Here is a 72,089-nt window from a genome sequence, read left to right on the forward strand (position 1 = left end):
TCTTCCCAACGTGTCCTGGGTCTTCTCCCTAGGGAGGCGTTCGGGTGGCATCCTGACCAGATGCCCGAGCCACCTCATCTGGCTCCTCTCGATGTGAAGGAGCAGCGGCTTTACTTAGAGTTCCTCCCGGATGTCAGAGCTTCTCACCCTATCTCTAAGGGAGAGCCCCGCCACCCGGCGGAGGAAATTCATTTAGGCCGCTTGTACCCGTGATCTTATCCTTTCGGTCATGACCCAAAGCTCATGACCATAGGTGAGGATGGGAACGTAGATCGACCGGTAAATTGAGAGCTTTGCCTTCCGGCTCAGCTCCTTCTTCACCACAACGGATCGGTACAACGTCCGCATTACTGAAGATGCCGTACCGATCCGCCTGTCGATCTCACGATCCACTCTTCCCTCACTCGTGTACAAGACTCCTAGGTACTTGAAATCCTCCACTTGGGGCAGGGTCTTCTCCCCAACCCGGAGATGGCATTCCACCCTTTTCCGGGCGAGAACCATGGACTCGGACTTGGAGGTGCTGATTCGCATTCCGGTCGCTTAACACTCGACTGCGAAACAATCCAGTGAGAGCTGAAGATCCCGGCCAGATGAAGCCATCAGGACCACATCATCTACAAAAAGCAGAGACCTAATCCTGCGGTCACCAAACCGGAACCCCTCAACGCCTTGACTGCGCCTAGAAATTCTGTCCATAAAAGTTATGAACAGAATCGGTGACAAAGGACAGCCTTGGCGGAGTCCAACCCTCACTGGAAAAGTGTCCAACTTACTGCCGGCAATGCGGACCAAGCTCTGGCACTGATCGTACAGGGAGCGGAGCGCCACAATAAGACAGTCCGATACCCCATACTCTCTGAGCACTCCCCACAGGACTTCCCGAGGGACACGGTCAAATGCCTTCTCCAAGTCCACAAAGCACATGTAGACTGGTTGGGCAAACTCCCATGCACCCTCCAGAACCCTGCCGAGAGTATAGAGCTGGTCCACAGTGTTCCAATAAAAACTGTGTGTTGTATACAAAACATCATGGCTGTTAGCGAATAAAAATCCGTCACCTGGCCGCACCGCTTTATTAGCCGCAGGGGTCAAAGTGTTGGAAACAGGTAAATAAAATAAATAAATGGGCTGTACTTGTATAGCGCTTTTCTACCTTCAAGGTACTCAAAGCGCTTTGGTAGCGTCTTATAGCGAGAGCATCATGTCATGTGAAGTCATTCTAGTTGTATTGTACAGCTTCACATTACATTTTCTAATCGGGAAATACGTCACAGTACACATTTAGTTAAATTTTAATGCATTCTGAAAAATGGCCATCGGGAGAGGAGCTCTTTTCTTCTCCCCTGTTATGGCCAGAGTGGCATAGACACACAGGCGCTCGATACAACACAGATATCCTTCAGCAAATCAAACACACACACACACACACAAACACACACGCTCTCTCTCTCTTGCAGAAGGTGAGACGGAGAAACAGACGGGGCGGGAGACAGCCAAGCTACAGCGGGAAAGAGGAGAGTGAGAGGGAAAAAAAGGACAAGGACAACCGGAGGCATGGAGACAGAAGGAACTGCAGCATCTTCTGAGAGGCAGCTCTGTGACCTGCTGAGCCGTGAACGCCACTGAAAGGTAAGTCGGAGCACGTATGATTATTATCATCAACAGATGCATCATGCACATGGTTGTTCAGAACCAAGCTGTGGTCTCACCGGCAGGCAACATGATCATTTCTGCATTTAGTGTTGTCCCAGGTATGATAGGCACCGGTTACAGAAACAACAAAAAAAAAAAGACGCACCGCCTTCTCTGATACTTTGTGCGTCAGCAACATTTAATTCCCTCCAGGTGCAGATGAGGTCCTGCAGCTTTTCAAACGGTCAACTTTTCTGCTGAAATGAAGTCATAATGCAAAAGGAACATTTCTCCTGATTTCCCCAATGTAAGTACGCGTTAGTTACACTTCTCATCAAATTAAAGGACAATCGGTGAAGTATTTCGCTCTCGGGAATTTTAGACAATGTTGTAGGGCAGGGGTAGGGAACCTATGGCTCTAGAGCCAGGTGTGGCTCTTTTGATGACTGCATCTGGCTCTCAAGATAAATCTTAGCCTGTGTATCGGCTGGGGACATCTCTGCGCTGCTGATCCGCCTCCGCTTGGAATAGTTTCCTGCTGGGTCCGCTGTGAACGGGACTCTCGCTGCTGTGTTGGATCCGCTTTGGACTGGACTCTTGCGACTGTGTTGGATCCATTATGGATTGAACTTTCACAGTATCATGTTAGACCCGCTCGACATCCATTGCTTTCCTCCTCTCCAAGGTTCTCATAGTCATCATTGTCACCGACATCCCACTGGGTGTGAGTTTTCCTTGCCCTTATGTGGGCCTACCGAGGATGTCGTAGTGGTTTGTGCAGCCCTTTGAGACACTAGTGATTTAGGGCTATATAAGTAAACATTGATCGATTGATTGATTAGCTGACATTGCTTAACACGATAAGTAACGAATAATTCATCCAACGCCCGTGACGCGAATCCCTTAGGGGTGATGGACAACTGGGCAGTGCCTGAAAAGCTGCAGCCCGCCACTGTAGACCCCAACTCCCTCTCCTCTGTTGCAAGTCTGGAGATGTATGTTGTGATACGTATATATGCTTTGCTCTGGAGTTTTGTTTTTTTTCTCCCCATAGCTGTTCTGTGACCCTAAACACTGTTATTTTGTCTAATCAAATCAATCAGTCAATCAACAAAGTTGTGTTGTACTTGGGCAATAACAATACTTACCTACCTACATAATTACGCTGGTAATCACAGTGTCAAAATATCCGCTTTCTACCGCACCTGTTCAAGAAGTCGCATTCATGATAAGAAGTATTTGATTTATTATTGGTTGGCTTCAGAATAACAATGTTATTAAAAAGAATAAGAGACCTACAATACTCGAAAAATGTTGGTCTTACTAATAAAATGCAGGCATGTAGTTACATTCATTGCTAAAAACTATTATACGGCTCTCACGGAAATACATTTTAAAATATTTGGCTTTCATGGCTTTCTCAGGCAAAAAGGTTCCCTACCCCTGTTGTAGGGGCTGCACACACCTGTCACTCCACATGGTTCACTGTTCTTATTATTCTAATTATCAGGATACTTATGATCTTGTTTCGAGGTATGTTGATCGCTTTCAATGTTTTATATTTGGTGAAAGTGCTGACAAATGATTCATTTTCCCAAAAATTAGATGACACTTTTGAATTTAGATTTATCATATCATTTTCTACCCCCTGTCCCTTTTTGGGGTCACGGGTGGTGCTGGAGCCTATCTCAGCTGCATTCGGGCGGAAGGTGGTTTACACCCTGGACAAGTCGCCAACTCATCGCAGGGCCAACACAGATAGACAGACAACAGTCACACTCACATTCACACACTAGGGACCATTTAGTGTTTCCAATCAACCTATCCCCAGGTGCATGAATTTAGATGTATCATAATTAATCACAGGTTATTACCATCCATCCATCTTTTTCCGCTTATTCGAGGTCGGGTCGCGGGGGCAGCAGCCTAAGCAGAGAAGCCCAGACTTTCCTCTCCCTTGCCACTTCATCCAGCTCCTCCCGCGGGATCCCGAGGCGTTCCCATGCCAGCCGGGAGAAATAGTCTTCCCAACGTGTCCTGGGTCTTCCTTGTGGCCTTCTACCGGTCAGACGTGCCCTAAACACCTCCCTAGGGAGGCGCTCGGGCTAGCCACCCCATCTGGGTCCTCTCGATGTGGAGGAGCAGTGGCTTTACTTTGAGCTCCTAGAGAGCTTCTAACCCTAGAAAACTCATTTTGGCTGCTTGTACCCAGGATCTTGTCTTTTCAGTGATAACCCCAAGCTAATGACCATAGGTGAGGATGAGAATGTAGATCGACCGGTAAATTGAGAGCTTTGCCTTCCGGCTCAGCTCCTTCTTCACCACAACGGATCGATACAGCGTCCGCATTACTGAAGACGCCGCACCGATCCGTCTGTCGATCTCACGATCCACTCTTCCCTCGCTCGTGAACAAGAATCCAAGGTACTTGAACTCTTCCACTTGGGGCAAGATCTCTTCCCCAACCCGGAGATGGCACTCCACCCTTTTCCGGGCGAGAACCATGGACTCGGACTTGAAGGTGCTGATTCTCAACCCAATTGTCAATTGTTGCTATTTTTAGAATATTTTAAAAAAAATCTCACGTACCCCTTGGCATACCTTCAAGTACCCCCAGAGGTACGCGTACCCCCATTTGAGAACCACTGTCCTAGAAGGCAGGGAGGAACTAAAACCTCTTGAATAGTTTCTACCTCAGTTTGGACTTTTTGTTGAGGTAGCACATAATTCATATGTGGAAAAGACAAAGGAGATTTTTGATACAGAGAAGAGTTTTCATTTATGCTTTATTTAGTTTTTTGTTCAATCCTAGATGGGCTATGACTTAAAGTTGAATTGCTTTGTAGTTACAATGAAATTAAGTCTAAGTCTATTGTGTTCTTCATGGTGTTTTTTAAACAGCACAGACTTTTTTTCTCAGAATTTTCAACTAACTTGGAGTGTTTTGTCAAGAGGGTTATTTGTGATATGTACATTTTCAGAATGTGCTTGTTCTATTTTGGGCAGAAGTACAACAAAAAAAACAATCTGAAGTTGTGGTATTTTTGAGCGCGGCCCACATGGGAATAGATTTTCCTCCATGCGGCCCCTGAGCTAAACTAAGTTCTGTTCTAGTCAGTCCCTTAAAAGTGCAAAAAGTTGCATCAAAAGTTGCGTTGTCTTATTTTATTCCAATAGCAATACACCCCCTTTTAAGAATCTGTGATCAGTGTTTTAATTGTTTATCAACTCTAACTCCAAAAATTACAGTATCTCAACAAATCTACCAAAATATGCTGTATGAGCAGCCTAAATTAAACATTTTGGAATATTGACAGCAATTGATCAGATCTTGCAAGATTTTTTCAAGTTGTCTGAATTTTCAGAACTTCTTCCCAAATATTTCAATGGAAAATGCATGTTTTGTTTAGGTGCCTGATTTTGCGGGAGCATTTTCAAAAAGTTGCATTTTTTTAGAGCTTAATATTTCCAATAATAATACGTTTCCTTGTGATTATATTCATTCATAATCACTGTTTTTTGCAAGTCCGAACCCTAAATATGAATTGTTTGCATCTTAAATAAAAAAAAAATCTTAAAGAGTCACAGCAACTCAGCAGTACCTTCAGGATTTTGCAGGTTTTATTCTTTGTGAAATGCTAAAATTTGCAGAAGAGAAATTTGAAATACATTGCGTGGCGCAGTGGGGAGAGTGGCCGTGTGCAACCCGAGCGTCCCTGGTTCAATTCCCACCTAGTACCAACCTCGTCACGTCCGTTGTGTCCTGAGCAAGACACTTCACCCTTGCTCCTGATGGGTGCTGGTTGGCGCCTTGCATGGCAGCTCCCTCCATCAGTGTGTGAATGTGTGTGTGAATGGGTAAATGTGGAAGTAGTGTCAAAGCGCTTTGAGTACCTTGAAGGTAGAAAAGCGCTATACAAGTACAACCCATTTATCATTTATATGGCCTCTGCCACTATATTAGGGAATTTTGCTGAATAAAAACGAATCAATAAAAAAATATATAGAAACAAAATCGCTCAAATTGGTTGAATTTGCATGAATTGGCGCAATTGCAAAATCTTGGAGGGCCAAGTGGTGTTTTTTCAGACAAATGATAGCACGAGACACTTAGCAGGGTTTGCACATTTTGACAAATGTTCACTTTACTCCTGTGTAGTTGTTTAGTGGAAGAAAAGTTTGCTGACACAAATAAATGCAGTAAAATTTAATACTGGACATATGGTACTAAAATATATCATATTTGAATGGCATAGTGCAAAATAGAGTATTGCAAATATTTTTTTAAACTGCAATTAACACAGGTTTCTGTTTTTGTGTATATTTGGTTTATTTTACATTTGTTTTACTCAGGAACAGGTTGTATTTAAAATGTTGCAAAATATAATCCTACAGGTATATGTACAAAACGTATGTTTTAGTCACTGAATTGTATTTTTTCATGAATGAGAATTTAAAGGGGAACTGCACATTTTTTTTAATTTTGCCTATCGTTCGAAATCATCATGAAAGACATGAGGACGGATAGTTGTTTTTTTTAATTCATTCGAAATAATAAAAAAAACGTAAATAAAAGTCCTGTTACAATGGAACCATTGGAAACTCCACTATTCTGCCCATGAAACCCAATAAATAACCATTCAAAAAGCGCCAACAATACTCCATTTACATTTCATGACTTGAATATTAGCCAAGTATTGGTGATATTGTTATTATAAACGCTTACACAGACAAATTATTTATAGTGGCGCCGTGATTACTTCAGCGTGCGCCTATGTTTACATCATTGAGTGGTCTGCTGCTTCCTCGATTCCTTACTCCCTGTATGTTTATTGTAGATCCTAAATCATGCCTCTCACCTGAAAAGTAGATGGCTGAGAATATAATCCAACAAATTGAGACACTTTGGCAGCTATTTAGGACCTGGAACTGGCAAGAACGACACAGTGTTTCCCCACCCCCAAAATTGTGCAGTTCCCCTTTGAAACCAAAAACAATTGGTTGATATTAATTTCATTTTAAAAAACAAAAACTAAAATTAAAAACACAGAGTTCTTCTTCCTTAGTGATGAAGAACAATAACTAGATTAACTAGAAAATGTACAAGAAAATTTAAATAGACCTGCTAGTAGTGTTATAAACCTCCGGCCCGGGGTTGCTCGAAGACCAACTTGTTACCTTCTAGGCAGTTGTTTTTAAGAAAAATGCAAAATTAGTAAAAAAATAAATAAATAAATAAATGAAGTTAGCATGCTCAGGTTAGCATAAAGTATTCTAATGTTACTATGGTAACAAATAACCAGACAACACATGTACATGAGATGATGTCACCAAGTAAGGACAATGATAATTTTTAGGTTTAAACATGAATTGGCGAAAATGCTAGCATAAAAATGCTAAAATACAAAAATTTTGCATACTTGCAAGAGGGCACCAAGCATCAAAATCCATGAATTTTACATTGAAGTTATTAAAATGAGCAAAAAATATGTTTAAATGCTAATGTTAGCTTGCTAATATAAGAAAATTTACCATACTTGCAAGATGGTGCCAAGTGTCAAAATCCATGATTTTTAAGTTTAATCATACACAATTAACTAAAATGCTAGCATAAAACATGTATGCTAACATTAATATGCAAACATAGGAACATTTTAGCATGCTGATGAGAATGCGCCAAATATAAAAAATCTCAGATTTTTAGGTTTAAACATATACAATTAGCTAAATTACTAGCATAAAACATGCATGCTAACACATGCTAATGTAAAATGAGAACAATTAGCATACTTGCAAGAATTGATTTAAGTCACCATGTTTTGTCTTATTCGGAAGTTGATATTTATTTAAAGACAAAACTATGGATGGAGCATTCATCCATCCATCCATTTTTTACCGCTTATTCCCCTTTGGAGTCGCGGGGGGCGCTGGTGCCTATCTCAGCTGTGCGTGGGTTCCCTCCGGGTATTCCGGCTTCCTCCCACTTCCAAAGACATGCACCTGGGGATAGGTTGATTGGCAACACTAAATTGGCCTTAGTGTTTGAATGTGGGTGTGAATGTTGTCTGCGATGAGGTGGCGAATTGTCCAGGGTGAACCCCCCTTCCCACCGATTGTAGCTGAATGGAGCATTTTTCAATAAAATGTCTTGTTTTTCAAAATACAAGTCAAATAAACCAATCTGGTTTTTGGGGTTTTTCAATTGGCATTTGTTTAAAATTAAATAACCAAAACATAGACTGACCAATATTGTACTTCAATGACAACACACTTACTTCAAAAGCACACAAAAAAATACTACAATACCCCGAGAGGGACAAGCGTTAGAAAATAGATGGATGGATACTAGGGGTGTGGCAAAAAAACGATTCGAATACGATGTGCAATTCAGAATTGATTCTCATTTTAAAAAATCGATTTTTTTTTTTTTTTTAATCAATCCAACAAACCACTACACAGCAATACCATAAAAATGCAATCCAATTCCAAAACCAAACCTGACCCAGTAACACTCAGAACTGCAATAAACAGAGCAATTGAGAGGAGACACAAACACGACACAGAACAAACCAAAAGTAGTGAAACAAAAATGAATATTATCAACAACAGTATCAATATTAGTTATAATTTCAGCATAGCAGTGATTAAAAATCCCTCATAGACATTATCATTAGACATTTATAAAAAATAAAAATAAAAGAACAATAGTGTCACAGTGGCTTACACTTGCATCGCATCTCATAAGCTTGACAACACACTGTGTCCAATGTTTTCACAAAGATAAAATAAGTCATATTTTTGGTTAGTTTAATAGTTAAAACTAATTTACATTATTGTAATCAGTTGATAAAACATTGTCCTTTACAATTATAAAAGTATTTTTTTTTTTAAATCTACTACTCTGCTTGCATGTCAGCAGACTGGGGTAGATCCTGCTGAAATCCTATGTATTGAATGAATACAGAATCGTTTTGAATGGGAAAAATATCGTTTTTGAATCCTGAATCGAATCGAAAAAAATCGATATATTATCGAATCGTGACCCCAAGAATCGATATTGAATCGAATCGTGGGACACCCAAAGATTCACAGCCCTAATGGATACAATAACGTAACTAGATATAGTGGATTACTTTTGGTTTCATATCCACTTTTTATATGAACTACCTTGGTGAATGTATTTTTTAATATGATTAAATAAATGTTTGCAGCCTTTACATGGCTGCCTAGATTGCCCTAACACAGTAAGGTCATCAAAAATGTAGTTGATGACTATTGGTTTCAGTTATACTTTTATATGAATTACCTCGGTAAATGTATTTTTAACATGACTAAAGGGAGCGCTAACTTTCCAAAGTACACCGCCCTCCTTTGACTTGTGGTGCTTAATTATATGAACTACGGCGCTTGGAATCCTTAGAACTTCATGTTATTACAAAGCTACAATTGAAGTAATAGTCCAATAAATATTTGTAGCATTATCAACTCCGAATGTTACCTTTAAACATATGTTACTGTTTACCCACCCTTCAGCATTCCTATCACCTTAATCACGGGAAATGCTGCACTGCCAGTAAGTGAGACTGAAGAAGATTTTATTTTTTTCTTCATTCGATTTCTTTTTAATAGTTGTCCTCCTGATTTCTTTGTTTCCAAAACACATCAGCGTGTGTTGGTGGCAACTGGCTGACTTTGCTCAGGTTGGCTATTGTGGCTGTCTCTGCATTGTTATTCTGCATTGTTATTCTGCATTCAGACTGACGTTATTACAAAAGGGGAGTGAAGCCTAACAAGGTTATTTCTGGAGATCAATTGTTTGGCTTTGAGGAAAGACGTCACACAGTTAAAAGGGCACTTTTGGAACACTGTCTATCATTCACAATCTTTACGTTTTACCATGGACCCCGACTTAAACAAGTTGAAAAACGTATTCGAGTGTTACCATTTAGTGGTCAATTGTAAGGAATATGTACTGTACTGTGCAATCTACTAATAATAGTTTCAATCAATCAAAAAAAAAAATGTGAGAATTTTTTTCATGCAATGTAAGTCATAATACAGCAAGTACGAGGGGGTTAACAATGAAGCTGATGGGAGTCCTCAATTTCCCCCATAAATCACTCTCAAAACATCTAAAAAAACATTAAAAATACTCAATTTACACCGAGTCACCTCAATATTAACCAAGTATTAGCGATATTGTTATTGTAAGCACTAATGCATATTACATTTTGTACATTTATTGGCTGCAGAAGTCTACAAGCCGCAAGTGTACACATTGAAACAAGGAATACTTGCACACGGGTCTTAAATCTTTGGCGTTGGGGCTGGTTTTTGTGCGTTTCTTCACGTGATGAGTGTGAGTCCATAAAGCGCGAAATGGCTGACTGAATGATTCTGTAAGTGTGTAAGTGTGTACATGACCTATTTACACACGGGTCGCAAGTCTTTGGGGCTGGTTTTTGTGTGTTTCTTACCGTGCTGGGTGTGAGTCCATAAAGCGCGAAATGAATAGAATAAAGTTTTATTGTCATTATTGCAGTGAACAGGTTCAAAGAACAACGAAATTGGAGCAGATCCCCTAAGGTGCATATACAATATGGTAATATAAATAGTTAAAAAAAGATAGAAATAAGAGATGTATTTATATATATCCACACAGATGCATGTACGCATACATATGAATATATATACACACATACATATAACATTATTGCACATTATAGTTAAGGTTTATTTCATGTGTTGTGGGGGGCTGGTCCCAGCAAATTTCATGCAATGATTTGTTTTTAGTGCATGTAAACATATAGTATATTGGCTGCAGAAGTCTACAAGCCGCAAATGTACACATTGAAACATGAAATACTTGCACACGGGTCTTAAATCTTTGGCTTTGAGGCTGGTTTTTGTGTGTTTCTTCACGTGATGAGTGTGAGTCCATAATGAGCAAAATGGCTGACTGTATGATTCTGTGAGTGTGTTTAATTTAATGTGAACATCTTATTGGGCCACGGAGACACGTTCAGCAATTCAAATGGTTTGATGTGACCAGGCTAAATTTATTGGTGGCACATGAGGCTTGTGAACCCACAAAAATCCATAAATTATCCGCAGCATTGTATAAATCACTGTGTTATAGGGGAACTGCACTTTTGGGGGAAATTTCGCCTTTCATTCAAAATGTTTATGTAAGACAGGAAAACATATTTTTCTCTCTTTTTTATGCATTCTAAATATTACATAAATGGGATCAAAAGTCCAGTTGCAATGGAGCCTATAGCAGCCGTTCTTTTGGTTTGCTCTCATAATGCTACTGTTGTAATGACATTTGTACTTCATACAGCCATTTTTGTGCTTAAAAATGGTTTCGGAATAACCCTACATGTGCTACACATTTTGGGGGGGCAGGAGGTACCTAGATGTATTTTAGATGCGTTAGTACAATATTTAAAATGTAAATAAACGAATTAAGGTTAATTCCATGTGTTTTGGGGGGCTGGTCCCAGCAAATTTCATGCAATAATTTGTTTTTAGTGCATGTAAACATATAGTATATTGGCTGCAGAAGTCTACAAGCCACAAGTGTACACATTGAAACAAGGAATACTTGCACACGGGTCTTAAATCTTTGGCTCTGGGGCTGGTTTTTGTGTGTTTGTTTACGTGATGAGTGTGAGTCCATAAAGTGCGAAATGGCTGACTGAATGATTCTGTGAGTGTGTTTAATTTAATGTGAACAAACTTATTGGGCCACGGTGACACATTCAGCAATTCAAATGGTGTGATGTGACCAGGCTAAATTTATTGGTGGCACGTGAAGCTTGTGAACCCACAAAAATCCATAAATTATCCGCAGCATTGTATAAATCACTGTGTTATAGGGGAACTGCACTTTTGGGGGAAATTTCGCCTTTCATTCAAAATCTTTATGTAAGACAAGAAAACGTATTTTTCTCTCTTTTTTATGCATTCTAAATATTACATAAATGGGATCAAAAGTCCAGTTGCAATGGAGCCTATAGCAGCCGTTCTTTTGGTTTGCTCTCATAATGCTACTGTTGTAATGACATTTGTACTTCATACAGCCATTTTTGTGCTTAAAAATGGTTTCGGAATAACCCTACATGTGCTACACATTTTGGGGGGGCAGGAGGTACCTAGATGTATTTTAGATGTGTTAGTACAATATTTAAAATGTAAATAAACGAATTAAGGTTAATTTCATGTGTTTTGGGGGGCTGGTCCCAGCAAATTTCATGCAATAATTTGTTTTGAGTGCATGTAAACATAGACTATATTGGCTGCAGAAGTCTACAAGCCGCAAATGTACACATTGAAACAAGGAATACTTGCACACGGGTCTTAAATCTTTGGCTTTGGGGCTGGTTTTTGTGCGTTTGTTTACGTGATGAGTGTGAGTCCATAAAGTGCGAAATGGCTGACTGAATGATTCTGTGAGTGTGTTTAATTTAATGTGAACAAACTTATTGGGCCACGGTGACACATTCAGCAATTCAAATGGTTTGATGTGACCAGGCTAAATTTATTGGTGGCACGTGAAGCTTGTGAACCCACAACAATCCATAAATTATCCGCAGCATTGTATAAATCACTGTGTTATAGGGGAACTGCACTTTTGGGGGAAATTTCGCCTTTCATTCAAAATCTTTATGTAAGACAAGAAAACATATTTTTCTCTCTTTTTTATGCATTCTAAATATTACATAAATGGGATCAAAAGTCCAGTTGCAATGGAGCCTATAGCAGCCGTTCTTTTGGTTTGCTCTCATAATGCTACTGTTGTAATGACATTTGTACTTCATACAGCCATTTTTGTGCTTAAAAATGGTTTCGGAGTAACCCTACATGTGCTACACACTTTTGGGGGGCAGGAGGTATCCTAGATGTATTTTAGATGTGTTAGTACAATATTTAAAATGTAAATAAACGAATTAAGGTTAATTTCATGTGTTTTGGGGGGCTGGTCCCAGCAAATTTCATGCAATAAATTGTTTTAAGTGCATGTAAACATAGACTATATTGGCTGCAGAAGTCTACAAGCCGCAAATGTACACATTGAAAAATGAAATACTTGCACACGGGTCTTAAATCTTTGGCTTTGTGGCTGGTTTTTGTGTGTTTGTTTACGTGATGAGTGTGAGTCCATAAAGTGCGAAATGGCCAACTGAATGATTCTGTGAGTGTGTTTAATTTAATGTGAACAAACTTATTGGGCCACGGTGACACATTCAGCAATTTCAATGGTCTGATGTGACCAGGCTAAATTCATTGGTGGCACGTGAAGCTTGTGAACCCACAACAATCCATAAATTATCCGCAGCATTGTATAAATCACTGTGTTATAGGGGAACTGCACTTTTGGGGGAAATTTTGCCTTTCATTCAAAATCTTTATGTAAGACAAGAAAACATATTTTTCTCTCTTTTTTATGCATTCTAAATATTACATAAATGGGATCAAAAGTCCAGTTGCAATGGAGCCTATAGCAGCCGTTCTTTTGGTTTGCTCTCATAATGCTACTTTTGTAATGACATTTGTACTTCATACAGCCATTTTTGTGCTTAAAAATGGTTTCGGAGTAACCCTACATCTGCTACACATTTTTGGGGGGCAGGAGGTACCTAGATGTATTTTAGATGTGTTAGTACAATATTTAAAATGTAAATAAACGAATTAAGGTTAATTTCATGTGTTTTGGGGGGCTGGTCCCAGCAAATTTCATGCAATAATTTGTTTTTAGTGCATGTAAACATATAGTATATTGGCTGCAGAAGTCTACAAGCCACAAGTGTACACATTGAAACAAGGAATACTTGCACACGGGTCTTAAATCTTTGGCTTTGGGGCTGGTTTTTGTGCGTTTGTTTACGTGATGAGTGTGAGTCCATAAAGTGCGAAATGGCTGACTGAATGATTCTGTGAGTGTGTTTAATTTAATGTGAACAAACTTATTGGGCCACGGTGACACATTCAGCAATTCAAATGGTCTGATGTGACCAGGCTAAATTTATTGGTGGCACGTGAAGCTTGTGAACCCACAAAAATCCATAAATTATCCGCAGCATTGTATAAATCACTGTGTTATAGGGGAACTGCACTTTTGGGGGAAATTTCGCCTTTCATTCAAAATCTTTATGTAAGACAAGAAAACATATTTTTCTCTCTTTTTTATGCATTCTAAATATTACATAAATGGGATCAAAAGTCCAGTTGCAATGGAGCCTATAGCAGCCGTTCTTTTGGTTTGCTCTCATAATGCTACTGTTGTAATGACATTTGTACTTCATACAGCCATTTTTGTGCTTAAAAATGGTTTCGGAGTAACCCTACATCTGCTACACATTTTTGGGGGGCAGGAGGTACCTAGATGTATTTTAGATGTGTTAGTACAATATCCATCCATCCATTTTCTACCGCTTATTCCCTTTCGGGGTCGCGGGGGGCGCTGGCGCCTATCTCAGCTACAATCTGGCGGAAGGCAGGGTACACCCTGGACAAGTCGCCACCTCATCGCAGGGCCAACACAGATAGACAGACAACATTCACACTCACATTTACACACTAGGGCCAATTTAGTGTTGCCAATCAACCTATCCCCAGGTGCATGTCTTTGGAAGTGGGAGGAAGCCGGAGTGTTAGTACAATATTTAAAATGTAAATAAACTAATTAAGGTTAATTTCATGTGTTTTGGGGGGCTGTTCCCAGCAAATTTCATGCAATAATTTGTTTTAAGTGCATGTAAACATAGACTATATTGGCTGCAGAAGTCTACAAGCCGCAAATGTACACATTGAAAAATGAAATACTTGCACACGGGTCTTAAATCTTTGGCTTTGGGGCTGGTTTTTGTGTGTTTGTTTACGTGATGAGTGTGAGTCCATAAAGTGCGAAATGGCCGACTGAATGATTCTGTGAGTGTGTTTAATTTAATGTGAACAAACTTATTGGGCCACGGTGACACATTCAGCAATTCAAATGGTGTGATGTGATCAGGCTTAATTTATTGGTGGCACGTGAAGCTTGTGAACCCACAAAAATCCATTAATTTGCCACAGCTTTGTGTAAATCCAAGTGTTATAGGGAACTGCACTTTTTGGGGAATTGTTGCCTTTCATTCAAAATTCTTATGTAAGATACATAAGTTCCTCTCTTTTTTACGCATTCTAAATACTACATGAATGGGATCAAAAGTCTGCTTACAATGGAGCCTATGGGAGCCATTCTTTTGGATTGCTCTCATAATGCTACTGTAGCAATAACATTTTTACATCATACAGCCATTTATGTGCTTAAAAATGGTTTATGAGTAACACTAAAGGTGCTACACATTTTTTTCTACATGTGTTTCGGATGTGTTAATATCATCTTTAAAATGTCAATAAACGAATTAAGATTTATTTCATGTGTTTTGGGGGACTGCTCCCAGCGATTTTCATGCAATAATCAGTTTTTAGTGCATGTAAACGTACCAAGTGTGTGCATCAGGGTCAGATGAGGGCACCTTTTTACTGTCTTGTGTGTGGGGGCCCAACATGTGGTTGTTGTTTTTGCAGTGGCGCAGTGGTTAGCGCTTATGCCTCACAGAGAGAAGGTCCTGGGTTTGATTCCCAGGCTCGGGGTCAATCTGTGTGGAGTTTACATGTTCTCCCAGGGACTGCACGGATTCCCTCCGGGTACTCCAGCTTCCTCCCACTTCCAAAGACATGCACCTGGGGATAGGTTGATTGGCAACACTAAATTGGCCCTAGTGTGTGAATGTGAGTGTGAATGTTGTCTGTCTATCTGTGTTGGCCATGCAATGAGCTAGTGACTCGTCCAGGGTGTACCCCACCTTCCACCCGATTGCAAGCTCCTCCAAAAGGGACAAGCGGTAGAAAATTGATGGATGGATTTTAAAGACATTTTTCGGGCCAACACAGCGTAAATCTGCCGTACGTCAGCAGTTAAAAGGAGCCTTTGTAACCTGTTGTTAAAATGTTTCATTGTAACTTATATATCTAAAAACATACTACGAGAAATGATTCTTAATCCTTTGGGAATCAAAAATCGGAAACAGACTCAAATCCAATCATGAGTTGCCCAAAGATTCCCACCTCTCTTGGTTCGGTTTTGTAAAAGGAGGATAAAGTGCACAATAGCGATTGGAGAGAGCTTGGACAAACATAGCTAATTAGCATTAAAGCTACAGACGCACAAGACGGAATCAAAAAGCACCAAACAGTCTAAATTAGTGTTGGTACCAAAATTATTTCGATATTTTTTCCAAATTAAGGGGACCAAAAAAATTTGCATTATTGGCTTTATTTTAACAAACATTCTTAGGGTACATTAAACATATATTTCTTATTGCCAGTTTGTCTTTAAATAAAATAGTGAACATACAAGACAACTTTTCTTTTAGTATAAATTTATATTTTTCTGACGGTCAAAGTAAACTATGCAATCTAATATTGGTGCATGCAGAAGTGGAAACACACGTTGCTTTTGAGGTCCCTCGGAAATCAGAGTAGTCACTGTGCTTACGTTTTCTTTTGAACAAATGCCTGCGTTTATTACACAAGGCAACTAATAGCATTTGAGGAATCGAGAAAGAGCCATCAATCTGTCAATCCTTTCCGTGTCCGGGCCAGGTAAGGTTCCTAATTAAGTCTGCTGGCATATGCAGTAACATATTTTCCATTCTATTATTTTTGTCAGCATTATTAAAGACAAGTGGTAGAGAATGAATTATTAATCCACTTGATCATTTACCGTAAATATCTGCTTAGTTGCTCTTTTAACATGTTCAATTTAAACTTCTTTTAAATTGCAATAATCACATATTTTTCTGTTGATTGATACTTTACATTAGTTTTGGATGATACCACAAATTTGGGTCTCAATCTGATACCAAGTCATTCAAAGTGTTATGATCCGCTGCTCGGATCATATCATGTTCTGGTTTTGGTTCGTTTTTGTATTATATTCTGTTGGTGTTTGACTTCCTTAGTTCCTGGTTTGTTCTGTTTCCATAGTTACTCATTAGATTCACCTGCCGCTTGCTTTTGACGCGCACCTGCCTCTGGATTACTGTCTTTATTTAAGCCTGCCTTTTCTGTTCATTCAGTCTTGCCTCCTAATTTGTGTTCGCACAACAGTGACGACCTTGATCCTCTATTCAGTAATCCCATACTTGTACTTGCTAGCTTCCGCACTAAGCCTTTGTTCCTCTAGCTCTCATGCTAGTAGTTTTGTTTTGCCTTTTGTGCCTTAAGCAAGTTTTTCTGTTATTTCTCTAGCTCCCATGCTAGCGCTTTTGTTTTTTTCTAGCTCCGAGGCTAGTTCTGTTTGTTTTGACTAAGTCTGTTTTTATTTGTTAAATAAATCAATTATTTCTTACCTTCACGCTGTGTTCGAGCCCGACTGCATGCCTGAGAGAACAACCCGCATCACTACGATGCCACGTAATCGTCACACAAAGTCCTCATGTCCTCAGGGGACGGACCAGTACTTTTCAGAGGAGGTACAGTTCCGAATAGGATTCATTAGTATCGCGGTACTGTACTAATACCGGTATACTGTACAACACTAGTCTAAATTTGAGCATCAAGGCTAAATATCAATCAACACTTCCAATAGACTATTGTGGGACATCTAATTTCAAATTGTTGAGAAATGATGAGAAATAACGGAGAGCTGATAACATCCCCATCACTTCAAATGGATTGGTTCGTAAATATTCACTTCAGCTATAATTATGGTGTTCACTCTTCTTGTCAGGGACATGCATTATTGAGACGCTACGCGTCCTGACAAAAAAAAACCCCAAAAAACCCATACGATCTCACACGGGTGCCTGAACTCAACATTTCTGTATCAGCCAGCGCAAAGGTCTGGAATAGAAAGCCCACTAATGAGCTTGTGTGATAAATAAAGCGCTACGTTGTGAGCTGGCAGGTTATTGTCTCATAGCAACAGAGACCATTCACGTCGTCGGCAGCAGCAGCTGTGAAACACAACCTGACTCCGCTTTCACTGGCTGCAGTGTCGGGTTTTGGGGGATTTTTTTGACTCGTGCATCTGTTTGCTCTGCTTCCCTCAGCGGCTCTCAGTGGTACGTGTACCACTGGTGGTACTCTGAGAGCCGAGTGTTTTCTGAGGTGGTACTTGGTGAAACACGTTTGAGAACCACTGAGCTGGTATAGAGTCCTCAGTATGAAAGGCTGCTTCAGTTAAATAAATCAATTCACTATATGAATGCCACAGTGTGGACTGTGAATGACATGTGTGGTAATGCCTATGGGTTGTGCAGCGGAAAAAACATGCTAGCATAAAGTTCATGTGATGCAAATTTCCTCAAAGTGTTTTAATGATTTAGACCAGGGGTGCCCACACTTTTTCTGCAGGCGAGCTACTTTTCAATTGACCAACTCGAGGGGATCTACCTCATTTATATATATCATTTATATTCATTTATTTATGAAAGAGACATTTTTGTAAACAAGTTAAATGTGTTTAATGATAATACAAGCATGTGTAACACATATAGATGTCTTTCTTTCACAAAGACAAGAATATAAGTTGGTGTATTACCTGATTCTGATGACTTGCATTGATTGGAATCAGACAGTAATGATGATAACGCCCACATTTTCAAATGGAGAAAAAAAGTTGTACTTTCTGTACAATACCACATGAAAGTGGTTGGTTTTTGGCATCTAATTCATCCATCTTCCATACACTTTACAAGAAAAACATTGGCGGCAAATTCCGTAGCTTGCTTGATTGACATTCACGGCACCCGAGGGTCTTGTGAGATGACGCTGGCTGCTGCCAGTTCATTATTATGAAAAAATGACAGAGAGGAAGGCGAGAAACACTTTTTATTTCAACAGACTTTCGCGCCGTCCCTTCCGTCAAAACTCTAAAGGCCGACTGCACATTTCCTATCTTCACAATAAAAGCCCTGCTTCATGCTGCCTGCGCTAACAAAATAAGAGTCTCGGAAAGCTGGTGTGCACAAGTGATGTGCACGCCAGCTTTCTGAGGGATCGCTTGTGCACGCCAGTTTTCCGAGACTCTGTATTTAGTTAGTGCAGGCAGCATGAAGCAGGGCTTTTATTGTGAAGATAGGAAATGTGCAGTCGGCCTTTAAAGTTTTGATGGAAGGTACGGCGCAAGAGTCTGTTGAAATAAAAAGTGTTTGTCGCCTTCATCTCGGTCATATTTTAATAATAATGATCTTGCAGCAGCCAGCGTCATCTCACAAGACCCTCCGGTACCGTGAATGTCATTTAAGTGACGTCTTGGTGAAGATTAATGATCACTAATTTTTAGGTCTATTTTTTTTAAAAGCCTGGCTGGAGATCGACTGACACACCCCCCGCGGTCGACTGGTAGCTCGCGATCGACGTAATGGGCACCCCTGGTTTAGACAATTTAGTTGCATAAGACCCGCACTTGCAAAAATATATTATGATTGATTGTAGACATGTTTTGGAAGAGATCTGTCATGTCTGTTGTTTATGTTTTTGTTTGGCCATGTGCTGTTTGTTTTTTGGACACTTCGTTCCTGCTTTCACTCTTGTTTTGTCACCATAGCAACCATTAGTTTCACCTGTATCACATTTGGAGTCCGCACCTGTTTTCACTAATCATGTCACTTATTTAAACCGAAAGTTGCCAGGAAGTCAGCCTGGCGACTTTATCTCTGTTCACTTCATGCCATGCTACCTCTGTTACTCATGTCGGTCCACGTAAGTTTTTGTTTTTTTCATTTCACAGATATCGAGTTTTCTATCATGTCTGTTGATCATGTTTGTTCCATGCTCTATTCTTGCCATAGTAAGTCATACTCATTTTTCATGCCAAAGTTCATGCTGTTCTTTTCAAGTCACAGTAAGTGTTGTTTGCGTTATGTTCATAGTTTATGTTAAAGTGTTAGTTTTGTTTCTTGAGCCAAGTTGTGCCTCCGCAGTGAGCGCTTTTTGTTTGTACCTTTTTTAGTCACAATTAAATCATGTTTTTACCTAAACGCCATGTCCCCAGTAGTTCGTCTGCTTTTCTGGGAGAACGACCCCGCAGCAGGCTGCGACGCCCCCACTATGTCAAGATCTTGCTCAAATTCCACACACTTGTGCCTGTTGGTGCCCTAAAGCAGTGGTTCTCAAATGGGGGTACGTGTACCCCTGGGGGTACTTGAAGGTATGCCAAGGGGTACGTGAGATTTTTAAAAAATGTTCTAAAAAAAAGCAACAATTTAAAAAATCCTTTATAAATATATTAATACAATGCAATATTCAGTGTTGACAGCTAGATTTTTTTGTGGACATGTTCCATAAATATTGATGTTAAAGATTTCTTTTTTTGTGAAGAAATGTTTAGAATTAAGCTAATGAATCCAGATGGATCTCTATTACAATCCCCAAAGAGGGCACTTTAAAGGCCTACTGAAATGAGATTTTCTTATTTAAACGGGAAAAGCATACTTGATCATTTTGCGATATTGCCATATTTTTGCTGAAAGGAATTAGTAGAGAACATCGACGATAAAGTTCGCAACTTTTGGTCGCTAATAGAAAAGCCCTGACGTCACGAGTTGCAGGGCTCCACACATATTCACATTGTTTTTAATGGGAGCCACCAGCAGTAAGAGCTATTCGGACCGAGAAAACGACAATTTCCCCATTAATTTGACCGAGGATGAAAGATTTGTGGATGATGATATTGATAGCGAAGGACTAGAAAAAAAAAAAAAAATCAAGTTAAAAAAAAAAAAAGGCGATTGCATTGGGACGGCTTCAGATGTTTTTAGACACATTTACTAGGATAATTCTGGGAAATCCCTTATCCTTCTATTGTGTTGCTAGTGTTTTAGTGAGTTTAATAGTACCTGATAGTCGGAGGGGTGTGTCCACGGGTGTCTTGACGCCAGTGTCTGAGGGAAGTCGACGGCAGCTGTATGGACGGCGCAAGCTCAGCTGATCTCCGGTAAGAGGAGACTTTTTACCCCAATTTTCTCACCGAAAACTGCTGGTTGACCTTTAGTCGGGATCCATGTTCGCTTGACCGCTTTGATCCATAGTAAAGCTTCTCCTCCGGGAATTTTAAACAAGGAATCACTGTGTGTTTGTGTGGCTAAAGGCTAAAGCTTCCCACCTTCATCTTTCTACTTTGACTTCTCCAATATTAATTGAACAAATTGCAAAAGATTCAGCAACACAGATGTCCAGAATACTGTGTAATTATGCAGTTAAAGCAGACGACTTTTTGCAGCGCTAATATTTCCTTACAGTCCGTGACGTCACGCGCATGTGTCATCATTCCGCGACGTTTTCAACAATAAACTCTGCGGGAAATTTAAAATTGATATTTAGTAAACTAAACTGGCCGTATTGGCATGTGTTGCAATGTTAAAATGTCATCATTGATATATAAACTATCAGACTGCGTGGTCGGTAGTAGTGGGTTTCAGTAGGTCTTTAAGTTGATTACTTCTATGTGTAGAAATCTATTTATAATTGAATCACTTGTTTATTGTTCAACAAGTTTTTAGTTATTTGTATATCTTTTTTTCCAAATAGTTCAAGAAAGACCACTACAAATGAGCAATATTTTTGCACTGTTATACAATTTAATAAATCAGAAACTGATGACATAGTACTGTATTTTACTTCTTTATCTCTTTTTTTTCCAACCAAAAATGCTTTTCTCTGATTAGGGGGTACTTGAATTAAAATAAATGTTCACAGGGGGTACATCACTGAAAAAAAGGTTGAGAACCACTGCCCTAAAGGTGCGTACCAATTTTGCACCCAAAAACCTCAAAGTTACTAAAAGTAGTTTTGTCAAGCACATTGAGCTTTGTGATTAATTCCCACTCAACCTCATTAATGGTGGTCATATTTTGGTGTTTACTGCAATAACAGCACCACCATGTGGTGTATTAGTCTGGAATATACAGGCACAATAAACACAGTAAGAGTCCAACTCTGAACCAATTTTCAGTCTGTGTCCCTCGTAGGGTTGTTCGGTATAACGGCATTAGTATAGTACCGCCATACTAATGAATCATATTCGGTGCTATACCGCCTCTGAAAAGTACAGGTCCACCACCCTGTCGTCACGTCGTGACATTGCAGGTTTACGGGCATACGAGCTTGTTCGGCAGCGCACAATCACAGAGTACTTACAAGCAGACAGAAAAGGGAGAACGGACGCATTTTGGCTTAAAAACTAAAAGGTGAAGCTACAACACTGAAACGCCCACAGGAAGAGGTGCTTTAACCTCTAAAAGCCTTAGTTGGCCACATGCGTGGACAGCACCTTTAAGATCTTATTTCCAAAATTGTGTATAGTACTGAATTGGGTGGGGTCTTATGCCGACTTATGGACACTTGTACTGCTACCTGGTGGTGTCGGAAGAGTATAACATACAATGGAATTAGAAAAAAAAAAAAAGTTTTAAAATAAAAATGTGCATGTCACTACACATGAAGTACACATTTGTGCACTTATGGGCTAAGTACATCATATAAAAAGATGATTTTAAAAAAAAATTCTAATTAGGGTCCAACAAGTCCAAATAGCAAAGACAAATAATAAAGCATGTAAACAAACAGCTCGGGCCTTAGGAGGTTAAGACACGGCTAGCTAGCTAGTAGCTAAAGTCCAGCCGCAGTCAGCAGTGTTTTAGCTACTTATAAATCACTCATTCTTGCTTCCGTGGCGGAAAATAAAGTAAGTTTCTTACAAGTATCATCCCTGCAGGACGAGGAATAGCTAAACATGCTTCACAACACACTATAGCTCACCGGGGTCAAAATGTAAACAAACTCCATTGGTGGATCTACACCTAACATCGACTGTAATGATACAAAGTACAAGAGTGCATCTAGTCGATACTACTATGAATACGTCGATATTTTTTGGCATCATGCCATCTTCTTTGGTTTTTAAAAAAGGTATATTATGTTTATAAACTCAGGAAATATGTCCCTGGACACATGAGGACTTTGAATATGACCAAAATATGATCCAAAATAATGTCAAACAACATCCAAATAAGATATTTTTAAGTTTTAACAGAAGTGTAGATAGAACATGTTAAAAGAGAAATTAAGCAGATATTAACAGTAAATGAACGAGTAGATTAATACAAACCCTGTTTCCATATGAGTTGGGAAATTTGTGTTAGATGTAAATACAAACGGAATACAATGATTTGCAAATCATTTTCAACCCATATTCAGTTGAATATGCTACAAAGACAACATATTTGATGTTCAAACAGATAAACATTGGGTTTTTTTGCAAATAATCATTAACTTTAGAATTTGATACCAGCAACACATGACAAAGAAGTTCGGAAAGGTGGCGATAAATACTGATAACGTTGAGGAATGCTCATCAAGCACTTATTTGGAACATCCCACAGGTGTGCAGGCTAATTGGGAACAGGTGGGTGCCATCATTGGGTATAAAAACAGCTTCCCAAAAAAAGCTCAGTCTTTCACAAGAAAGGATAGGGCGAGGTACACCCCTTTGTCCACAACTGCGTGAGCAAATAGTCAAACAGTTTAAGAACAACGTTTCTCAAAGTGCAATTGCAAGAAATTTAGGGATTTCAACATCCACGGTACATAATATCATCAAAAGGTTCAGAGAATCTGTAGAAATCTTTCCACGTAAGCGGCATGGCCGGAAACCAACATTGAATGACCGTGACCTTCGATCTCTCAGATGGCACTGTATCAAAAACCGACATCAATCTCTAAAGGATATCACCACATGGGCTCACGAACACTTCAGAAAACCACTGTCATTGAATACAGTTTTTCGCTACATCTGTAAGTGCAAGTTAAAGCTCTACTATGCAAAGCAAAAGCCATTTATCAACAACATCCAGAAACGCTGCCGGCTTCTCTGGGCCCGGGATCATCTAAGATGGACTGATGCAAAGTGGAAAAGTGTTCTGTGGTCTGACGAGTCCACATTTCAAATTGTTTTTGGAAATATTCGACATCGTGTCATCCGGACCAAAGGGGAAGCGAACCATCCAGATTGTTATAGGCGCAAAGTTCAAAAGCCAGCATCTGTGATGGTATGGGGGTGCATTAGTGTCCAAAGAATGGGTAACTTACACATCTGTGAAGGCACCATTAATGTTGAAAAGTACATACAGGTTATGGAACAACATATGCTGCCATCCAAGCGCCGTCTTTTTCATGGACGCCCCTGCTTATTTCAGCAAGACAATGCCAAGCCACATTCAGCACATGCTACAACAGCGTGGCTTCGTAAAAAAAGGAGTGCGGGTACTTTCCTGGCCCGCCTGCAGTCCAGACCTGTCTCCCATTAAAAATGTGTGGCGCATTATGAAGCGTAAAATACGACAGCGGAGACCCCGGACTGTTGACTGACTGAAGCTCTACATAAAACAAGAATGGGAAAGAATTTCACTTTCAAAGCTTCAACAATTAGTTTCCTCAGTTCCCAAACGTTTATTGAGTGTTGTTAAAAGAAAAGGTGATGTGACACAGTGGTGAACATGCCCTTTCCCAACTACTTTGGCACGTGTTGCAGCCATGAAATTCTAAGTTGCAAACCCTGTTTCCATATGAGTTGGGAAATTGTGTTAGATGTAAATATAAACGGAATACGCTGGATGTAAATGTAGTTTCAAATGTACATACAGGTAGCCTAAATAGCATGTTAGCATCGATTAGCTGACAGTCATGCCGCGACCAAGTATGTCTGATTAGCACATAAGTCAATAAAATCAACAACACTCACCTTTGTGATTTCGTTGACTTTATCGTTGGGAAAGCATCTGCTTTGAGTGTCGCAGGATATCCAGACATTCTTGCCATCTCTGTCGTAGCATCGCCGGTAAAAACCAAATGAGGGACTTTCGCATCTCTTGACACTGGAGCAATTTAAATCCATCGACTGGTATGTGTTTGTTTGGCATTAAATGTGGGTGGAGGGAAAAGCTGGATGCAAATATAGCTACAAATGAGGCATAATGCTGCAATATGTACACAGCTAGCTTAAATAGCATGTTAGCATCGATTAGCATGCCGTGCTAATCGATGCACATTCTACGTAAATCAACTTGAATCCGTCCCTGATCGTGTTGTTACACCCTCCGACGAGGCATGATGTCTCCAAGGTATCGGAAAATAACAGAGCTGATTTGACTCGATGCGTGTGATGTGGTAGGGAAAAATGGCGTTGAGTACCGATGTGACGTCACGTTCTGACGTCGTCGCTCAGAAAGGGATAAACAGAAACGCGTTTAATTCGCCAAAATTCACCCATTTAGAGTTCGGAAATCGGTTGAAAAAATATATGGTCTTTTTTCTGCAACATCAAGGTGTATATTGACGCTTACATGGGTCTGGTGATAATGTTCCCCTTTAAGGATAAAATGGAATTCTCTTTTTCTTTCCATACCAGATGATTGTTCTTCAGCATCCTGTGGTCATCTCTATAAGACATCTGAAAAGTTAAAGAGATCATACTGGAAGAATCCTGGGTATGCAGACTCCGACCTCCATGGTGATGGGCATCGTCTTCGCCCCGTTAGGACTGGTCCTGCTCTTCACCGCAGCCATCACGCCCCAATGGAGAGAAGGCCAGACCCGTCTGGGTCTTGCCAGGCCGGGCTCGCTTCTCCGAACCATCGTGAAAAGCAACAGCCAAGCGGGGGTCAAGTCGGGATCCGTGGACTCGCTCCTCTTAGTCCGCTCCGATGGACTTTGGGAGAGCTGTCTTCAAGTGGAGCACTCGGAGCTGAAGCAGTGCTGGCCGGTGGCGGGGTCCTACCAGCGGGACTGGAGGGTCCGCCTGGCGCAAGGCTTGGTGCTGACCTCCTTGTTCCTGTGCGGCACCGGCATCGTTCTGGCCTGCATCGGCGTCCGCTGTTGGACAGATCTACCGCTCCGAGGGGTGGCGGCTACGGGTGGCCTCCTGGTGGTGATGGCGGGGGTGCTCAGCATGAGCGCCTTGGTGGTCTACACCCACTACCTGAAGAGGCTTGGGATGGAAGACGCCCGGCAGGAAGTCCACAACACCCGCTTACCTCAGCTGAGCTTGCGCCCGGCCGGCTCGCTCTACTTCGGCTGGCTGGGGTCATGCTTACAAGTGCTGGGAGGGGGCGCGTTGGTCTTTAGTTTCAAGCGACCCAGATGCCAAACTTGCCCGGAGTTCGCCGCCTGCCCCGCGTGTCGCCGCTGCTCACAGATTCGCAACAAGCCTGACTCAGATGTTTATGAAGTCAGCTCTTAGCTTGATTTTGACCGTACGCTTGCATCCAGTGATTCAGTGAGTTGTGACGTCGCTGCTGTCATTTGTCAAGACGGACTTTGTCCGTTGTTGCAGGACTGGAGACTGATCTTCCAACGTTTATTCTTGTGCGGCCTTCTACAGCCATGCTTTGTACTGTTAGAAGAGTAATGTACTTTTATTTATTGATTTCTTTTTTAATAGTGCCTACTGTATCATCCACAATGTGACACAAGAACACGTCTCCCTTATTTGGGTGTTCTAAATAGCAAAAAACTGCCAGTAAGAAGCGGCCAATGCTGATACAATCGATTCCGTCTATAAAGCCCTCTAAATAAAACATCCGGTAACACTTTAGTATGGGGATCATATTCACCATTAATTAGTTGCTTATCAACATGCAAATTATAAATAATGAATGATAAATGGGTTGTACTTGGGTGTACTGGAGAGGAGGCTACGCCGGATAGTCGAATCTCGGATTCAGGAGGAACAGTGTGGTTTTCGTCCTGGTCGTGGAACTGTGGACCAGCTCTATACTCTCGGCAGGGTTCTCGAGGGTGCATGGGAGTTTGCCCAACCAGTCTACATGTGCTTTGTGGACTTGGAGAAGTCCTGTGGGGAGTGCTTGGAGAGTATGGGGTATCGGACTGTCTTATCGTGGCGGTCCGCTCCCTGTACGATCAGTGCCAGAGCTTGGTCCGCATTGCCGGCAGTAAGTCGAACACATTTCCAGTGAGGGTTGGACTCCGCCAAGGCTGTCCTTTGTCGCCGATACTGTTCATAACTGTTATGGACAGAATTTCTAGGCGCAGTCAAGGCGTTGAGGGGTTCCGGTTTGGTGACCGCAGGATTAGGTCTCTGCTTTTTGCAGATGATGTGGTCCTGATGGCTTCATCTGGCCGGGATCTTCAGATCTCACTGGATTGGTTCGCAGTCGAGTGTGAAGCGACCGGAATGCGAATCAGCACCTCCAAGTCCGAATCCATGGTTCTCGCCCGGAAAAGGGTGGAATGCCATCTCCGGGTTGGGGAGGAGACCCTGCCCCAAGTGGAGGAGTTCAAGTACCTAGGAGTCTTGTTCACGAGTGGGGGAAGAGTGGATCGTGAGATCGACAGGCGGATCGGTGCAGCGTCTTCAGTAATGCAGACGTTGTACCGTTCCGTTGTGGTGAAGAAGGATCTGAGCCGGAAGGCAAAGCTCTCAATTTACCGGTCGATCTACGTTCCCATCCTCACCTATGGTCATGAGCTTTGGGTCATGACCGAAAGGATAAGATCACGGGTACAAGCGGCCGAAATGAGTTTCCTCCGCCGTGTGGCGGGGCTCTCCCTTAGAGATAGGGTGAGAAGCTCTGCCATCCGGGAGGGACTCAAAGTAAAGCTGCTGCTCCTTCACATCGAGAGGAGCCAGATGAGGTGGTTCGAGCATCTGGTCAGGATGCCACCCGAACGCCTCCCTAGGGAGGTGTTTAGGGCACGTCCAACCTGTAGGAGGCCACGGGGAAGACCCAGGACACGTTGGGAAGACTATGTCTCCTGGCTGAGCTGGGAACGCCTCGGGATCCCCCGGGAAGAGCTGGACGAAGTGGCCTGGGTGAGGGAAGTCTGGGTTTCCCTGCTTAGGCTGTTGCCCCCGCGACCCGACCTCGGATAAGCGGAAGAAGATGGATGGATGGGTTGTACTGTTGTACTTGTATAGCGCTTTTCTACCTTCAAGGTACTTAAGGCGCTTTGACACTACTTCCACATTTACCCATTCACACACTGACGGAGGGAGCTGCCATGCAAGGCGGTAACCAGCACCCATCAGGAGCAAGGGTGAAGTGGCTCGCTCAGGACACAACGGACGTGACGAGGTTGGTACTAGGTGGGGATTGAACCAGGGACGCTCGAGTTGCGCACGGCCACTCTCTCACTGCGCAACGCCGTCCAGATTAGTACATAAATAATAAATTAGTGACATATTGCCTCTTAATTGGTCATTATTAAGTATTTATTAATGCCTTACTCTGCATGGCCTTATTACACAACCAGTAAGCCATTAACTAAGAGTTTTCCCTCAATAACCTCAGAATTATTGCTTATTAGGTGGTGACTTGTGCGTCTGCCTCACAATACGAAGGTCCTGGGTTCGATCCTGCGCTCGGGATCTTTCTGTGTGGAGTTTGCATGTTCTCCCCGTGAATGCGTGGGTTCCCTCCGGGTACTCCGGCTTCCTCCCACTTCCAAAGACATGCACCTGGGGATAGGTTGATTGGCAACACTAAATGGTCCCTAGTGCGTGAATGTGAGTGTGAATGTTGTCTGTCTATCTGTGTTGGCCCTGCGATGAAGTGGCGACTTGTCCAGGGTGTATCCCGCCTTCCGCCCGATTGTAGCTGAGAAAGGCTCCAGTACCCCCCGTGACCCTTAAGGGAATAAGCGGCAGAAAATGGATGGAGTACTAAGTAAGGAAGTTGTTGTATATGATTCTCCCATTAATACCACTTAATGAATAGTAGTGTCCAAAGAACACTAAATTAGGTCTTAGAATATGTTCCCCATACTAAAGTGTTACCAAACATCCAAAGACCCCCAAAACCGTTTTGTATACATGCTGTAACTACGAATGTACTCTACTGTAGTGACAGTCCATACCATGAATTGATTAACATGGACCCCGACTTAAACAAGTTGAAAAACTTACTCGGGTGTTACCATTTAGTGGTCAATTGTATGGAATATGTACTGTACTGTGCAATCTACTAATAAAAGTTGCAATTAATCAATCAACAGGCACATTCCTAATATGTAATACTTACTGTATTTTAGGCCTTTTTGGCATTACCGTAACTCAGGGGTGTCAAACGTACGGCCCGGAACAGGTTTTGTACGGCCCGCGGGATGAGTTTGCTAAGTATAAAAATTTGACGAAATTTTTGAATTTAAGAAACTGCTGTTCAAACTGTGTCCACTAGATGTCGCAATAGGAATATTTTGTATCTTTGTAGATCATGGGTGTCTAACTCTGGCCCGCGGGCCAAATTTGGCCCGCCGTTTAATTTCATTTGGCCCTTGAGGCAATATCAAATTAACATTAAAGCTGGCCCGCCTATAACACCACATTCACCGCTAATACGCATACTTGCCAACCCTCCTGATTTTCCCAGGAGACTCCCGAAGTTTAGTGCCCTTCCCGAAAATCTCCCTGGGCAACCATTCTCCCGATTTCCACCTGGACAACAATATTGGGAACGTACCCTAAAGGCACTGTCCTCTACAACATGCTGTCACGTCCTCTTTTCCTCCATATAAACAGCGTGCTGGCCAAGTCACATAATAAATGCGGCTTTCACACACACATACTTGGTCAACAGTCATACAGGTCACACTGAAGGTGGCCGTATAAACACCTTTAACATTGTTACAAATATGCGCCACACTGTGAACCCACACCAAACAAGAATGACAAAACACATTTCGGGAAACACCCGCACTGTAACACAACAGAACAAATACGCAGGACCCCTTGCAGCACTAACTCTTCCGGAATGCTACAATATACACCCCCCGCTACCACCAAACCCCGCCCACCTAATTTTTATTTTATTTTCGAATTTATTAGCCTGCGGAAAAAGTTAATGTTGATATTTACCTCAGAAGGCTGCAAATAGAAAATAGGCATTCATTCTTTAAATTACATTTTATTTAATATACCACTGATGTTTTTTCGTTTGTTTTTTGAAAGTTGATTTTGCACTATTACGTTATATAAGCTCTGCCTGTTCCATGGGAGGAAGCCCGAGTACCCGGAGGGAACCCACGCAGTCACAGGGAGAACATGCAAACTCCACACAGAAAGCTCCCGGGGCCCGGGATTGAACCCAAGATTACTCAGGACCTTCGTATTGTGAGGCAGATGCACTAACCCCTGTTCCACCGCGCTGCCCTATTTAAGCTTTTCTTGTTCAATATTCATTGCAAAACTTGTTTGGGTCCCTATTAAAAGGTTAATTTGTTCAATCTTGGCCCACAGCTTTGTTCAGTTTTAAATTTTGGCCCACTCTGTATTTGAGTTTGACACCCCTGTTCTAGATGAAGCCACATGTTAGTGCACCAGTCGAGGAAAATGAGCAAACTACATAATTAACATCCTGTAATTTGACTTTGATATTTTTTTTTATCTTGATGGATTGAAAATGAACAGCAATGAGTTGACTGATGCAAATTATCACATGATTTATTCAGGAAGTATAAATAATGACTAGTAGATAAAATACTATTAACTGCAACATGTAAGTGTAAAAAAAACAACAACCCAACAACATTATGATTTGTACATTTTCGGAATGTGCTTGTTCGATTTTTGAACAAAGATAAAGTCGTCTTTATTTTTAAGTTATCGTGCCGTGATTTTACCAGTCCGGCCCACTTGGGAGCAGATTTTTCTCCATGTGGCCCCCGATCTAAAATGAGTTTGACACCCCTGCCGTAACTTCTTTCCTGTGCGCATTGGTTTCGAAGAGCGGCTGTGGCTACTTCCGTCCACAACAAAAACAGAGAGTTTTGTCATCACTCGGTGAGCGTTCTCGAAGTGTTATCATGTAAAGTTAAAGTTAAAATACCAATACCTGTCACACACATACTAGGTGTGGCAAAATTATTCTCTGCATTTGACCCATCACCCTTGATAACCCCACTGGGAGGTGAGGGGAGCAGTGAGCAGCAGCGTTGGCCGCGCCCGGGAATCATTTTTGGTGATTTAACCCCCCCAATTCCAAGCACTATTGCTCGTTGTTTCAAATAAGCACATGCAAAAGGTCTGCCAAACAACTTTCAAAACAGTTTTGTTGAAAGAGAAAGTCATCGTATTTGAAAAGGAACGGAGATATTTAATGAGTTGAGATTTAGAAAAGTGGAAATAAGCATTTCTATCAGAGGTGTTAGTTTATGGAATAAACTTGATAGTGGAGAATAACAATGTATTTATTGCTGTATTTAAAAAATATATATGATGATGAAAATATATGATTTGGAATAAATTGTTTTAATGTTTGTTTGTTTTGTTGTTTATTGCCTTAACAGTGTTCTGAGTTGAACAACAAATGTTGGAACTGTGTGCCAAGGGGGAAGATAATATAGGACTTTACTTCTTTCTGCATGATTTATTTTAATGTTGATTGTTTTTTGTTAAACCTTGAATGGATGAAACAAAAACAAAATTGGATATTGGGGAAAAAAAACATAAAACAGTAATTTACAATGTCTGCTCTCACTGGGACTAATGGGATGGTTGTATCTTTCAGCACATCTTCTTTCCTTGAGCAGAATTATCCTTACTGCCGAGCAATGTTGCGACGGTCTACTGCTGCATTCCATTTGTTGGGATGCCATATAGCATCGGATTGGTAGCGTGTAGATTTTCAGTGTTGATCAACTTCCCGGCCTGGTGCCACCAATTTCTGCTACACTGGTGAGATTCATGATTTACAACACACTACTCACTTTTCGTCAAAGGCAATACAACAGCACCAGCTCAAGCTCCTTCTTTATTTCCTGGTGGGTCACAGCCAACGTTATACAAAACCAAAAACAAGTGAAGTTGGCACGTTGTGTAAATCGTAAAAAAAAACCAGACTACAATGATTTGCAAATCATTTTCAACCTATATTCAATTGAATAGCCTGCAAAGACAAGGTGTTTAACGTCCGAATTGGAAAACGTTTTTTTTTTTTTAATAATAGCTCATATGGAATTTGATGCCGGCAACATGTTTCAAAAAAACTGCTACAAGTGGCAAAAAACACTGACAAAATTGAGGAATGCTCATCAAACACTTATTTGGACCATCCCACAGGTGAACAGGCTCACTGGGAACAGGTGGGTGCCATGATTGGGTATAAAAGCAGCTTCCATGAAAGGCTCAGTCATTCGCTAACAACGATGTGGCGAGGGTCACCCCTTTGTGAACAAATGCGTGAGAAAATTGTCGAACAGTTTAAGAACAACATTTCTCAACGAGCGATTTTTAGGAATTTCACCATCTACGGTCCGTTATATCATCAAAAGGTTCAAAGAATCTGGAGAAATCACTGCACGTAAGCGATGATATTACAGACATTTGATCCCTGAGGTGGTACTGCGTCAAAAACCAACATTAGTGTGTAAAGGATATCACCACTAAGGCCCAGAAACACTTCAGAAAACCACTGTCAGTAACCACAGTTTGTCACTACATCTTTATGTGCAAGTTAAAACTCTACTATGCACAGTAAAAGCCATTTATCAACAACACACAAAAATGCTGCCGGCTTCGCTGGGTCCGAGCTCATCTAAGATAGAATGATGCAAAGTGGAAAAGTGTTCTGTGGTCTGACGAGTCCACATTTCAAATTGTTTTTGGAAACTGTGGACGTTGTGTCCTTCGGACCAAAGAGGAAGAGAACCATCCGGATTGTTATAGGCGCAAAGTTCAAAGCCAGCATCTGTGATGGTATGGAGGTGTATTAGTGCCCAAGGCATGGGTAACTTACACATCTGTGAAGGCACAATTAATGCTGAAAGGTACATACAGGTTTTGGAGCAACATATGTTGCCATCCAATCAACGTTATCATGGACGCCCCTGCTTATTTCAGCAAGACAGTGATCGTGAGATTTTGAGTCAAAACCTCCTTCCATCAGTGAGAGCTTTGAATGGTTGACTAAATACTTATTTTCCACCATAATTTACAAATAAATTCTTTAAAATTCATACAATATGAATTCCTGTATTTTTTTTCCACATTCTGTCTCTCACAGTTGAAGTGTACCTATGATGAAAATTACAGACCTCTGTCATCATTTTAAGTGGGAGAACTTGCACAATCGGTGGCTGACTAAATACTTTTTTGCCCCACTGTGGGTATAAATTGCAATCTAAGCAAACTAAATTACACAATACATTAGTTAATAAGTTTATTATAACTGTGTTTTTATAGTATTTTTTTGTTTCATCAAATATTAGAGAGATTTTTTTACATTTACATTTAGATACTGTATGTGTCGCTAATGATTTTGCCACATAGTATGTCCTTGCAGCGCTCGACAGTGTAAATATAAACGTTACCTTATTGTAGGAGTATATATAAATGTTTACTTTTTTAGTCAATTAAAACTGAGTTATCCTGACTTTGTTTCCAACATTTTCGTCTTGCTGTGTAGCTAAATAATAAAAGTATAAAAAAACAACACAACATTGCAACCGACAGTCATTTAGCACGCGTTAACTTTGAACGTTGTTATTGAATTCAATTCACTTAGAGCTTTGTTGTTTTCACACAGAAAATACATTTGTACAGTAAGTCAGCCAATCTCACACTTACCAACTGTTGTTGACACTTGTCCCTCATGACCTATTCATTTTTGCAAGAAAGACGATGGTGATCCTGCTTGAATAATTAAATGTCATCAAGTTGAGAACAGCTTACGTCATGTGCCTCATTCTGCTAATTAAGTGACTCATAGAATATTCCTAAAAATATCTCCTTTAACAGTTTCATTGCAATCGAGCACAAAGTGACAGATTGTTGAAATGCATTTTATTTAATGCAAAATGTTATTAATTTTTTGTTACACAGAATAAATCAATTTGCTATGCCAAAACACAGTTTCTCCTTATCCATTTAACACACCTTATGTAAAAATTACTTCTTTTTTTTTTATTTTTTTAATCCAAGCAAAGTATTAACACATGATTGTAATGACCTGAATGCACTGGTGACTCGCTGTTCATTACAAAAAGTCAGACGAAAACCAAATCATAGGAAAAATGCAGCTTCATTTTCCCGTAAGAAATCCAATAAATCCGTTCCTAACACCCACAAATATAACAAAAACCTTTTTTTGTATTGAATACCGTAATTTCCGCACTAAAATTTCACCATACCTCGTGTGTGTGTGTGTGTGAGACAATCATCGGTACTTTAACTTTAACTATAAGACCCTACTTTTTTCCCATGCTTTGAGCCCCGCGGCTGATTGAATGACACAGCTAATTTATACATTTTTCTTTGCTAACTGCCATAATGTTTTGCGTTCAACAAATAGTTTTACATAACACCGACAGACACCAAAAATGTGTGTTATTGTTAGTGCCACTGCAGGTGCTGCGGATTGAAAATGTATTTCCTGTTTCGTTCGTTGAACCGGAAAAAATTCAGCTATAGCGGTACTGCTCAAAGGAGTCTTCATTCATCACGTTGAGCAATATTTGGAAGTTTTACAATAAAACTGAAACAATTCATACTTACTAAACCGTGTGTGATGTCTGCAGGAGGGTTTTCATGCATATTTGTGCTTTCGTAATGAAATCAAGCTTGCCTCATTAACATTAACGAATATGCTAATACACATACAAGTGTCTGTATTAGTATTATTATTTACAATGGCATTTTTTTTTACTTCTACTTTGCACACCAAATCTGATTTGTTTGCCCTCAAGTGACACAGATCAGATTTTTTCATTGCCAGCACTGCAAAAACTGAAATCTAAGTAAGATGAAATACCCCAAATAAGGATGATATTTGCTTAGTTTCTGTCTGATAAGATAATTCTTCTCACTAAGCAGATTGTGTTATTGTTTTACTTGTTTTAAGTGTTTTGGTACTAAATGATCTCAGTAAGATATTAGAGTTTGTTGCTGAGATTTTATGACCTATATAGATTAAAACACACTTGAAACTAGAATATCAACTGTTGCAAAGTTGTGTCATCAACACTCACAAGTATAAAACTACTTTTTTAAAGTGATAATTTCTTACTTCAAGCATGAACAAAAAAATCATGACGCCGAGCGCATATCATTATGTCAAGATAATGGCACTAGCATTTACTTAATTTAAGAATATTTTTCAACATATTGAGCAAAAAGGTCTCATTTTTTTTACCAAGAAAAGTGCACTTATTAGTGACACTATACTTATTTTGAGGTATTTTGGGGTTAATTGAGGTTAGCTAATTTTACTTGTTTTGGAAAGTCTTGACAAGCCAAATTTTCTAGTTCTATTGGCAGATAATTTTTCTTAGTTCAAGTAAAATACCCCAATTTTAATTTTTTTTTCTTGTTTTTGAACACTGACTTTTGTAGTGAGTCTAAATTCTTAGAAATGCTCCAAATCAGATTCAGGCCACATCAGGAGGTAGTCCAAATCCGATTTGAATCTGATCTTCTCAAAAGTGACTTCAGTCAAAATGCAATGCGACCCATATGTGATGTTTTCGTCAAGCTATACCATTTGTGTGCGAGGGAAAAACCGCTGCCCACCAGCGGAAGTGGTTTCGGTGAGCAAACTCTTTTTTTTTGACGGCCAAATTGATATGAAATGTATATATGTATATATATATATATATATATAAATGATAAATGGGTTGTACTTGTATAGCGCTTTTCTACCTTCAAGGTACTCAAAGCGCTTTGACACTACTTCCACATTTACCCATTCACACACACATTCACACACTGATGGAGGGAGCTGCCATGCAAGGCGCCAACCAGCACCCATCAGGAGCAAGGGTGAAGTGTCTTGCTCAGGACACAACGGACGTGACGAGGTTGGTACTAGGTGGGAATTGAACCAGGGACGCTCGGGTTGCGCACGGCCACTCTCCCCACTGCGTATATATGTAGGTGTGGGAAAAATCACAAGAATACTTAATCTCTACAGAAGTGTTTCAAAAGGGGTTCCCTCAATCATCAGGAGAAATCTTCCTCCAAACACGACGAGTTGAGTTTATACCAAAAAGTTCTATTTTGGTTTCATCTGACCACATGACATTCTCCCAATCGTCTGCTGTATCACCCTTGTATCCATTTAGGTGAAGAATACTGAGTTGCATCCCAAGAACACAATACCTACTGTGAAGCATGAGGGTGGAAACATCATGCTTTGGGGCTGTTTTTCTGCTAAGGGGACAGGACGATTGATCCGTGTTAAGGAAAGAATGAATGGGGCCATGTATCGTGAGATTTTGAGCCAAAACCTCCTTCCATCAGTGAGAGCTTTGAATGGTTGACCAAATACTTATTTTCCACCATAATTTACAAATAAATTCTTTAAAATTTCTACAATGTGAATTCCTGGATTTTTTTTCAGATTCTGTTTCTCACAGTTGAAGTGTACCTATGATGAAAATTACAGACCTCTGTCATCATTTTAAGTGGGAGAACTTGCACAATCGGTGGCTGACTAAATACTTTTTTGCCCCACTGTAAATATGCTAAATATTTGGTGAAAATTCCAAAAAAGTTCAATGTAATCATCAACTACACCAAATTAACTCAATCACCTTTTTAACTGTTTATTTGCTTTGAACTACATAACTAACCAATGACACAATTACTATATGAACGACATGATATACTATACAAACATATACATATGATATATTATACTGTGTATGTGTTGAAATGTAGATTTTTCCTAACTTTAAAAAATTATGAGAAATGTCAGATCCCTTTTAAAATGTACGTTTTTTATTTAATATATTTATTTGTATTCTCAAAACTCAACGAAACACATTTTAACCTTGTTTAACTATATAAGCTATCTCCAAAGAAAATAATAAAACATTTTGAACAACAAAAATAAACAAATTAAGTTAAATAATAATTAAAAAAAACAACAAACACTTTATTATAAATACATCCCAGCTAACAACCTTTATAAAACAGTATGACAAACTTGCATGATCGTAATGCTCTGTTTTTATTATTCAGTAAGTCTTACAGTAATAATGAGGTCAGCGCTTTATTTTTTTATAGAAACATTTCATACATTTTCAAGAAATACTTAATCATGCTACAAAACTCTAAGAATATATTTTCTGTCTGAACCATTGCATGGTTCATAAACAAATATAGGTTTGTTTTAAGGGATAAAATGAAATGATTTTTTCTCAATAAAACAAATGTACATTTTCTGTGCAAAAAATAATCATGTATTGATAAACAAAACACATGTAGAGTATTTACATATCACATTTTAAAAGATATGTCCTATACAATAGATCCCCACTCATTCGCTCCCCTGTAAATTGTAAATAAGTATTTATTTATTTAGCGATTGGTTTGATGGCGCTATCTGCAGGGGGAAAAGAATGATATAGCCAATGAATCCAGTTGAGGGAACTGTCTTACAAGTATATTCCGTAAATATGTTTAAGAAGGGACTTAATGTTTTGTAAGTAAATATTGCATTCCTATAATTATTTTTTTGTGTGTAAAACCAAATTTTAAGTAAAAAATAAGCATTTTTATGACATCTTATTTATTAGTTGTTTTTTTGCCATTCAAGGGGGTTTTGGAATGTACTGTAACTAATGGGGGGGGGGTCTACTGTATTACATATTTTCCTAGAATAAAATTAAATACATGCTCCAGCACCCCCTGTGACACAGAAAGGGACAAGCAGTAGAAAAATGGATGGATGGACATGCTGGAATTATACTGACGATTGGCAACTTGTTCAAGGTGTAAACTTGAGCTGGGGCAAGTTAAGGTCTAAAAAATGGTGCTTTTTATGGACAATCCTATGAAATATTTCACAAGTAAAATGTGAATAAAACGTGTGGGATTTGAACCGGTCTTCCTGCTGTCCCGTAGTGGTCTACTCTAATACTGCAGCTGTGCAGTAAGTCCATGTCTGTTTGGAGTCCTTAAATGTAGAAGTAGGTTTCGGACGCCTCTCCGCTCTCTCGCATCTCGCTCAGCTGTTTGTTGATGGACTCCTGCAGCGAGCCCAGCGAGAGCTCCAACTCGGGACTGCTCGCCACCGCTGCCAGAGAGCCCTGAGAGACCTCCAGGAGAACATCAGAGGGCTCTGCGTCAACCAGCTGCTCTCCGTCGCTGAGGCTCAGTCTGTAGGCGCCTTTTGTCTCTACGTCGGGTGTTTCCTTGGCAACCGTTTCCAAGGCAACCTCATCAGCAGGCGTGTCCCGCACAGGAGAGTGGTCTCCTACTTTGGAGGCCCCGAGCGCAGCCAGTCTCTCGATTTCTTGAACGAGCTCCTCGTTCTGCTCCTTCCACTGTCGGTACTTTGAGGCCGTCAATGCAGAACCTTCCAGAATTTTGTTGAGCTGTTGCAATTCTGCTTCTTTAGCCTGAAGAACAATGCAGGTTTTTTTTTTTACATTAGTCCCTGTTTACAAGTGGCATTTTTTTGACTTTTTGGCAAAGCCCATCCGGCAATTTTCTGCCTTTGGGGATCGTACTTGAGTCGTAACAGAGGCGGGACACTAACTTCTAACTCCAGCTTCAATGGCGCACTGTGTAAGACCCCCCTCAACTAAATTGTACCAATTTGTATGGACTTATGATGAATATTTTGATTATATAAAATCTTGTGACGTAATATTTTCACAGTGAAATAATATTGTAGCATGTTGGGTGTGTGTATCTTAGACTTAGACTTCCTTTTTATTGTCATTCAAATTTGGCTTCACAGTACAGATAAGAACGGAATTTTGTTGCATTAGCTCATGGTAGTTCAGGATAAAAAAACAATAAGGTGCATAAATAAATAAATAGATCCCTTTACAGACAAATATATTGCACTTTTGCATATGCATCCATGTTCATGGATGTATGTTATATTGTCTTTATATTTCAGTGAGTAATCCGTTTTTGGTTGGAAACTGAGGGGATTATTATGATGCGTTCAAGAGACTTATGGCCTGAGGGAAAAAGCTGTTACAGAACCTGGAGTTTCCGCTGCAGAGGCTGCGGAACCTCTTTCTATCGCACCTTGAGTGAGACAGTGATTCAAGTTGAAGACCCGCTGTTCTTTTTTCCTGCCTGGGTATTTGTTTTGCAGCTATTAGCAAGTGACATATATTTTCCTTGATTTAAACAAGTTCGAGTTAGCCTCTTTGCTGTGTGAGTGTAAACTAACATGCCGGGGCGACACGGCCTAAAAATAAAATCTGTTTTTTTTAACACACAAAAAAAAAAATCACTGAACGATCATTTTCTTCTCCTTTTTCCCCCCAAAAAATGTATACAAATGACAAACATAATTCCTAACAAGTTTCACTTACATTTGATAAAACATCCAGTAGATTGAAATGGCACTACAAACACTAAGCAAAATGATTGGTTTTCATAAAGTGAGTTCTTTTAACAACAGATATAAATTAAACTTTGTATAAGACCATTTTCAAAATACTAAAAAGTTAAATTGAACAATTGCGGCTAGTTGTGACATATTTACTGTGATGCTTGTGCTCAAGTATTGATCAATATGCATTGTCCTTATCAAATGACTGTATTAAATTTAGAGCTTCCTATAGAGGCAAAACTTATTTTTTGAATAAAAAACTTCTAGAAGTACAAATGTAGCATTATGAGGTCTCAAGTGTTGTAATAAGTGGCTAAACATAGGCTTTTCCACTGTTTGAGCGCCACATCTTAATCAGCTTCAGTGATCATTTTCCACTGTGCTTCTTCCATAAATACACAATACCTCGTGCAAATGATTCTACGTCAGTAAAAAGCTTTTTAGCTGGAGATTGTTGTTTGATTCATAATGTATTGCATTTCCCCCACTTGTCTGGATGCTTTGGTTTCAGATGCCGGAATAAGTTTGTTGTGCTTCTGTCTTTTTTAAATAAACTTTGCAGCGTGCAGTCATTTGTTCCATACCTGTTGCCGCAAAACAAAACCACTGACGACACTATTCCATGGAACTAGCATCTCTCTATCTCGTTTGTGATAGCATTAGCCACCTCAAATAAGGAGGGGGGGGGTGGAAGCTATGGAAGCCTCTGGAGGTAAAAAGTATGCCGGTTGAGGTGGGCGGAGTTGGGGGCGCGGAGGTGTATAATATAGTCAGGAATAGTCGTGAATGCAAAGGATTCTGGGTATTTGTTGTGTTGTATTTATGTTGTGTTACTGTGAGGATGTTCTCCCGAAATGTGTTAGTCATTCTTGTTTGGTGTGGGTTCACAGTGTGGCGCATATTAGTAAGAGTGTTAAAGTTGTTTATATCACAACCTTCAGTGTAACCTGTATGGCTGTTGACCAAGTATGCCTTGCAATCTTGTTCGTGTGACGATAAAAGCACCGAAATGCATGCGTCCGGCCGGCACGCAGATAGCATGGTGTAAAGGCGGGCACGATGACATGTTGTAAATGACGTTAAAAGTAAAGCCATCACGGCACGCCTTCAATGTTGTAGCACGAGTGAAAATCGGAGAATTTTAGCCCCGAGTGATGATGTCCGGGAGAGGCAACAAAATCCGGAAACCCCCGAAATAATCGGGGGGGTTGGCGATTATGCAGCTGAGTCACATTAGAGTGGCCAAAGAGCCGCATGCGGCTCCGGAGCCGCGGGTTGCCGACCCCTGCCCTAGAGAATGTCACCTAGGCTGATTACACATGTTGAAAATACCACTGCCTGTGTGTATTAGTATTCCACAATGCCACTCGGGGTGTGAGATTTAAAATTTAAAAATAATGACTAATGCATTTAATTATTTCATTTTTGGATGCCATTTTACTGTGTCAAAGTGCACAGAGTTATCATTTTTTTTGCTAGGTACTGTGTAAAAGACAAAGAGGGATAAACACCCGATCTTCTGTTATGGCTGGGATGCGTCAATTTTGAGGCATCTGTATGTAGAGGGGGCTTTTTTTCCTCCACTCTTGGGCCAGAAAAAGTTCTAAAATTGGGCGCCCAAAGTAACGAGTGGTGCTCCTGAATTGAAGGACATTTTAAGCCCTTTAAATGACAAGAAGAGATTTCTGAAAAAAAATATTGAAATGCAAACAAATGCTAATCTTGTATATTGTATTGTAGAGTTTGATAATTCGTTTAAAAAAAAAAACAGTAAATGTAACAAAATCAGTTCAAATCCTAAAAAAAATAAAATACATGATAAAGTTAAATGAAACAAGGGTTATTTTATGTATTTTTTAAAGTATATTTTTGGGAGGACTTAGATGTCCTGTTTCCATGCCTGTGTATTGTATTGAGTAGAAATATACTGCCAGTAGGAGTTATCGCTTGTTGTTCTTTAGATAGTAAACTAGTTAAGCGTGAAGCAACAGCGCCTCTCCTGGTTGCAGCTAATTAGTGCTCTCCATTGTGCCTCATTAGTTTTAAGATGTAATTAATCCTTAATGAAGTCCACACATCATTGTTTTGTTTCCTGTGTGCAAAATTATTTAAATCAGGGGTGTCCAAAGTGCGATATGTAGCCTTCAGATACTTTTTTAATGGCCTGCCGCATATTCTTAAAAACCGTTACAAAAATCACATTCAAAGTGTAACAAAAGAACAGGGGATGGACAATGTATTTCTTTTAAGAGCCGATACAGATCATTTACTGATACCCAAGAACGATACAGGGAACCCATTAAAGCTTTTATACCTTTTATTTTTTTAAATGTAAATTGAGCTAGTTTATACAACTTCTGTAATTTTGGTTTAAACACCTTTTTTGAGACTGCACAACAAAGGGTGGCACTTTTGTGACATTTGCGCTACATTTAATACTTTTGTGTGGACTTTTTGCATCTGCACTGCAACCACAGAATCCCCCCACTGTGAGATAAATCAAAGTTTATCTTGTGCAATCCTATCCATATACTTGGTAGAAACCCTTCATAAACTGGGTTGGATTGCGCATGTCCGCCTCGATTTGTTAGCCTGTCCCCAATATTACGTTTGCAGAATAATTAAATCGTACACCAGCCTTACAGTCATTATTTTTGCTAATCCAGTGTTAAAATAAAGATAAATTATACAGCAAGGCTCAAAGTTCTCCTCCTCACCGGGAAAGAGTGGGGGCGTACGTGAGCTGGCTGTCTTGCTTAAGAGCAAAAAAAGCGCAACTACAATAAAACAAGGAGGACTTTCACAACAAAGTAAAAGAGCTTTTCCTAGAGAAAAACAACTTTGTGGTTTTAATACACTGCGCGAGACCAAATGATATTTATAATGCACCCCTACTAATAACACAAAGCTGACATTCTTTAGAAAATGTATATCTGTATTGGCTTTGAAAATGTAATATCAAAATGGCCCTTGCATCCTTTTTGTTTTTCCATTGTGCGTTCCTCGGTGGAAAAAGTTTGGACACCCCTGGTTTATATAAAACGGCGAGAAAAAGAGGGATTCGTCCAACTTACCTTAAGGGTGCTCTGCAGCGCGCGGAGAGTGTGTGCTTTTTCGTTGATGATAGGGTTCTTGTTGCGTCGAATAAATGACCTCCTGAAGTGGTCGTGTGTAAACGGCTGCTCGTGGCCCATCAGAGAAACTCCTCCTTCCTTGATATTGTTCAACATCTTGCCCATTTCGTCTTCAGGAGCCGCTTTTCACATTAAAGTGAAGAAGAAAAGGAACAAAGGTTTTGTTTAATGATTTTATCAGCACCTAAAGCAGTTCTGATCCAATAGTAGGGAGCATGTCAGCCCGCTTTATCATGTTTCACTTTTAGAGTGTTAGAGTGTCCACCCTGAGATCGGTAGCTCGTGAGTTGAAACCCCGGCCGAGTCATACCAACGACTATAAAGATAGGACCCATTACCTCCTTGCTTGGCACTCAGCATCAAGGGTTGGAATTGGGGGTTAAATCACCAAAAAAGGATTCCCGAGCACGGCCACCGCTGCTGCCCACTTCTCCCCTCGCCTCTCAGGGGGTGGAACAAGTGCATGGATCAAATGCAGAGAATAATCTCACCACACCTAGTGTGTGTGTGTGTGTGTGTGTGTGTGTGTGTGTGTGTATGTGACTATCAGTGGTACTTTAACTTGAAATTTATCAGCATTCTGCAGAATCATGCTTCAAACCCCGCTTTAAAAAGTTGTGTGCTACAAATTGTGCTCATTATAGCCATTAATTATTACTATTGAAATATTTTACCATTTTGTTTCCGTTTATACCCCCATTATATACTTTTTAAATTCCATCTAAATTCTGTACACTGCTGCTGGAATTTTAATTTTCCCGAGGGAACTCTCCTGAAGGAATCAATAAAGTACTATCTATCCATCTATCTAATCCTGACTTCCTCATTTTGATACAAACAATTGCACAAATTGTTTTATTGATTTTTTAGTTTTGTACTTTTAAGTGTTTTATATATTGGGCTGATCAATTACAATTTCCATCCATCTTCTTCCACTTATCCGAGGTCGGGTCGCAGGGGCAGCAGCCTAAACAGAGAAGCCCAGGCTTCCCTCTACCCAGTCACTTCAGCCAGCCCCTCCCAGGGGATCCCGAGGCGGTCCCAGGCCAGTTGGGAGACAGTCTATTTAACGTGTTCTGGGTATTCTCTCTTGGCCTCCAACCGGTCGGACGCGCCCTAAACACCTCCCCAGGGAGTCGTCCAGGGGGCATCTTGACCAGATGCCTGAACCACCTCATTTGACTCCTCTCGATGTGGAGGAGCAGCTGCTTTACTCTGAACTCCTCCCGAATGTCTTTGTGCCGGTCCCCAAAGTCCCCCCAATTTGAGTTTATTATAATATATTGAGCTTGTTTAGTCCTATTTTGCAATATCAAATGGTTCAAGTTGGTCAAAAAAATGATTTTAGTTTAAAAAAGGATTTTTTTTTTTTTTTTTTAGTATTTCAGGTGCACTTTAAACATTCTCTGTTACAGACAAAAAAAACATATTAATAAAAATGATTCTTGGTTGCGTGTTGATCTATATTTATTTTTTGGTTTTCTTTAATGTTAATGAGGATACAATGTTATGTAGGGATGTACTTATAATAAATTCATACACAAATTATTAGGGGTATAATGATTGATCAATATATCAAAAGATCGATTTATATTCCTAAATTTCAAGTATATGGATTTGTGCTTGGTAAGTTTACCTTCCGGAAGATAGGTATTGAGCCACAATCGTTTTAAAAGGGAATTAAACAATTTTATCCATACTAAGATATTAGGTCTATTTGCCCGTCTGTGGCATCATAAAAAAAAAAATGGCAGAAGTTCAAGAAAGGTCAGAAACGCAAACGCCACAAGAAAATATCCGAAATGACAACAAAAAAACATTCAGCTACAGCAGGGGTAGGGAACCTATGGCTCGGGAGCCAGATGTGGCTCTTTTGATGACTGCATCTGGCTCTCGGATAAATCTGAGATGATGTTGCTTAAAACGATAAGTGATGAATAATTTCACTTGTAATCACAGTGTTAAAAATAATCTTCAAAATATAAAACATTCTCATGCATTTTTAATCCATCCATCCGTGCAGGAAGTTGTGTTAATGGTAAGAAGTTATTTAGTTATTATTGGTTAGTGTGGGGCTTGCCCTCCTGGGGGTTCTTCAGACCCCCAAGCACCGACATGAGAGCCTGTTTCAGGGTTGCAATATTGTTTTATTTTTCAATAAGTCTCTCAGTTGTTTTCCAGCAATTGTATTTCCAGCCCCAACCCCATCTCTCCTCCTGGCTGCTGTTTATAACAGAGCGACAGGTGAATAGATAACAAGGCCCAGGTGGGCCATCTACGCACCTGTCGCTGCAGGCCACGCCCCCTCCACAGTTAGCTTCAGAATAACAATGTTATTACAAAGAATAAGAGACCTATTATACTCTAGAAATGTTGGTCTTACTTAAAAATGCACGCGTTTAGTTGTGTTCAGTGTTAAAAAAAAAAATTATATGGCTCTTGCGGAAGAACATTTTAAAATATTTGGCTTTTCGGCTCTCTCAGCCAAAAAGGTTCCCGACCCCTGAGCTACAGCATGCTTACAAAAGCCTCAACGAAGACAAACACCACAACACAATAATATAAAGCCACAAAACAACGTTCAGCCACAAAAGCATCGGCCTCTGGAACACAACAACTGGCAGCCAAGAAGCAAGGCATTACATCAGAAACACATAAATACAAAAGATGGATGAAAGCGGTTATGGAAAATAGGAAGCGAGGGATCTACATTATCAACAGGGATGAAGGGTCATACATGCTTCGCACACCTGGGACGCTGGCCGTCGTCAGGGATTTCAGGGTGGAGAACAAATACTATATGGCCTTTATTCAGCAGGTTAATCTACTGTTAAAATGTTGGTGACTGTACTTTTATTGAAATAGGCTTGAATGTTGAAAATCCATCCATCCATTTCTACCGCTTGTCCCGTTCGGGGTGAATGTTGAAAATGTGAAAAGAAAATGTTTCCTCTTGTTGATTCAACCTAAAGTGTTTGTTGCACTTTATTCAAATTAGACGTGAATGCATTGGCCATTAATTGTTGTTTATTTGGAATTCCTTTACAACAAATAACAAGAATGAAGAAAATCTCACCTTCAGTGTCCAGTATCCAGTATTAATGTCACAGTCATACTGCTTGATTGTTTTTACTAAAATGTTACTGAATAAATTTCAACTCACTGGATCGTTTCAGATGGTATTGTTCTAAAACAATTAGATTGTCCCTGAATAGCATTGCCGACCACAATTATAACATCGAATCGTAGTCAAAACAAATCGTTACACCCCTACAAATGATGCTGTTTATTGCGTGGAAACTGGGCAGAGGCAAAAATGTGTAAACATTGAGTAGTACTGACCTAAAGTAAATAAAATATCATGTTGAGTTTCATACCTGACCCTTTGCTGCCCCCTGTTGCAAGACTTGACAATGGCACCTTGTTGGTTTTGTGTTTGGGGCGAGGCAGAGTGCTGGACTGCACTTTCTGTCACACATATCAACAAACCTTTAGACTTTCTTTGTCCCACCCAAAAAAATCCTGTCTTTACATTTAAATTTATACCGACCTTATTTCTTCTTCGGGGTGATGGGGAGCTCTCCGTCTCTGATTCAGTCTCACTGTAGCACTCTGCACAAAACACAAGCATAATCCATGACATTTAACACACATATTTATCCAATACGGCTTAAGGGCAATGTGTGTTTCCATAATGGCTAATAATAACATGTTAACAAAAATGAACTTGGATTTTTAACAGAATCAACATTGGAGAGTACCTTCTTCACTGTCTGGACCTGGGCTAAGCTTCTTGTGCTTATGTATGGCTGTGATGAGAGAGTTAATCCACCTTAAGAGAACAACATGTTGATTTAAAGTGTTAATAAAGTGTACTATTAAAACCATCATGGTGTTAACAATGGAAGGTGTTGTGTGTGAAATAAACAGCAGGGGGAAGTGTAGACCAACAGCTGTTAAGGTCTGACTTCAGTCCTTAAAAACTAACAGACATTTGAGAGTCAGTGACTTTATTGCAGTGACAAGCAGTCAGGCAATATTAATAGTTGTCCATTGAACTACGTCTTACATGTATCATTTCTACATTGTACATGTTGGTGTTTTTGTTTTATTATTTGTATATGCATGGTGCAATTACCCCTTTCTAGTTTTATATTGCGTTTTACTTTTGTTGTGGTTTAAACCCCTTCAAGACTGCGCAACTAAGGGTGGCACTTTTGTGACTTTTGCACTACATTTAATACTTTTTTGGTGGACTTTTTTTAAAATCAGCAGTGCAACCAAATAATTTCCCCACTGTGAGATAAATACAAAAGTATCTTGTCCTATCATTTCCAAATACTTGGTAGAAACCCTTCATAAACTGGTTGGATAGCACATGTCCGTCTTGGTTTGTTAGCATGTTGCCAATGTAAATTTGGCAGAAACATTAATTGTACTGCAGCCTTAGGTCATTATTCTTGCTAATCCAGGGATAAAATACAGATAACCGTGAAGGAGTGAGGGCGTACGTGAGTTGGCAGTGTTTTGTTGCTGCCGTCTTGCTAAAGAGCAAAAAAAAAAACTCAAATAAAAAAGGGAGGAGTCATACGATAAAGTAACAGAGCTTTTCCTAGAGAAAAATAATGTTGTGGTTTTAATACACTGCTGAGTCCAAATGTTTTTAACACAGATGTATTTATTCTGGGCAGCATAATGAACAGAGGAGTTATTTAGCTCGGGATCTTTTTGTGTGGAGTTTTGCATGTTCTCTCCGTGATTGCGTGGGTTCCCTTTGGGTACTCCGGCTTCCTCCAACCTCCAAAGCCATGCACCTTCGGATAGGTTGATTGGCAACACTAAATAGGCCCTAGGGTGTGAATGTTGTCTGTCTATCTGTGTTGGCCCTGCGATGAGGTGGGGACTTGTCCAGGTGTGTACCCCGCCCGAGAGGGACAAGCAGTAAAAAATGGATGGACTGAAGGTTTATTCATTACACAATGTGCCTGTCTAAGTCTGTTCTCTCTACGCAGAAATCAAATCTGTCACGCCCCAATGATGTCATGAGTGGTCGACTGTGTAGTTGTTGAAGTTATTAAGTTCCGATTAAATAGGATGCGGAATTATATAAAAAACTACGTTTCTACCAAAGTGAATTATTTTCTTTTTTTAACCCACTGGGGACATTCGATTTTAATCATTTTGAAAGCCAAAAATGACATAAAAATCCACTAGTGACGTTTTTAGTAGTGTAAAAGCATTTAGGATTCCTTTTCTTTGCTCAAAAATCTGTATATACTTCAGTCTTAAACATAAATATAAAATATTTGTTTTTTTACATTTTGGAAGGCGTTGTAATCAGATAATGTCACAGGTTTAATATAGTATTGTTAAGCAAATTTATACTAAGTGAAAACTGTGACGTTTGAGAAATAAAAAGGTCAAAATAAAAATGCTTAATATATTTGTTAAGGGCTGAAGTACATTAAAATATTTGCACAAAATAAAAAAATAAAAGTTTTTGTGCCATTTAAAGAAATGTTTAGCTTTGTGTTTGTGGATTAACTCTACTCTATCCATTGTATCATACACCTGAGAAATAATTGGGCATTGTAATGTTTTAATTGAACATGAAAAAACAACCACTTTGGAAAAATAATGTACTGTATAATGGACTAACTACAAAATGTATGGCCAGAAGAGATTAAAAAAAATTGCTGCAAGGACAGAAACGTCAGCCTTTGTCCCGAGAGAGGTCGCTAAAGAATTTGGATTTACATTGATTTGAGCATCAGAATTTTAAGTTTAGAAAATGAAGTCAGTACCTCACCAGCCATGGACGTCACAGCTCTGTCACATTAAATAAATTCAATTATTGCTTTTGCTTACTTGCTCATCTCGCTGACGTTGTCCGCGGCGAAGAAGAAGTTGTGAAATCGTTGGTGGCACATTTTAAACACACTTGGTTACGTAATAAAAAGAAACACAAAAATAATTTGCAAGTTAATGTAAACATATTAAACATAAATGAAAAAACACGGCGGTGCTTACTATTTTCTCTTGTGCTCGCCAGCACTCTCTATGTTGTAACTGGCTATGTTGACCAAACCCTCGGCCTTCTCGTCCTGAAGGAAAACATGCAAAGAAATGTCAAAGTCAATGTTTTATACACAACATTTCAAAGGTTTATAGGATCTGCAGAGTTACCGTAGATGTAGCCACCTAATGCCAAACACTTATGACACTTGCACAACTGTAATGTGATCCGACGCTAGTTAGCAATCCCAGTGTTTTTTTAGAGTTGCAGACCAAGCACCAAGTGATGAAAGGACACTGCCTTAAATTGAATAGTGTTAATTTGAGCATTTACGTAACTGTTCAAGAAATTAAGCGAGCAAGAAAGGAAGCCGGCTATCGAGGTATAGTTAGCGAGATAAAGCTACACAATGAATTATTTGGTAGGATAGCTACTGTTTAGTTATTTACTGAATAACACATCTATATAGCCTCTTAAATGTAGTGGTTGTGTTCATAGGAGTGCTACATTAAAGTTGTTTTTCAAGTTACCAGCAGAATTACTTAGTTCAGTGGTCCCCAGATGTTTTGACCCAACAAAGTGACTTTAATCAAAGTTCCTTGAATATAGCACAGTTATGAGCTATAACAGTGGTTCTCAACCTTTTTTCAGTGATGTACCCCCTGTGAACATTTGTTTAATTCAAGTACCCCCTAATCAGAGAAAAACATTTTTGGTTGAAAAAAAAAAGAGATAAAGAAGTAAAATACAGCCCTATGTCATCAGTTTGAGTTATTACATAAAATAACATATTGCTCATTTGTAGTGGTCTTTCTTGTACTATTTGGGAAAAAAAGATATAAAAATAACTAAAAACTTGTTGAACAATAAACAAGTGATTCAATTATAAATAAAGATTTCTACACATAGAAGTAATCATCAACTTAAAGTGGCCTCTTTGGGGATTGTAATAAAGATCCATTTGGATTCAGAAACTTAGTTCTAAACATTTCTTCACAAAAAAAGAAATCTTTAACATCAATATTTATGGAACATGTCCACAAAAAATCTAGCTGTCAACACTGAATATTGCATTGTTGTATTTTTTTTCCCACAGTTTATGAACTTACTGTACATTTATATTTTGTTGACGTATTATTCAATGAATATATTTTTAAAGGATTTTTGAATTGTTGCTATTTTTAGAATATTTTTTTAAAAATCTCACGTACCCCTTGGCATACCTTCAAGTACCACCAGGGGTACGCGTACCCCCATTTGAGAACCACTGAGCTATAAGATACAAAAGTGAAATTTCAACATAACTTTGTCTAGTGCTTCCACAAATAGATGAAAGGTAATATATATGATAAATCTATCACCTCATCCTGGTTCCGAAATATTGGCGCTGTGAGTGAATACATATATGTGAACTTTGATGATGTTATGTCTGCATTAAGTGAACAGTAAAGGCTTCTATGCTTGCATTGAGTGTGAACAGTGTTGCCAACTTGGCGATTTTCCAATCCTCTTGGTGACCTATTTTTTTGTAAACAGCTACTAGCGATAAATCTAGTGATTTTTTTCGGTTTTATAGGAGACTTATTTGTGTCTTGGAGACTTTGAGCTGAAAGCACGCAGCAGTGACAGGTGCAGCCGGTCAGCTGGTGCTGCTGCTGCACCAAAAGAGCGGGGACCCTCTCAGGGCGGGAATTGCAGCGGTTCACACATGCGCAAATACTTTGCCGTCTGAACTTTGAAGGTGTGTTCCTTTTGGACTGGGAAGTCGGAATTCCTGAGGTCCGAGCCCAAAGTTTGGTCTGGAATTTTAAATGTAAATGTTTCTTTACTATCACACTTAAATCATTGAGTTTGAATTCCTAGTTCATCATGTGAGTCAGTGCAGAGACCCACACGCCTCAACAATGTAAACGAAAAGCGCTTGTGCTTAGCTGCCACTTTTTCCGTAAATGTAAATGGTTCTTCACTGTCATGTCAATCTAATATAATTCGCTGCAACGTCCCAATTCCATCGTTCATGTTTATAAGCCAGTCATTAGATGTGTTTCGTCTGTGATTACCACAACCCTCCAATCTTTTGATAAAATTTGATACACCAACACTGAACAATGCAGAACAAAATTGATTTAAAAAAACAACTAAGAATCAAAAGAATAAGGTTAATAATTTGTGGTTGTAATGATACTTAACATTTTTTTTAACTCACGTTTGTATCTCACCTCCACCGTCCATTGGAATATTTTATGCAAATGAGGTGATGACGCCATCTAGCGCCTTCTAGCAAGTTTAAGGAAAACCAATAGCTACTTGCCTTACCGAGGAGTTGCAACACTGAGTGTAAGTGTAGTTTTACAGATTCCTAATTAATTAAAAAAAAACTTAATATTGAACTTTGACAGCAAAATGTATTTAATCTTTACTTTTGCGACATTTTATTTTATAACTCGGGGATATAACTTAAAGAGAAAACAATCGTAAACTCTTTACAAAAGCCCAAGCAATGATAAAGCGGTTGGGGCCCTAAACAACCACATAAGTGTTTACACAAGAGGCCAGCTCAGCATACTTAGTTTAAACTATGTTTCTAAAAATATCAGTAGTGTGTTTGTGTGTGAGTGACAGAAAGAAAAGCTCGGATATGTCAGATTTTGAAGCCACTGGAAGGTTTCCAAGAAAAGACTTCTTTACTTTACCGGTACTTTGAATTCGACATTATTTATACCGACCTGTTGGCTGTTGTACCAGTAAAGGCACGGCCCCTTTAGGACGAACCAGAAGCGTTGCCACTTCTGGGTGATGAAGACACTACTCTCCTTTCTCTTCTTCCACAGCCAGCCATCGCAGTCAGGGAGTACCAGCTCACGACAAGAAACCCGACGTCGACTGAGGACTGTGGACATCCCTAGAACGAAACAGAACCATCAACTAAATGGTCGAAGGGAAAAGAAAAAAACTCTTGTATTCTGTATGGATGCTCACCTTTCTTAGCACTCTTCTTTGTGTCTTTATTTCCCTGAGAAGAAACCGTAAATGTATTTAGTATGCAGCCGAACATCTAGCTAGCTAACATTCTTTGTTAATATTTTTTTTCTCACCGTGTGTCCCACCATTTCAGGACAGGAACAGACACTAGCTCTGTCTTGGCGTAACTCCTGGGATGAAGAATTTCCCAAAAATCCGTAGGGTGAAATGCTTCCAGGCGATGGCGAGCGGTCTCTTCTTCTGATGAGCCCCGGAGAAATACTCGGACCAACCAAACTATCAAATACGCCTGAAACAAAGAAAAACAAGGTACAGCTGTAGCTCAAATTAAGAGTTCCTTGACTTAATAGTATTTTGAGATAAAAGCTGTCTCTCACGCTTAATTTGAAAAGTAACATTTTAGTTACAATCATCCCCGCCAATAATTGGCATAGCAAATGCCACAGTGGACCCCGTAAATCTGCTCCTTTTTGGGTAGATGAGTATATAGTCAGAAAAAAGTTGCATGTCTTCCTCCAACCACATTTTCACTCAGTTATTATATTACACAGATGGAACTCGTAAAATTGTAATATTGTGTAAAAGTTCATTTATGTCAGCAGTTCAAATTCAATTGTGAAACGAATGAGTTATATAAACTCATTACATGCAAAGTGAGATATGTCAAGCCTTTATTTAATACAACTTTAATGATCGTGGCTCAAAGTTTTTAAAAAACACATTTTCAATTCAAGGTTTTCATACGTTGTAAACCATAATTATCAAAAATCACATCAAAGGAAGGCTTGAAATACTGTATTTTGTGTTGCATGTTATGAGCCTGTCAATTTCTTAGTTCCACCTTGTAAATCTAAACAAACCTTGGCACGGTATATTTTCGAGGCAGGTGACAAAGATTCTTAAAAGTTCACGTGAAATTTCCACATAGGTTTTCTTTTGTTAAATTCTACAGAATTTTGTATTTATTTATTTTCTAAAAAGTTTTTCTATGCTATGTGCCTTTTAAGACCGCACTAAACAAAATTGATGCTAATCCACCTTTTTGAATCGTTAACTAGAATCGAAAGTGCAATTGGAACCGGAAAAACCTTATCAAACTCCCATCCCTAGATTAAAGCATAAGAAATGCAAGTTTAGGGACTTCTGATGTATCTCAAAGAGTTCCTGTTGTCTTACAGTACCTGAGGATGATAGTAGAGATGGATCGTCTTGCTGGTCTGGAGTGAGCCTGCCTTCAAGCTCCTTGTCGGCAGACAGCTCTGACTCCTCCTGTCCCATAGGCTCGTCAGTCGCTTCTGGACCTTGAACGGCTCTCCTGGAATATGAAGAAACTGACTTTCAAAGCTTTGTTTACCAGTAAAGTTGGCCTATTTTTGTGCAATTCATTCCCACCTACTCCATCCATTTATCTAAGACCATCTGTTCTCCATCACCTCTCGCTGTCTCCTTAAACCCCCTCAATCACTCCCTTTCCTCCTTCTTCCTCCATTTATCTGTCTACTCATTTCTTCCCATCCTCCAGCTCGTCGTAGGTCGTGGCTGTACGAAGTGGAATGTACTTACTTCATTGCAAAAACCAACTGCGATCTGTCAGGTTGTGAGGTCAATGTTTTGGTGGAAGTTTCCATGCTGACGAGTTCATTTTTAAAAGGTTCCATTAGCCAGCTAGTTAACATGCATAATAATGAAACGTACCTTTTTAACAAGTACCATGCATCTAGAAAGTAGTGAGCAGTTACTTTGTTTACGCCTATTCATTCCAAGTGTATAGTAGGGAGGAAACAAAGTGACTTGTAGTTGCTACCTGGCTCATGTTACAGTCAGTAAGTAGTTATAACAATTTAGATTTTGTTTTACATATGTAGTACTGTAGTCTATTGGCTAAAGAGTAGAGATAGTCCTTAAAGTAGGAAACATGTCATTGTTTTTTTTCCCTCTTAATATTACTGTTGTTTTTTCAGATTATATCATAATGGAGATTTTATTTTGTTTGAATTGTGTAGATGGGTAGTATTTTTGGTTTATTGTCTTCAAAAATAAATCATGAAAAGAAAAAACATTGATTTGATGACTATGCATCGCTGCCGTTCCTTGACAATGGCAACTTAGCTCAAGTTAATTAGATTAAACTATGTACCATTGTCCCTTGCTATCTAGGTAAGTATTAGTTAGTTGTTACTTAGTTAGTTCTCTAACCCAAGTAATTGTTGGAGTATGGCTATTAAGACTACTGTAGTGCATAACATTTTGTAGAGTACATTTAGTAGCTAGTAATTGTGGGTGATGCAATACATCAGACCACAATCCGGTCATGTTTGATTCTTATTTGAATAGCAATGTGACATTGCCTTTTCCTGAGCGCCTTGGCCGCTTTATTAAGCCTGACACTGCTGCTTGCCTCTCCCCTCTGTTCACTTCTGCAGTGCAGATCAAATGAGTACTGTCACCTCTTCTGACACAGAGCAGCTAATAGGCGCATTTCTTTCTATTTTTACCAATGTGCTGGATAAATTGGCTCCTCTGAAAGTCATGCGCCATAGATCCAAACATTGGGTGTGGCTCAATGACGTCACGCACGCAGCGTGGCGTGAGTCAGGCAGAACACAGCTGGATGAAGAACAAACTACAGGTGACATACAAACTCCCAAAAGACAGTTGGACAAAGTATCAAGATGTTGGGAAGGCTGAAAAAACTAAGTGTTTCTCTGACTTAGTTTCAAATAACATTTATAAGCCCCGGGTTCTCTTTTAAAAATATGGCTCTGTTTTAAATCCCAGTCTATCCATCATGCTGGAAATGTCATGCGAGATTTGTGACAATTTCTTGCAGTTTTTTTTAACAACAAGGTTGTTACTGTCAGAGCTAACATATCATCGCCGTCTCTTTTTCTTGCCATGTCGACAAATTGTGTGAATATCTTTAATGAGTTTGAACCTATGTCACTACCAGCTCTCACTGACTTGGTTAATAAACTGAAAGCTAGCACTTCTCCCACTGACCGTGTCCCGCCTCTTATTTTCAATGAGGTATGGGCAACAATTGGCCCTATTGTGAAAGATATAGTCAACAGCAACCGGACTTCTGGGGTTGTGCCTTCCTACTGTAAAAAGGCAGATGTTAAACTTTTGTTAAAAAAAAGACCAGTCTTGACCCTTCTGTCTTGTCCAACTGCCAGCCTATCTCTAAGCTCCCATTTGTATCCAATATTTTAGAGGAGTGTTTTAATGCAGATACAGCCTTTTTTAAATGACAGTGGCATTTTAGATACTTTTCAGTCAGGTTACAGAGCCTTCCACAGCACTCTTAAAAGGTTTTTAATGACTTGTTTTCAATGACTGATTCTGGTAGTTCAGCCATTTTCTTGCTTTTAGACCAGACTGCTGCTTGTGACACAGTTGACCACACAATTATTTTATCTCGTTTGGAAGACTAGGTGTCAGGGGCACTACTCGGAAGTGGTTCAAGTTTTACCTGTCAGGGAGAAGTTTCTGTGTAAAATTGGGGGACTCAACTTGATCCATCACCCCCATTGACTGTCGAGTCCCCCAAGGATCATTTCTTAGGCCCATCCTGTTTGCTTTTTATAATCTATCTCTTTGGTGCAGTATTATTAAAGCATGGCATCTTTTATCATTTTTATGGAGATGACTGCCAAATATACATATTTGCCAATTTAAAAAAAATCCTCGTACCCCCCTAACACTCCTACTTGAGTGCCTAAATAACGTCAAGGCCTGGTTGCCGCAGAATTTTTTAAAGCTAAACGAGGAAAAATCTGAAGTTGTGCTGCTGGGCAACAGTAACCCTCCGCTTGACCTGGACTTTATTAAGAACTCTGTACCTCCCACAGCCACCAGCCCTGGAGTCATTATAGACCATAGTTTTAAATTTGACAAACAAATCAACGCCATTGTTAAACCTTCGGCTTTTATGAAAGATTAAATATTTTCTATCTTTTAAACAATTTGAACAGGTCATACACACTTCTATCTCATCACGTCTGGGGTACTGTAATGCACTTTACACTGGAATAAGATCAAATTCATAGTATTATACCAATTCCTGGCATACTGCAGCGGATGTGTAACATTCAAGACATTTAGATGTAAGTATTAAAGAAATCAAGTTTAAATCATTACCAGATAGAAAACTGTATCAATAAAAAGCATTGTCAAAATATGCAAATGCATCTAAAGATATAAAAGATAAAATAGTAGGAGCTTCAAAACATAGTTTTGAATCAAATAATTAGTGACAAATTGTCTTTTTTAAGGTGGAATTAATAGCAATTTACATGGCAGTTGAATGGACAGACAATAATAAAGTAAGTAAAGTAGTAGTACATTAATCAGCATAAAAATATAGCTTTAGAAACAAGACAGAATTTAATACATGAAATAGTTCCGAAAATCTTCAAAATAAATTAAGCTGGAAGTGTGGTGAAGTCAATAAAAAAATGGCACGATAGTTGGAATAAAGAAAGAAAAGGTAAGATGTATTACAAAGTCCAGAGGAGAGTATTAGTAAATAAGAGGAGGCAATACAACTAGGAAACAGGAAGATAGCATTGCTAGAAAGAGGTTATGTCATAAATATCTGGTAACACTTTAGAATGGGGAACATATTCACCATTAATTGGTTGCTTATTAAAGCAACAAAGACTTAGAGTTTTTTGGACACTAGGGGAACATATAAGAGTTAGGGTTAGGGTTACTAACAAGCAATAATTCTGAAGTTATTGAGGGAAGACTCTTAGTTAATGGCTTACTGGTTGTATAATAAGGCCATGCAGGATAACGCATTCATAAGTACTTAATAATGACTAATTAAGAGCCAATATGTTACTAATTTGCATGTTAATAAGCAACTAATTAATTGTGAATGTGTTCCTCATACTAAATAAAGTGTTACCAAATGTCTCATTGAAATTAATAGGGAAACATAACACAGGGCTGTTTGATTGTCCATCCATTTGCTACCGCTTGTCCCTTTTGAGGTCGCGGGGGGTGCTGGAGCCTATCTCAGCTGCAGTCGGGCGGAAGGTGGGATACACCCTGGACAAGTTGCCACCTCATCGCAGCTGTTTGAGTGTTGTAATCAAAAAAAATGTAGAGCATACTAGTGGTAGGAGTCTTTGGGGGCTTCACGATTTGATTGCAAATCAGGAGCTAGGATTCTATCAAAAATCGATTAATATTGCATCTTTAATTCAAGTTTATTGATGCAGTTTTAAACATTTTGTTTCACTAAATAAGGATGCGTCACTTGCAACTTTTAAAAACAGTGCCTTTGTAAAAGGAACCAGTTAAATTATTCCCAGTACATTTATTAAAATAATGGAAATGTGTGCAAAACTAGGATGTAGGTTCCCTAAAATAAAGGGATGGTCGGATCTCTCGGTGAGGTGGCTTGCTGCAGTCAGACAATTTTAGAACTTTCCGCAGTACTTTATTTAGACTAAATAAATAATCGATTATTGACGTTAACTAATCGATTTTACAATGTCCAAATTGCAATTAATCTCATAATTGAACATTTCCCCCACAAATAATACAGTGTATGAAATATAAAAAAGATAGGAAAATAATGAAAATCAAGATTAGTGAAAGAAAAAGTTAGTAGAGTTAAGATCGCATCCCACACCTGGGAGTCTAACTTTGCTTGCATCGCATGCAGAACGGCTCCAGGCCTGTAGACACAACGCCACAAGACCTATGGCAATGGCCATACACGCGTGCGCGCACACACACACACACACACACACACACACACACACACACACACACACACACACACACACACACACACACAGCTTGCTTTCCCTTCAGGGTGATGGACGGCTGAGTAGTTTTTTAGCGGCAGCCGGCCTCCATGGCTCTAACTCCCCCCCTCTGTAGCAAGTTTTTGTGATTACATGTAACATGTTTATGTGTGCTATGGCAAATTAGGTTTTTCCCTTGGACTCAGTCTGGACCCCCTCCTGGATGTCCAGCCTTTGACTGATATTTGTTTTACTCTTCCCTGCTTCCCGAATATCACCTGTTTCCCACCGTAAGTGGCTGATTCGTTAGCGGCACACCATCAATTGATTAACGTGGACCCCGACTTAAACAAGTTGAAAAACCTATTCGGGTGTTACCATTTAGTGGTCAATTGTACGGAATATGTACTGTACTGTGCAATCCACTAATAAAAGTCTCAATCATACAGTTTGCTCTTAGTGGGACTGTCCCGAAAATTTCATTTCAGTTCTTGTGTCTTGTACATGTTAAGAATGGACAATAAACGGCACCTTGAACCTTGAAACGTGTAGGGTAAAAAGCAATACATATATTTTTAAAAAGACAGGGTTCAACAAAATTATTTAGAGTCGGGTAAAATCTCGATTCACACATCACACATTTGATTGCTAACCACCAATAAAAGAAGAAGGCAGGCCGTGTTGGCGTCTCAAACTATCTTTCACTCACAAAAGCGCCAACATTTAAAACCTATTCAACATTCTCCTGCTTGCTAAAAGAAGGTATAACAACCTAATTTTATTCACAGTTGATTCGCTGTTTCTCCTTATGTTGCCTAGGTTACATGAACTGTTTTACGGCTGCTATAAGTCTATTATTGTACTGGATTTGTTGCAAAGATGTGTCTGATTTATTTGCCTCTACTGTTAGCCAGTTGACACTTAAAACGTGTGCGTGCGTGTCAGTTAAAGATTTGTAAATGTAGATTGAGAGCCTCCCAAAGCACTGTTTCCTAAAAATGTAATTTCAGGGTTTGTCCTTAACTTTGACAGTGTACAAATAAAACTGAATAGACCCAACACTGTCAATGTTACAAACTTTGTAAGGGTCGATTTAGACTGCCTTAAAGGAACCCACAGAGTCCCTGAAATCTGCGTCGAGAACCAAAAGAAGAAGCAAAAGTATTCAATGCAGTGAGAGCCGCTGAAGGTGAGGACATCAGTTATAAGTTATAAATCAACGTAAAAATAGGCCGAATTAACGTTAAAAAAAAAGCTCAAAAAATTTCGTAAGCATCCATCAATCCATCCATTTTCTACCGCTTATTCCCTTTTGGAGTCGCGGGGGGCGCTGGCGCCTATCTCAGCTACAATCGGGCGGAAGGCGGGGTACACCCTGGACAAGTCGCCACCTCATCGCAGGGCCAACACAGATAGACAGTAAGCATCATGTCTCTAAAATCTCACTCTTGTCATTTTCTGAAACTTGGCAGCCCTGACTTTTGTATAATATTTAGATCATTACTCTGACAGACTACACAACATTGAACGATAGAAATTTAGACATAGGCAAGTTAAACTAAAACTAAATGTAGTTTCTTAATCCCTTGACAGGAGAGCTAGTTGGTTATTTAGCTAGTGAAGGTTTTGAATGTTTTAATGCTAACTACACATTTTGCTAACATACACCTAAAAAAATGTATACTAATTTTGCCATCATATTTCTGCATACTCACTATCATATTGTTTTTAAAGTATATCATTAAGTAGTTCTGTAAATGGTTAGTTTTAGTCACACCTATAAAAGGACACACAATAGAGTCCTCACAGGATGGTGTGAGGTATTTGCGAGCGGCAATAATCATCAAGATAAGCCTGCAGAGGAACAGTAAACATGCAAACCGGAGTCAGAAGAGACAAAGACAACTCAACCTCCGTTTGGAAAATAATATATCAGTCCTTGGGAAGAAGGAGAAGACAGACATTTTACAAGGAGAAAGAGGTGGCAGGATGTCTCCCGTTCCCTGCTTGTGGCCATGAAGGAATTGTATTTTTTTGCTTCAAACAATCACACTAATCCAAAATAGTGAATCTGAAAATTGACAGCGATTTGGGAAGATTTTTTTAGAGATTAAATGAACATGCATAAGAGAATAAATTATCCTTCATTCACTAGCTCGCTAATTGTTGTTGTAATAAAACACTTAAGGGACAGCGGAGCTCATACTCCAACAGGCTCCTTCAGCTTCGTTCCCACAGTGTTTGATTCAAGAACTCCTTTATTCCGCACTCCATCCAGGTGTATAATCACTCGCCATACAGCAATAGATGATATTTGTCTATTACCTGACAGCTTCTGTTAGCTACATCAATCAATCAATGTTAATTTATATAACCCTAAATCACAAGTGCCTCAAAGGGCTGCAGAAACCACAACGACATCCTCGGTAGGGCCCACATAAGGGCAAGGAAAAACTCACCCCAGTGGGACGTCGACAATGATGACTATGAGAAACCTTGGGGGACCGAAAGCAATGGATGTCGAGCGGATCTAACGTGATATTGTGGAAGTCCAATCCATAGTGGATCTAACGTAACCGTGTGAATCAAGTCCAAAGTGGATCCAATATAGTAGCGAGAGTCCCATCCAAAGTGGAGCCAGCAGGAAACCATCCCAAGCTGAGGCGGATCAGCAGCGCAGACATTGCCTCAATCAATACACAGGCGAGCGGTCCATCCTGGGTCCCGACTCTGGACAGCCAGTACTTCATCCATGTACTACATCTCTTTGTTTATAATGTAAATTATCTGCTGGATCTATTCTTTGTTTTATACAGCCCATTTTTTTCTGCAGCTGTTACATATACTACAATATTGTACATAATTGGGATTTGTTATATATTGTATTAATTATGTAATAATATTATATAATACAATATAATAATAATATATCAGTATATAATATAAACTGTATATATAATATGTAAATATTACATATATGTTATATTTTATATTGCCACTGTGGTACATTTTTAGCCTACTTTATACGTTTTGTTTTCGCCCTGCTTTTGTGCCCTTGTGTAAACGATCCTTTCCATCCTTACCCTTTCCATCCTTTGTAACTGAGCTATTGTGTGGAACAATTTCCCTTGTGGATCATCAAAGTTTGTTTAAGTCCAAGCTTAAGTCAATAAGAGGTAGGTAATTACTTTATTAACAAACTACACAACATAGAAAGCTACATAGAAAGTTAGACATAAGCAAGTTAGTTTAAACTTAAACTAATTGTAGTGTCTTATTCCCTTGACAGGAGAGGTAGTTGGTTAGATAGCTGGCAAGCTAATTGTAGTTGGAAAAGTAAAATAACGATGCATATTCTTTAGCTACGATAATTACTTTATCAACAAACTACACAGCATAGAAAGTCATATAGAAATTAAACAAGTTGCATGTAGTTTCTTAATCCCTTGACAACAGAGCAAGTTGGTTAGTTAACTACTTAGCTAGCCAGATCATTTTAGTTGCAATAGTAAAATCATAAAGTATAATTTTAAAGAAATTACTTTGTTAACTAACTGCACAACATAGAACGCTAAATAGAAATTTAGACACAACACAAGCAAGTTAAACTAAAACTGTTGTAGTCTTCTAATCTTTTGACTGCAGTTGGTCCGTTAGCTGTAGTTGTATATCTTTAGGTAGTTTCTTTATTACCAACTACACAACATTGAAAGCAAAATAGAAAGTTAGATGTTAGCAAGTTAGATTAGACTAAAACTAAATTCTGTAGTTTCTTAATCCCTTGAGGAGAGCTAGTTGTTCAAGTTAACCAGTTACAGTCGTTGTAATATTGTATTTGTAATAATAAAATACTAATACATAGATCTTTAGGTAATTACTTTAATAACTAAACACACAACATAAAAAGCTAGATAGAAAGTTAAAGATAAGCAAGTTAGTTTACATTAAACTAAAAGTGATGGAGGACAGGGGAGCTGTATAGTTAGTTAGCAGATTAGCCATGACGCTAGACAGCTTTATTCATTTGTTTAGTTAGATTATTAACATAGTGCTTCAACAGTTTAAACTGATAAGAACCCTTGATTACACTTTTGAAGAGGAGCATATTTAAGATAAACATTCAAAGCAGCAAAGAAAAGTTCTGACCTGAAAGATAGGGACCTGACAGAAGCTGCTACCCGCTCGAATATGGAGTGCCGGGGATTGTCTTCTTCCTCTTCCTCTGAACTCTCCTCCTTATATTCCTCTTCGTCCTGTTCCACGAGACATGAATACGAACACAAGCATATGAGTTTTGTATGGACGTATTAGGAAAGCCTTCTGTTGAGTTCTCAATCGATTCATTAATTCCTGCATTGTGTCAACTCCTCAACTAGACCACAACACGTGCACAACCTTGCCTCAAGCATGGAAGCTTGTCAGGGCACAGAGTTGATTTAAGTCCTCTTCTTGTGTTTTCCCCCCTTATGGCACAAACTGGTTTTGAGATCAACATGGTGTTAAGAGGGGTAAAACGCAGCAAGAGTGAGCAAGTTTTTAAAACTTCTTAGCTCATGCATCAAATTAGACAACGTTGGATAAATAGCATCCCAATCTAATGGAAACTTTGTAACGGATTCGAGTGATTTGAAAGAATGAATCCTGGAATGACCTGCGTAGTGGGGATCCGCTGGACTGGACTCCTGCGGCTCAGCGACCCGGAAGACTTCTTTAGGACCAGAGAGACCCCACTGGGATTCTCTCGTAGCTTCTTCACAAGGTTAGCCCTGCTCCAGCCCACCTAATATACCAAAGAAAATAAAAGGTATTCTTATTTTTCATAGGTTGCGTTTTTGTGACATTTGTGACATTTGTTGCAATACCTTCAGTCACTTAGTCAGTCAACAACATCTTTTAATTGTAAATGTTTTATACATGATCTTTTAGGAACCATCGCTCTCTAATTTGGACATTATTTTTTTGTTTATTTCAATAGTCAGAAATACAAATTGAAGTAAAAAGGCACTGCATGGTATGATATCTAAGGCTGACGTTTTTGTTAAATCCATTTTTTTTTATGTAATCGCTGATGCCATGTCTAATACGAACAGAATAGGTCCGTGAAATAACTTTCATGCGCATAAAACATGACGTCACAAGTAGGGATGGGCAACTTTCATATTTGAACCGATGTGCCAATTTCCAGTAACATGGGAATCGATACCAGAACACGACCGTACAAATTTTTGGTCCTTCAATGTGTGCTTGTGTGTTCATAAATACTAATTGTTAATTAAACGTTTAACAATGTACTCTGTTTGGTAAGTCTGCTGTCCAGTTGTTTCTTACACTTCTGAGTCTCATTTGCATGTATTTTATAGTAGACGTTGAATGCAGTTGGTATTCCAAGATATTAAATGGTATTACAATGTGTTTCATAGACAGAAAGCAGTCTAAAGGAGAGGCGGCACCTTTGCTACAAAAGCATGCAATTACGGTCATTGTGATGTTAGTTTTTTCGACAAAATTAACCAAAATGATAAGTCTAACTATAGTTCTAAACATACTCCACCTCATAAACGTATAATAAAACATGCTTTTTTTAGGTCAAAGTAAAATTCTGCCATCTTATTTGATGCACTCTGCTGCTACGTTCCTGCATGGTTTAGTCACCAGCAGGCTGTCTAACACGCACCCGACTGCGCAAGAAATATAAAAAAAATACAAAAAAACAAAAGAAAAAAGTACTTATTACCCTTATTACCACTACTCGGACAAACTTTATTGATACACTATCATCTATTATTACACACAAAATGTGGTTTGTTTTACTCAACATCTACTCCGTCTATTTATATTTGTGTTTGACTTTCTCTTCTGCTGTTACCGAATAACATTATCTTAGTTTTACTGAGATTTAAGGATAGTCTGTATATGTCAAACCATCTCTTTATTTGTTAATTCCTTATGTTATTTTTTGTATTAGCTTCAGTGAGTTCTGTCCTGAACAACACGCAGACATTATGCTGTGTGTTTATTTCGCACGAAACATTGTTGTGTTTGCTTCTGCAGTGTTGGCAGTGAACCTTCACTTCCCACACTTGTCTTATTTTCGGGTTGTTGGGAAAGCAAAAAGCTTTCCACATTTCTCGCATGCGGCGCAGCCCCATGCTGCACAACAGGGCATTTATACATGTCAAAAAAACAAATATGAAATTTAGCGAACACAGAGCATCAGCCAAAGTTACTCGCAATCATGGAACCCAGTAGTGACTTGAGTGCCTTTTGACTAATCATTTAGAAGATCATCTGAAACCGGGTAAGCCATTGCTGGGATGTTACTGACGTCGCGTCTGACTCACGTCTCGCCCAATGAATATTGGTGGTGGTCAAGCTAGTTTTGTTTTCAATGAGTACTAGGCGCCATTTAGCCTTTGTCGACGAAAAAAATCCTTATGCTTGTGTTGTTTTCGGCTGTACGAACCGTTCAGCTCGCGAAAATTATAAATGTTTTCCTCGACAGGTTATCAAATAGGGCAGAAAAGTGCAACATTTGTGGAACAGACAGAAAAGCAGCTCACACTTCAGTCCAAGGAAGCAATTGTTTTGCATCACATCGTTTTAAATAAACTAATATTGTCCCTGAATCGGCAACCTCAAATTAGGATTCTAATCAAAGTTATAACTAATTGTTACACCACTAAACATGCATTTCCTCCAGGCAGTTTGTCTGAGTCTGCTATGAGTGCTCTTAAAGTGCTTGTTTACCCACCAAGTGATTAAGCCATTTTACTTGAGCACAGCAACCTGCAAATGTGTTTGTGGAGAGGCGGAGCCGACGGGCCGACAGCAGGGCAAGGCTGCAGCGTGCCCGGCCCAAGATGGCAGCAAGTAGGCGGAGAATGGGGCGCAGCGAGAGGCGGGGAGTGCTGGAAGCGACGCCGGCGCAATTTAATTCAGGTGCGTGGATCGCGCACCGGCACACAATTAACATTTCTCCTCTGACTGTATAAAAGGGGAGAAGGAGGAAAGATCATGGCAGAAAGAGTAAGAGAACCAGCAGCAGAAATTGACGAGCGAAAACGACCGAGAGCGAGTCGAAGACAGCGACGAAGACGCGGCCGATTGAAAGAGAGAGAGGAGCGAGCAGGTGCAGAGCAGCTGAAAAGCGATCTGACCAAAAGACAAAGCTTGTGTTGTTGAAAAATAAACAAGAGTCAACCTGCAAAGCAATGTTCTTCCTGAATGGTCCATGCAACCCGCACGACGACGGCAGAAGTCCGTCCGTGTTGAAATATGTTACCGTTTGATTTTACAATAATCGATACCTGGTAGCTACAAAAGTACAAAATTCGGTACCTAGTCACACACGATGCAGTGTTTATGGGAGTAAACATGGGTGTAGGTTTCAGTGTTGGTGCATTTGTGGCAATTTCAAGGATGTGTAACGAGAGTCAACATTTTCTTAACCCAGTTATTTCAATCTTGGCTTTTTACAGTTCGTGCAGTACATTTCGACGTCTGTTAGGAGGATGTGTGGGGGAAGAGTCTGAGCTCAAGTAAGTTCTAAAACACTGTTCCTTATACCCACCCGCCCTCTTCCCCGTCTGTCCACCTGCCCCGGGCGACACCCCTTCCCCCTGGTGAGACACCACCTTAACTAACACATTTTCTTGGTGAAACACTATTATTAGTCCACCGTTTCTATTTGCAACAGTCTATTTTGGCAAAGAATTATGACGTTTATCGCATTTCGTTGACGTATAGGTCCAAGTGTCCAGACTGCAGTTGCATCGGATACGTATCAGATTTATGACCACACACAAACGAGGCCTGTGTTGGATAAAAAAAAAAAAAAAGAAATGCACTGTTACACTTGTACAAAATAGAAATGCCCATTGCAGAGGATGTTGGCTCCCGGGAAAATTGTAGCTAGCAGGCGAAGTAAACTACAGAGCTTTGTAGCTCCTACCTAATAACGAGTAAGCTCGTAATAAAAATAACTTTGTAAGAAGTACTTGCGTTGTTATTTCCAAAATATAAATAACTTGGGTTTTTTTTACTTCAAAGTAAACGTAGCTCTCTTTGACCACATGATCATACATTTTTAAGTATATTAGCAAAGCAAAGCAGCAGGACAGAGTCTCCTGTCAGAGAAAGTTTCAATTCCCACCTCCGGAAGAACTTCGAACATGTCACGAGGGAGGTGCTGGACATTGAGTCCGAGTGGACCATGTTCCGCACCTCTATTGTCGAGGCGGCTGATTGGAGCTGTGGCCGCAAGGTAGTTGGTGCCTGTCGGGGCGGCAATCCTAAAACCCCTTGGTGGACACCAGCGGTGAGGGATGCCGTCAAGCTGAATAAGGAGTCCTATCGGGTCCTTTTGGCTCATAGGACTCCAGAGGCAGTGGACAGGTACCGACAGGCCAAGCGGTGTGCGGCTTCAGTGGTCACTGAGGCAAAAACTCGGACATGGGAGGAGTTCGGAGAAGCCATGGAAAACGACTTCCGGACGGCTTCGAAGCGATTTTGGACCACCGTCCGCCGCCTCAGGAAGGGGAAGCAGTGCACTATCAACACCGTGTATGGTGCGGATGGTGTTCTGCTGACCTCGACTGCGGATGTTGTGGATAGGTGGAAGGAATACTTCGAAGACCTCCTCAATCCCACCAACACGTCTTCCTATGAGGAAACAGTGCCTGGGGAATCTGTGGTGGACTCTCCTATTTCTGAGGCTGAGGTCGCTGAGGTAGTTAAAAAGCTCCTCGGTGGCGAGGCCCCGGGAGTGGACGAGACCCGCCCGGAGTTCCTTAAAGCTCTGGATGCTGTGGGGCTGTCTTGGTTGACAAGACTCTGCAGCATCGCGTGGACATCGGGGGCAGTACCTCTGGCTTGGCAGACCGGGGTGGTGGTTCCTCTCTTTAAGAAGGGGGACCAGAGGGTGTGTTCCAACTATCGTGGGATCACACTCATCAGCCTTCCCGGTAAGGTTTATTCAGGTGTACTGCAGCGGAGGCTACGCCGGATAGTCGAACCTCGGATTCAGGAGGAACAGTGTGGTTTTCGTCCTGGTCTTGGAACTGTGGACCAGCTCTATACTCTCGGCAGGGTTCTTGAGGGTGCATGGGAGTTTGCCCAACCAGTCTACATGTGCTTTGTGGACTTGGAGAAGGCATTCGACCGTGTCCCTTGGGAAGTCCTGTGGGGAGTGCTCAGAGAGGATGGGGTATCGGACTGTCTTATTGTGGCGGTCCGCTCCCTGTACGATCAGTGCCAGAGCTTGGTCCGCATTGCCGGCAGTAAATCGAACACATTTCCAGCGAGGGTTGGACTCCACCAAGGCTGTCCTTTGTCACCGATTCTGTTCATAACTTTTATGAACAGAATTTCTAGGCGCAGTCAAGGCGTTGAGGGGTTCCGGTTTGGTGACCGCGGGATTAGGTCTCTGCTTTTTGCAGATGATGTGGTCCTGATGGCTTCATCTGGCCGGGATCTTCAGCTCTCACTGCATCGGTTTGCAACAGAGTGTGAAGCGACCGGAATGCGAATCAGCACCTCCAAGTCCGAGTCCATGGTTCTCGCCCGGAAAAGGGTGGAATGCCATCTCCGGGTTGGGGAGGAGACCCTGCCCCAAGTGGAGGAGTTCAAGTACCTAGGAGTCTTGTTCACGAGTGAGGGAAGAGAGGATCGTGAGATCGACAGGTGGATCGGTGCGGCGTCTTCAGTAATGCGGACATTGTACCGATCCGTTGTGGTGAAGAAGGAGCTGAGCCGGAAGGCAAAGCTCTCAATTTACCGGTCGATCTACGTTCCCATCCTCACCTATGGTCATGAGCTTTGGGTCATGACCGAAAGGATAAGATCACGGGTACAAGCGGCCAAAAGGAGTTTCCTCCGCCGTGTGGCGGGGCTCTCCCTTAGAGATAGGGTGAGAAGCTCTGCCATCTGGGAGGAACTCAAAGTAAAGCCGCTGCTCCTTCACATCGAGAGGAACCAGATGAGGTGGTTCGGGCATCTGGTCAGGATGCCACCCGAACGCCTCCCTAGGGAGGTGTTTAGGGCACGTCCAACCGGTAGGTGGCCACGGGGACGACTATGTCTCCCGGCTGGCCTGGGAACGCCTCAGGATCCCCCGGGAAGAGCTAGACGAAGTGGCTGGGGAAAGGGAAGTCTGGGTTTCCCTGCTTAGGCTGTTGCCCCCGCGACCCGACCTCGGATAAGCGGAAGATGGATGGATGGGATGGATGGAGCATCAGGACAGCCGATGTTGTTAACTGTGGTTAGGAACAAACTGCTTAGTCAGCATTAATATCGCTAGTGAGATCATTGTGAACAACCGTTCAACCCAACCAACATTTTGAAGCACATGCAGAGGTAGAAGAAACGGGTGGATGCTGACCATACTCAAAATGTAGCTACTGCCATCTTGAAGAGTTATTTAAAATACATTTTAGGAGGTTGCCTACAGCCACACATGTTTATGACAATGTTTCTTAAAATTAATTAGTACAATTGGAGACTTCAGCGATTATTTGATTTTGAAGACCGGATACTGTATGAGACTAAGTGAGTGAAAGCTGAATGATGGCAGCAGTTTGACCCTGGAACATACTATTCTCTACTTCCATTATTCAGGAATCAATAAAGTACTATCTATCTATTTATCCAATGGGAAAATTAGGTAGCAGACTCACCACAATCTGGTTGTTGACTTTGATCACTTCATCTCCAGCCAGGATTTTTGCAACATCGCTTGATGGCTAAGAAACAAAAGTTAGACATAAAGATGAACCAATCAGTGACATAACTATATTGCACAGAAAAAAATAAAACATAAAACATGTGATTATATAACATGGGTAGTGGTGAGTTACTTGACTCATCTATTGCTGTAAAAATAATTTAACATGACAATATTGATTGATTGAATATTACCCCATAATGCCTCACAGTTAGCTCCAGTCAAATAAACTTAAAAGCTGTTTAAGGCTGCGTTTTAGTCCATTCACCTTGCAAATGTAGAAAGTGTTCAAATCTAGAAAGGTATTCCTTGTTGGCATAGGTGTTGTTCTCACACCAGCTGATAATCACTCCTACACCCCTCAATCACACCCTGTTTACTTCACAGGCTGAATTAGTTTTGCTTTGCCCAAACAAACCCCTCGATTCTGTCTGGTTTTTCACTTTCAACCAAAGATAACACATGGGCGTGTTACAGTAATTAGGTAAGTGCAAAAAGGACAGAACAGTGCAGAAAGTTTCAGATACTGTACAGGAGTGAACAATTTAATGTAAGGTTGAGTTTGGAACAAGCAGCCCTGAATATATCTTAAAAGTATTTTCATCACAAGTGTTTTTTGTTTCTTTTCAAAAAACACAAACCACCTCATTGCACGGAGATACTACATTAAACATGCTTAGACTAAACCCCTTAATACCAAATAAGACCTGATAATAAAAACATTATAAAGCCCCTGCAGTCTTTAGTAAATAAATGTTAAATCAATTCTAACTTATTTCAACTTTTTTTGCACAAATTAAATTATTTTAAACTCAATCAAATAGACAATTACGGCGTAGCGCAGTTGGGAGAGTGGCCGTGCGCAACCCGAGGGTCCCTGGTTCAATCCCCACCTAGTACAAAACATCGTCACGTCCGTTATGTCCTTGAGCAAGACATTTCACCCTTGCTCCTGATGGGTGCTGGTTAGCGCCTTGCATGGCAGCTCCCTCCATCAGTGTGTGATTGTGTGTGTGAATGGGTGAATGTGGAAGTAGTGTCAAAGCGCTTTGAGTACCTTGAAGGTAGAAAAACGCTATACAAGTACAACCCATTTATCATTTATTTTTACAATGAGACAAAGACCTAGAAAAACATGAGCACGGTCGTTTTATGCTTCACTAAATGAAAATATTGTGTGTTATCAATATTTATTATATTTTCTTTTCAACCACAATTATATTTCACTCTATGAGCCAGTTGTATTGAGTTTTCTGTGAAAAAATTAAACGAATATGAAGCCATTTGATGACATCGGAAAATATTTAATAATAAATGAGATACACAATTTTGCAATATTACAGTAATTTAAGTTAAGAGTTCATTTAAGATGTGGTATTTTGCTCATATATTTTAGAAATTACTAAACTTTGGATTGGTTTATGTATCTTTCGTGCGCTAAATATTAGAGTTGGCCCCCTACCTCCTTCAATTTTTGACGGGAAAAAAAAGCTGCTTTCATTCAGCTAACCAAATTATAAAAGGGTTTGTGGAGCTGTAAAAAACAATCTGACCTCTGTTGCAGTTCCGGTCACATAGTGGTTGCTGGAGCCAATGGATGTTATCTCAATACCCTAATACAAAAGACAATGGAGGAAAAAAAGAACAGACAGTTTACAGTGTAAAAATACAAAAACAAACAATGTTGGTGTATTTAATCGGCATAGGAGCAACATTCCGTCAACACTGTCTGAAATATTGATGCCTGCCTCGAGATGGATCGGCAACTGCGTCTCTAATTAGCCATTAGCCTGCCCTGATTAATTATTTTCAGCCATAAAAGCAAACTAATCTCACCCAGGAGACACAATCAATATGTTTCACACGGCAACAAAAAACAGACCAGGCTGTCTAGATACACACTCATTGCCAAATCCCTTACAATTTATGAGTGTGTTTACCTTCATTATTTTCTTTTATTCTTCTGTTAGCAGTAATAACAGTATGTTTGTATGTCTGCACAGGATGATAAAAAATAATCTTTTTTTCATTCTGGTTGTGAATCAAATACCCACTGAAAATGACTAATCTTTATTACCACGTCGATGATGTCCAGCACTTCATTAACGATTCCGGAATACGAAGGCAAAAAACGAGCAGACTGAGCAAGCAGTATCATCACTATGGTACTGGTAAAGGTCAGATGATCACACCCACCCCACCATTCAATTTGACAAAATCCAGGCAATACCTTATCTCATATTACAAAACCCAAACCCAGTGAAGTTGGCACGTTGTGTAAATCGTAAATAAAGACAGAATACAATGATTTGCAAATCTTTTTCAACTTATATTTAATTGAATAGACTGCAAAGACAAGATACTTAACCTTCGAACTGGAAAACGTTATTTTTTGCAAATATTAGCTCATTTGGAATTTAATGCCTACAACATGTTGTTGCAGGCATTAAATTCCTCAACACCCATGTGTTGAACAATTTCCCTTGTGGATCATTAAAGTTTGTCTAAGTCTAAGTCCATGTCTAAAAAAAGCATAAGTGGCAAAAAAGACAGACAGTTGAGGAATGCTCATCAAACACTTATTATGAACATCCCACAGGTGAACTGGCTAATTGGGAACAGGTGGGTGCCATGATTGGGTATAAAAGCAGCTTCCATGAAATGCTCAGTCATTCACAAACAAGGATGTGGCGAGGGTCACTACCTTGTGAACAGATGCGTGAGCAAATTGTTTAAGAACAACATTTCTCAACGAGCTATTCAGGGATTTCTCCATCTCCGGTCTGTAATATCATCACAAAGTTCAGAGAATCTGGAGAAATCACTGCACGTAAGCAACAAGGCTGGAGACCAACATTGAATGCCTTTGACCTTGGATTCCTCAGGCAGTATATTTGTATTTTATTTTTTATATACCGGTATGGCATAGTGGGTGGAGCGGCCGTGCCAGAAACCTGAGGGTTGCAGGTTCGCTTCCCACCTATTGACATCCAAATCGCTGCTGCTGTGTCCTTGGGCAGGACACTTCACCCTTGCCCCCGGTGCCGCTCACACTGGTGAATGAATGATGAATGGAGGATTGGTGGTGGTCGGAGGGGCCGTAGGCGCAAACTGGCAGCCACGCTTCCGTCAGTCTACCCCAGGGCAGGTGTGGCTACAAATGTAGCTTACCACCACCAGGTGTGAATGAATGATGGGTTCCCACTTCTCTGTGAGCGCTTTGAGTATCCAACAATAGAAAAGAGCGATATAAATCTAATCCATTATTATTATTATTATTATTATTATTATAAATCATTTACTTATTGGGTCTTCAAAATTTACCTGATGATCTGCAAAAATATTTTTGTTGAATTATTTACATAGTTTTTTCATTTTGCTCAAAAGAAAACCGGCTTTATTATACATTTTTCAGTCAATTTAATTGTATTAAAATTGCTACACTTGTCAACGAGCTGACTTTTCATAAAGAAGACCCATTTTGGTCAAATTTTATGTCGACTTAAATTGGTTCGACTATGTTCATTAATTCAAGACACCGAAAAGTGACAGAGAGAAAAACTACGGAGTAATACTATATACATTACCAGATGTTCTCCAGGTGACACAGGTACAAGGTCGACACTCTCCAGCTGAGCAGTGTCGGTGAGGAGACTCTCCGAGCTGCAGCTCAAGATCTCGTCGCATATCACCACCAACTGACGACACTTTTAGTAAAATAAAGACAAGACAATAAAACACTGGACCAAGAACCCATGATGTTAATGATGAAAGAGATAACTGAAAAGACTTACCACAGAGATGATGTCCTTCTCTTTCTCATAGACGGATGTGTTTTTCTGGTGGTAAAAATGTCAAATGAGTGTTAGATGTCACATCAGCATGAAAAACTCCTGATTAGTATTGATAATAATATTGATTGATGATGTTTTGCGGAAATGGGACATGTTGACTCAAAATACATGTCCTATTTCCTCTTCACAGTACCAATCAATTAGACTGTGCTTCGTTTTTATTCATCACAATACCACAACTGATTTACAAATAGGAATACTAGTAACCAAGAGCATAATTGAGATTTAAAAAAAATATGGTTATGGTGGTCATGGTATTAGTTTGCTTCGAACATGCATTCAATTACAATATGACGCATTACATATTTCTATTTCTCATTACAGCATGTCCGATAACACAACTACAAAGCTGATCATCGAACTGCGGCCCAGGGTGTCCTGGTGCCAAGTGCACATGTGGACACCCTTATGTTTGAACATGGTGTTTGTTATAGATGAGCACAAAAGTCCAATAACAAAACACAACTCCACTCATGCCTCTCCACATTTCACTGTTGTTGCCAACGTGAGCGTTGAAGTCGCCCAGTAGAACAAGGGAATCACCTGAGGGAGAACACTCCAGTGTTCCCTCGAAGGGCTCCAAAAAGGGCGGATACTCTGAAGTGCTGTTCGGTGCGTATAA

At 39.9% G+C, this 72,089-nt stretch overlaps 2 protein-coding genes across 3 annotated transcripts in view; one reads left to right on the forward strand and one right to left on the reverse strand.

Moving 5' to 3' along the window:
- The first annotated feature begins 1,374 nt into the window (after window positions 1–1,374).
- cldn23l (claudin 23-like) lies at window positions 1,375–27,595 on the forward strand. The gene is made up of 2 exons (XM_061895967.1): window positions 1,375–1,632; window positions 25,097–27,595. The coding sequence occupies exon 2, from the start codon at window positions 25,178–25,180 to the stop codon at window positions 25,925–25,927; it is 750 nt and encodes a 249-aa protein (XP_061751951.1). The 5' UTR covers window positions 1,375–1,632; window positions 25,097–25,177; the 3' UTR covers window positions 25,928–27,595.
- Window positions 27,596–36,626: 9,031 nt separating this feature from the next.
- Window positions 36,627–72,089, reverse strand: part of cnksr1 (connector enhancer of kinase suppressor of Ras 1) — an 80,574-nt gene continuing 45,111 nt past the window's right edge. For both annotated transcript variants that reach the window (XM_061895969.1, XM_061895968.1), the window contains 17 exons: window positions 71,408–71,452; window positions 71,201–71,320; window positions 69,167–69,226; window positions 67,567–67,632; window positions 61,545–61,673; window positions 61,040–61,146; window positions 52,313–52,446; window positions 51,245–51,420; window positions 51,129–51,162; window positions 50,876–51,051; window positions 48,164–48,237; window positions 48,002–48,073; window positions 45,895–45,965; window positions 45,684–45,745; window positions 45,511–45,601; window positions 42,074–42,255; window positions 36,627–38,043 (listed from right to left, as the gene is read on the reverse strand). In XM_061895969.1, coding sequence (XP_061751953.1) covers window positions 37,600–38,043; window positions 42,074–42,255; window positions 45,511–45,601; window positions 45,684–45,745; window positions 45,895–45,965; window positions 48,002–48,073; window positions 48,164–48,237; window positions 50,876–51,051; window positions 51,129–51,162; window positions 51,245–51,420; window positions 52,313–52,446; window positions 61,040–61,146; window positions 61,545–61,673; window positions 67,567–67,632; window positions 69,167–69,226; window positions 71,201–71,320; window positions 71,408–71,452 — 2,043 coding nt within the window. In that variant the 3' untranslated portion in view covers window positions 36,627–37,599. The remainder of the gene's footprint in view (window positions 38,044–42,073; window positions 42,256–45,510; window positions 45,602–45,683; window positions 45,746–45,894; window positions 45,966–48,001; window positions 48,074–48,163; window positions 48,238–50,875; window positions 51,052–51,128; window positions 51,163–51,244; window positions 51,421–52,312; window positions 52,447–61,039; window positions 61,147–61,544; window positions 61,674–67,566; window positions 67,633–69,166; window positions 69,227–71,200; window positions 71,321–71,407; window positions 71,453–72,089) is intronic.

Source organism: Nerophis ophidion, linkage group LG03 (assembly GCF_033978795.1).
Source record: "Nerophis ophidion isolate RoL-2023_Sa linkage group LG03, RoL_Noph_v1.0, whole genome shotgun sequence".
NCBI classification, from domain to species: Eukaryota; Metazoa; Chordata; class Actinopteri; order Syngnathiformes; family Syngnathidae; genus Nerophis; species Nerophis ophidion.

Bases quoted from the DNA above. Each gene is read 5' to 3' on its own strand.
- cldn23l (XM_061895967.1), top strand. From the start codon at position 25,178: ATGCAGACTCCGACCTCCATGGTGATGGGCATCGTCTTCGCCCCGTTA.